Raw genomic sequence first — 58,604 nt, forward strand, 5'->3', positions numbered from 1 at the left:
GTGTACACGTGCATGTGTGTGTACCAGCACGACTGTGTGCACCTGTGTATGCATACATGCACACGTGTGTGTAGGCGCGTGTTCATGCACGGGCATCAGCCGGAGCATGCGTGTGTGCCTGACTGTGCATGCAAGCGCACATGCGTGTGCGTGCAGGTGCACACAGCTCTGCGTGTGTGCATGTGCCCACCCCGGGTGCAAAAGTGGGTGCCCCCACGAGTGCCCCTGTGACCCTGCAGCCCCCACTCGGCACCCACCTCCCTCCGTGCCCCGGGGCTGGGGGCCACATCCTGCCAGCACAAGGAGCTGCCGGGGAGGCAGAAAAGTGCTGGCCTGGGGGGTGATCCCTCCAGGGACCTGCAGCCCCGGTCGCTAGGACCCCCACGCAGTGCCAGTCGCCCAGGTCCCCGAGGGCCACCCTGGGGCGCAGGGCCGAGCGGGAGGGGGCGGCGGGCGCGTTAATCCCCCGCCACCGTGGCTTTAGCTCTGGCCATTTGGCCCAGGCCCGGTAATGGGTTTAGCCCCTCTCAGCCGGGCGTTAGGAGGATTTCCCAGAACATCCCGTACAGGATTGCCATACCCCCCCGCCGCCACGGCTGAGCCACCCCGCCGCCCCCCCTCGCCCCTGCCACGGATCAGGTCACCGGCGGGGGGATAGGGACGCCCCTGCACGGCTCCCTCCCGCCATGCACGCCCGTGTGCAATGCTCTGGGGATGGGCTTACATTTCCCCCCCCCCGGGGGACCCTCCTGCCCTCCCACCTGCCCCCCGTGGCACCGGCCCCATGGGGCCTGAGGTGGGGCAGGATGGGGCACAGTCTCCAGCACATATGGGGCACCGTCCTGGGGCAGGACTTGCTTTCCCCAAGCCTCCTTCTGACAGGATCGGTGCTTCCAGCTCCCCAGCCGGGCACCCCCCCGGCTCTGGCAGGGCTGGGGGGGCCGGGACGGATCCTGCCCCACCGTTGGGGGCGCGGGGAGGCAGGATAAGAGCCAAGGGGGGAGAAAGACGAGCGGCTCCTTTGCCTGCAGCCCCGAGAAGGCGCCCCGGGGCGTGGGAGCTGCCGTGCCAGCCCCGCAGCATCGCTTTAATTAGCCCAGCCCCCCCTTTTCTTAATGAACAGCTAATTGGGGCTGTCTAGACAGGAAAGGGAAAAAAACCGCCAAGCAAGAAAGAAAGCTGTCCGTAGCGCCAGCGGCCGCCGTGGGGCTGGGAGAGGCCAGCGTGGGGCTGGGGCGCTGGGCTGGCCCTATAGACAGCACCTATAGAGAGATCCCATGCCCAAACGCGGGGCTCCTGTAGCAACACCGCGGCACATACAAAGAGCCTGTGCCTAAATCAGGGGGCCCTATAGCAACACCGTGGCACCTGCAGAGAGCCTGTGTTTAAAGGGGGGCTCCTATAGCAACACCACAGCACCTAGAGGGGCTGTGACTTAATGGGGGGCTCTGTAGTAACCCCACAGCACCTACAGAGAGCCTGTGCATTGATGGGGGCTCTATAGCAACACCACAGCCCCCATAGAGAAGCAGTGACTTGCTGGGGGCCCTATAGCAACACCACAGCACCTACAGCCAGCTCATGCTTTGGCCTGAGGGCCCTATAGCAACCCCACGGCACATACAGAGTGCCCGGGCTTTCACAGGGGAGGTCTGACAACGGCGCCTGTAGAGAACCGGTGAGCTGGCTGGGGGGCCCCAGAGCAGCAGGATGGCACCTATAGGGAGGTCCCTATAGGGAGGCACCTACCTCCTTCCATGTCTTCTGTCCAGTTGCGGCTGCTGCTGGTGGGGGAGTTGGAGGAGGTGTAGTACTCGCCCCCCGGGCTGGTGTCGATGTCGTCCTCCATGGACCCCGACTTGTGCCGTTTGCTCCTGGGGGGCAGGGAAGGGATCAGTGCCAGACCGTGGCAGGATCTGGCCCGCCCCCCGCCTCCCCCACGGCGAGACAGCCAGCAGCCTGTGGCCATGCTCGGGCTGGCCCCGACATCGCCCCGGCATCGCCCCGGCATCACCTACCCGCTGGAGGAGGTGCTGGGCAGCGTCCTCCTCATGCCGGTGCTGGAGGGGTTCAGGTCGTAGGCCAGGTGGCCCTGCAGCTCCCCCAGGGAGAAGTTTGGCCCCGTACCCGTCACCACCGGCGCTGCGGGGAGAGAGGGGGATCAGGGGGGGACCCGGCATTGGCCCCCGCCCAGCAGGGAGGGGAGCCCCAACCTGCAGCCAGGATGGGGGAGCTGTCGGGACGCTGCCGTGCCCGGGCAGCTGGGGGGGGCAGTGGCATCATGGTGGCACTCACTTCGGGACACCTGGATGAGCTCGGTGACGCTGAACACCCCCGAGGTGACGAAGCTTTCCTGGAAGTCTGTCGAATCTGTGCGGGAGAGAGGAGGGAGTGCTGAGGGGGGGACAGGATGATTCCTCCTGCCCCGCACTGTCTTGTGGCGATGCTCAAGGGCACCCTAACATCCCCAAATCCCCCATAATGCCACCCGCCCCCCCCCTCCTCAGCCGGCTTCGCTCCACTCCCTCCCCCAGCAAGGGACCACCCCGACTGGTCCCCTCTGCCGAGAACACCCCGGGGCTGCTCCGTGCCTCCGTTTCCCTGGGGCTGAGAGCACCGGCAGGGCTGGAGGCTGCACCCCCCCCGCGGGACCCCCATGGCAGCTGATGTCCCCAAGGGACATGGCCCCAGCGGGGCTCTGCCAGCCGTGGGACGAGGCTGAGGCCATGGCCAGCTCATTGCATGTGCCAGGCAGTGGCTGGCTGGGGCTGGGGGGCAGCGGAGCAGCTGGTGGGAGCCGCTGGCGCGGAGAGCATGACCGCCTGTCGAGGGGGCTGCCTCCTCTGCAGGGACCCTGAGGACGGGCTCGGGTGTCCCTTGACCCCTTGCCCAAACCCTGCCCACCCCACTCACCCAGCGTGATGGGTTTGCTGTCCTCCTGGTCCGAGCCGATGCCCGTCCGCGGGCTGCTGCTCTGCTCTGCATCTGCAAGAGAAAAAAGCCACTGGGGTGAGCCAGCCCACGCCGGTACAAGCCAGGGATACCTGCCGGCTAACTGCCCTGGCAGCCTCCCCCGCCACTCTGCTGGGGGGGGGGGCACTGAGGCATGGTCTGGCCAGCGGCTCCCACCCCACAGGAGGACCACGACTGAGCCGGCACAGCCCCAGCCACCGGGAAAGAGCCAGCAAGCGTCCCTCCCTGCGGCCCCCCCGCCGGTGACAAGAATGGGGACACCCCTGCGCTGGGCATGCAGGATACTGGCACTGCTCCCCACAGGAGGGAAACCCATAGTGCTCGACCTGCCCCGAGGCAGGGTGACGTCCGCCTGGCCCCGCTCCTGCCTCCCTGCCTCCTCTCCTCTCTCCAGCCACTGCTGTGACCCATCCCTGCCCCACCAGGCAGTGTCACCGCGGCCGGGCATCGACCTCGCCGCCCCGTGGCACCTCGTCCTGCCTCCCCCAAGCTCCGTGGAGGGCAGCAGGGCCCCAGGGCAGCACCCACTCTGACCCCCGAAGTTCCCGCTGTTCCCGCTCCATCTTAGCTAAAAATAACCCGGCTCAGACGCTGAGCTCAGCGGCACCGGCACACCCCGGCACAGCACGGCACGGCTGGCGTACCCTCTGGCTCCCCACGCCCCACTGGGGCCTGAGCCACACTCAGGAGCATCCTTCCTCCCCGGGCACAGGCTCGGCCATACCAAAGCCCTTCCAAAACTTTCACCATGTATTTCCCCCCACTCCTTGTCCCTCCTCCCGCTCCTCCATCCTCCTCCTCCTCCCACCCCTTGGCCTTCGGCGTTTCTCTTTCGCAGCTTTGGCTGATGCCGGGAAAGGGCTGCGACAATCCAAACAACACCATCAAAACAGAGTGGCCGCCGCTGCCAGCCCGCCTGCCGCTTGGGGATTTTTCCCTTTCTTTCCTTTTTTTCTCCCCCTCTTTCTCCCCCCCCCTCCCACCCTGTGCTCCCCCCCAGTCCCTTGTGCATGCGCGGCTCCTGGGGCGGTTATTTTTGGCCGGCCAGGCCGAGCCACGCGGGCAGCAGGATCGTGCCGCCCCCGACCCCAACACCCCTGTGCGCTGCCCGCGCCACCTCTGGGGCCGCTTGACGTCGACGCTGAACGCGGCCATTTTGTCTCCCTCCCCAGTTGCTGGCATTCCTCCCCACCCTTTCCCCGCGCCGGCCTGGCAGTTATTTCATGCCGGCGGCCCCATGGCATCCCGCCCCAATGCCGCATCCCGCCACCAGCCAGCCCCGTGCCCGCGTGCTTGCCCGCGCGCTTGCCCGCACACTTGGCTTCCTCCAGGCAGCCATTTTAGGGAGCAGAAATTCCCCTGGCGACGGGCGCGGGGTTTTTTTCCCCCCTTCTCTCCATTTTTTTCCCCCTCCTTTTTTTTCCCCCTTTTTGAAAGCTGCCGCGTGCCCAAGCATGCACGAGCGGGCGGTGGGGGTGAGCGGGGCACAAGCGAGACGGGGAAGGGGGCGAGCGGCAGCAGGGACCCCCCGCGCACCCACGGGCACCGCGCGGCCGGACACGGCCCCTCCTCGCCTCTTAAAACAACAAATCTCGCAGCGGCTCTGGAAGTGGTTAGCGGTGGAGCCCGGCCAAGGCACGGGGCGGTGTCTCGCGGTTACAGCCCCGAGGCTGGCCCGGCTCCCCGTGCCCCCTGCCCCCCCGCCGTTGCCTCGGGGCTCCCTGGCCCCCCGCTCGTCCCCGGGATGGCACCCGGCTGCCCGCTCCCGGGGGTGCTTGTCTGCTAGGAAGCACCCCAGGCCATGTCCTCACCCAGCGGCCTCCGAGGTGCCTCACACGGCTCTTGGCTCGGCGCATGGGACCTCCCACGATTGCTCACCCTGAGATACCCTGCATGGACCCTGCTCGCCCCGAGATGCCCCACATGGACCTTTGCTCACCCCAGGATACCGCACGTGGCCCCCGCTCACCCCAAGATGCCCCACATGGACCTTTGCTCACCCCCAGATGCTCCACATGGACCTTTGCTCCCCCAGGATGCCCGGCACAGCCCTTTGCTCCCCCCAAAGCCGCCCCAGCCTGGCCCCCGTTCCCCCCAGGGCACCTGGCAGGGCCACTCGCTCACCCTGGGTACCCACCCCGCCCCCCTGGATTCCCCCCTGTGTCCCTGTGCCCCCACACCCTCCCACCAGCATCACCCTGACCCAGCACTGCTGATGCCACCCCACCCACCTCTGTTCCCAGGGGGCACCCCGGGGGCCTCCCCCTCAAGCCGAGCACCCCAGTCCCAGTCCCAGCACCCCAAGGCGCACCAGGGACTTTCCCGAGCTCCAAGGTTTGGCAGCAGGACTGTCCCCTCCCGGCACCCTCGTGTCCCCGCTGACGGAGGCATGTGGGCGCAAGGACAGGGGCCGTGGACTCGGTACCCCCCCAGCTGCCAGCGATCCTCGCGGCTGGGCCGGGCGAGCTCGCCAGCAGATTTCTGGCTGCCTCCTCCGTCGCAGCGCGGCCGGGCCAAACTCTGCTCTCACCGCCATGTGACGGCTGCCTGCAGCCGGCCGGCGTGCACTAAAATGGCGAAGCGATCACTGGGCTCCTGCTGCGGCCTCGCTCCCCTCAAGGGGCGTTTTGGGGGCGGGGGGGCAAATCCAGCATGCAACAAGTGGCTCGGCCACACCGGGAAGGCGAAAGAAGCCTGGGGAGCCCACCCGTGCCACCCGGCCTCGCTGACACGGGGGCATCCTGCACCCTCCACACCCCCCCCCAGGGCTGGGATGGGGGATGGAGGTGGGGGGGGCCTTGCTGCCACATCGCAGGGAGCTCAGGGGGTAGGGGTTCAGTGCCGGGGACCCCGCCAGTGTGGAGGGGGAGAGCGCTCGGTGCCCAAACAGGTTGATCCAATCACTTTTAAAAATAGCAAAGTGTGTGCCCGGGGTGGGGCGAGGGCTTTCCAGGCTCCCGGCCGCACTGGCAGCCTGGACTGATGCCACCCATTGAATTATGGATCCCCGGCACCCCGGTCCTGCCGGCTGGCAGGGTGCCGCCGGCCCCACGGCGACTCCCTGCCCACAGCCTCAGTGCATGGGAACGACCCCCGGGCAGCAGGGCCAGCCCTGGGGGGGGGGTCCCTGCAGGCCGGGTGCCCCCCGGGGTTGGCAGAGCTGCGGGAGAGCCCTGGCTCTGTGCCTGAGCGCTGATGGTAACAGGGCACGGTGTTACCGGCAGCAGCGCAGGGCGCAGGCGCAGAGGCTGGAGGATGCTTGGGGCTGGTGGAGCCGCTGGCGCCGGCGTGCGCGGCCCAGGCCCCCCAGCGAGGGCAGCAGCTTTCCTCCTCCCCCCCCAGCTCTGCTAGTGACAGGGCAGGAGATGGGAGGGGGTTCAGCATCGCTGCCTGCAGGCTCCTGTCCCGTGCCTCAGTTTCCCCTGGGGCCAGCTCGGGGCTAAGTCCCCTGGGGAATTGCCCCCCTGCCTCTCCCTCGGTGGCAGCGCAGCCCCAGCACCTACCCAGGAGCAATGCACAGCTCCCCCGGTCCCTCCGGCTGGCCCTCCCCCCCAGCATGCATCACTAGGGCTCAGAGTGAACAGCCTGGTTCAGGATGGGGGACACCTAGAGACCGGAGGGGGCCTGAGTGCTGTGAGGCAGTGGCCCCGCTGCAAGGGCTGGGGGGGGGGGGGGGGGGGGGGGGGGGAGGGGGGCACAGCTTGGGGAGGGGGGCGTGATTTAGGGGCCCCTCCCTGCCAGACCCCCAGCATCCCCTACCCCACAGTGGCCCCACTGGTCCGAGCGGCTCTGCCCGTCCCGCTGCCGGGCGGGCTGGGGTGGCCCTTACATAAAACCCGGAACAGACCCGCTTGTGTAACCTCCTTTATATAACACCCCAAGAAACGCCGTGTGTGCCGGGTAAATCCCGGCTCAGCCGGGCCGGCCAGCGCACCGGGGGCACCGGACCCCTCCGCCATGCTCTTTATAATGCCCCCTCCCCCTTCAGCTCCCCCTGCCGTGCCCAGAGGGCTGCGGTGCTATGAGGGGGTGAGATGAGTTTGCTGGGTCTCAGCCCGCTCTCTGCCAGCCTGCGAATGCCGCGGGGGCGGCAGCTTCTCCTCCCCCAGCCGAGAAAAACCCCAGGGAGGTCCTGGCCGGAGGCATCCCCCGAGGCGGCGGGGGGGACGGACGCGCCCTGCTGCCACGTTCGCCGGCTGCAGCCAGCTGGCCCGGGCAAGAGGCTGGGGAGGCGCGAGCACGTTGGCCGGCGCCTGCGAGTGAGCGCCGGCGCGCTGGGAGCGAGCGGGTTTGTCCTCGGCCGACCCCGGCCGGCGCGGGGAGACGGCAGTGGCCGGGGGGAACCCCCCCAGGCAGGCGGCGCTGCCGCCCCCTCGCTCGGCCCTGCCAGGCCTGGGCCACATCCAGGGCTGCTGGCGCCCGCGGAGGCGAGCGGGGACAGATGGCAGTGGACAAAGGGATGGGCGAGAGTGGGATGGACAAAGGGACGGCTGAGCCCCCTGCCCCCCAGGACCCCTCCCCACGGGGTGCTGGCACCCAGCCCCTGCGCCCTGGGCTGGGGGGGCTTGGGGGCACCCGGGGGTGCAGCTGCTGGGAGGGGATGGGAGAGAGAAAGAAGAGAAAGGGAGGGAGAAAGAAAGAAAGAAAAAAGGAAGGAAGAAATGAAAGTGGAGAGAAAGAGAAAGGGAAAGGGAAAGGGAAAGGGAAAGGGAAAGGAAGAAAAGAAAAAGAAAACAGGAAAAGAAAAGGAAAAGGTAAAGGAAAAGGAAGAAGAAGAAGAACAAAAGAAAGAAGAAAATAAAAATGAGGAAAGAGGGAAAGAGCTGACAGGGAGGAGTGATGGAGGGAAGGGAAAGCAGAAGGCAGGCAGGAGGAAGACAGGAGGAAAGGCAGGAGAGCAGGAGGGCAAGAGGAAGGAGAAGGGAGATGGGGGGGGCACAGGGACACCCCAGCTCTGCAGGTGCAGCCAGAGGGTCCCAAGCCTGTCTGCCCTGGACAGACCCACCACCCTGCTGGACCCACTGCCCCTGCCCTGCCTGGCCTGGGGGCTGCCAGCATCTCGCTGCCCCGCCAACCCCAGCCCCACGGGACGGCACAGCCCCACGGCACGGCACAGCCCCACGGCATGGCATGGTCCTACAGCATTACACGGCCCCACAGCAGGGCACAGCCCCATGGCACAGCGCAGCCCCTGGCTGTGGCACAGCCAGCCCCCCTGCAGAGTCCCACGGGCCCCCCACATGGCCACCCCCGACCCCCCCACCCCGCCAACCCCCATCTCACCCCCACACTGACCGCAGGCATCGCTTCCAGTGCATTATGGGAATCTCCCACCCTGGGGCTGAGGTCTGAGGCCACACAGGGCTGGGGGGGGGGGGGGGGGCAGGCTCAAACCCTCCCCAGGGCTGGCTGAGACCCCAGCGCGGGGGCCGGCATGGCAGGGGACCCCAGGCCCCAGCTGTTGGTGCCAGCCTGGCTCGGGGGTGCAGCGGCATGTGGGGGAGCTTGGTGGCGTCTGTTCCCCCCCTCCATGCCCGCAGCCACCGGCGGGAGGGAGCGCCGCGGGCATCTGCCACCCCAGCTGTCCCTTGCCAACGCGGCATGGAGCCAGGCGCCTGGCCAGGATGGCAACTGCGGCCCGGGGGAGGGCACAGCGCTTGCCAGCGCGGGGGGGGATGGCGGGTGGCGAAGGCGGGGGACGGCAGGTGCTCGCGAGACGGAGCTCGCTCATCTTTTATTCATTGGGTGCCGAACGGCACGGGGAACTGCTCCGGCCCCTTGCCCCGCCAACCTGGCACCACAGGACACGGCACCCCCGTGCCAGGTCCCCAGCAGGCACCGCTCACCCTGGCCGAGGCTGCAGGGCTGAGCGTGGGGCAACTCGCTTCACTGGTGACGCGGGGCTGGGGCTGCCCCCTGCCAGCTGGGCACTGCGGGGAAGCCGGCTGGCTCCGGCACACTGCCGGCTCGGCGCACTGCGGGAGAGCCGGGGAAGCCCTGACCTCCCCAAGGTCGCCGGCACATTGATCCAGAGAACTCCAGCATGCCGAAACCATCCTGGCTGTTGCCGCCACTGGGCTCGCAGTGGGGCCGGGCATGGGGACGGCAGGTCCCCCAGGCGGTGACGCTGCAGGGGAGAAGGATGGCTGGGGTCACCGCACCCTGGTGAGCCCCCTTCCACCCCACCTCTGCGGCACGCAGCTCTTGGGGGCAGGAACCCAGCCCCTGTCGATTCTCCGATGTCTCATACCCTTGTGCCCTTTCCCAGGGGGTCTCTCCTCCTGGACCCGCTGGGCTCTGCCTATCTCGCTCCTCTCAACCCGGGCCTCCCTGGCTGTTTGGCTGGGAGCGGAGAGATACCTGGAGTGGGAGAAGGGTTTGCCCGTGTTTATCTGTGTGCTGGGGGGGTTGTCCAGCCCACCTGCCCGCCGGTGCCCAGCTCTGCAAACGGCAAAGCCCAAATATTGTGCACCCCATCAATCTCCTCACGACCCTGCCGATAAATATTTGCACGGGGGCTGGCGGAGTGGCGCTGCCCGGGGAAACGCCTGCTCCGCCATCTGGAGGGACCGCGCAGACGTTTGGCATGGCCGGCCTGGCACGGCCGACAGGCGTGCTCAGGATGAGAGCCCTGGCACGGGCTCCCTGGCAGATTGGTGCCATCTGCCTCGCGCCGCAGCCAGCGGCGAGGCTGGTGAGGGGAGATAAGGGGCTGCCAGGCGGTGGGAGACGCAGATGCTGGCACGGTGTGGAGGCCCCTGCCTCCCCCCGGGTGCTGTCGGCTGGTGACGGCACGGCCGGCAGCGTGCCGGGGGGTGCCAGGAGCAGGATGCCACCCTGGGGCCCGCCGCCTGCTTGCCCTGGGCACCCATCTGCTCCCACCCCACACGGCCCTGGGAGGGGCACAACCGGGCTCAGCTGCCGGGCACTGCCAGGGGAAGCTCACGGCAGGGCAGAGCCTTGCCCCCCCTCCGCCCTGCTGAGCACGTCAGCTGCGGGGTCCCTGCCAGCCCCAGAGCACTCCAAAGGGTGCGAGGGGCCAGCATTGACTGCGTCCTGCCTCCCCCCGGCTCCTGGAGCCTGGCTGGGATGGGGATGGGGTCCAGGGATGGGGGGGTACCAGGATGGGGATGCAGGGATGGTGGCACGAGGAGGGGGGGTCCAGGGAGAGGGGTCCAGGGATGGAGGGTGCCAGCAGGGGGTCCAGGGGCACGGGGATGGGGGTCCGGGGATGGGGATGCAGGGATAGGGGGTGCCGGGATGGGGGTGCCACAATGGGGGTCCAGGGATGCAGGATGCAGGGCTGGGTGCATAGGGATGGGGATGGAGGGATGGAGGCACGAGGGTGCAGGGAGGGGGGCACTGGCCCCCCCAGGCTGGCTGCTGCCGTCAGGAGCTGCTGGGAGGAATCTCTCTGTAATGCTTCGAAGGTCCTGGCACCATCGACTGGGGAGATTGATTACCATTTTACTGCAATGCTTTTGACTTTCACCAGCGACCTCCGAGCTCCCCCCCCCCAACCCCCCCCCGCCGCACACCCAGCTCTGGGCTGCAGCGCCATCCCCTCCCCCACTGCGGTGTGCACAGCCCAGCCCTGCACCCAGCCCTGCTCACATCCAGCACCCAGTCCCGCACCCGGCCCTGCTCCCAGTCCACCAACCAGCCCTGCACGCAGCCCTGCGCTCATCCTGCACCCAGCTCTGCACTCATCCTGCACCAAGCCCTGCACCCATCCTGCACCCAGTCCTGCTCCCAGCACTGCACCCATCCTGCACCGAGCCGGCAGCCCGCCCTGCCCACAGGCGTACCAGGGGCTGCAGGTGTGGGGCAGGGTGCGCCCGGGGGCCGGTGCTGCGCTGCTGAGTGCTGGGGAGTGGATCCAGGCATCCGGCGCTCCCCCGCACCCCATGGCGGCCCCCCCAGGGCCAGTGGGGCTGGGATGGGGCCTCCCCCCAGCCCGGCATCGCTCATGCCTCAGTTTCCCCATGTGCACCTGGGGGCACGGAAAGCCAGGTGGGTCTTCCAGGCAGAGGGATGGGGGCAAGAAAGAGCCGAGAGGCAGAGCTGGCCCTTGGCATGGGTCCGGGGAGGGGCCAGGAGCTCAGCACCCCCGCAGGCTGCCCCCCACCCCGGGTGGGGAGAGCAGGGCTGGGGGGCTCCTCCACCACCTCCCCTCCCCGGCGTTGCCAGAGCAGCGGCTGGGAAATTGTGCTGACACCAGCAAAACGGGCCGGGCGTAGGCGGGGGAGCTGAGAGCCCACGTGCTCCGGCCTGATAATGGGGGGCCGCAGGGGCTGCGGGGAGCCGGAGCTGCCCGGCTGGGGGTCCCCACGCGGGTGAGATATCCCCCCCAGCCTCCTCCTGCTCACCCCCCCCGGCCCCTTCGGGGCTGGGGATGCTGCGGGGGGGAACTGGCCGCAGGGTAAGATGTGCAAAGGGGGAAAGCGGGCAGGAGGGAGCAGGCAGCCTGCTGGGCAGGGAGGCGGCCAGCGAGCGCGCGAGGCCATGGGGACACCACCCAGCACACCCTGAGCGGTGCCGTCGCCTGGCCTGGCCATACAGCACAGGATCCCATTGGTGCGGTGGCTGCCCCGACATCCCTCCTTGCCTCAGTTTCCCCACTGACGCGGCAGGCCAGATAACCCCTCGCTAAGCCACAGACCCCCAGAAAGCGCCCGCTGCGGGCTGGGGCCGGGGCAATGCCGAGCAGTCGCCCCACTGCAGCACCCAGCACCCTGCAGCACCCCGGGGGGGTTCCCACCCCCGGCGCAGCTGGTGCTGCTGGCCCGTCCCAGTCCCCCTTAACCAAGGCACAGAGCGACCTTAACAGGGAAAGTGAGAGGCTGCCAGGCCTTATCAGAGAGTATTTACAGCCGCTGTGTTCCCAATTAGACAGTCAGGTGACTGCGGCTGCTGGGGACCCAGACGCCGGGGTCAAGGTCGCTGGTGGGGGCGGGGGGAGGTGGCAGAGGGGCAGCCACCTCCCCAGGGACACCCGCTGGCTGTGGCGTGGCCAGGGAACCTGCCAGCATGGGCACCCCAATGCGCCAAGCGGTATAGGGGACCCCACCACGGCTGCCATGGGGGTCCTGGTCCCTGCCATCAGCACGGCCATCGTAGGGCTCCCAGTCCAGTGTGGGGGTGCTCCCAGTCCAGCCCAGTACAGGGTACCCCCCAGCCCAGCGTGACACTGTACCTCTGCAGGGTGCCCCCCCGTCCAGCCCAGTATGCAGCGCCCCCATCCCAGCCAGTATGGGGTGCCCCCAGCACGGCATGCAGCACCCCAGTTAAGCCCAGTACCCCATCCCAGTTCAGCCCAGCCTGGCCGTGTCTCAGCCCAGTACACGACACCCACCCACCCTGCCCAGCAGCCACTGCCCTATCCTGCACAGGGCACCCATGCCCCCACCCCAGCCAGCGCCCAGGGCCCCCCCCCGTCCCCAGCACAGCACCCACCGTTCCCAATGCACTGCTGGGAAACAGCGGCGCCAGGCCCCGTTGGGCCCCATCCTGCCTCTGAGCAGGCGAGCCATGTGCGTGGGCACGGGCGTATGGCGCCGGCACCACGTGCGCGCACATGCCAGGAGACGCGGCTGGGCAAGCAGGTCCTGGCTGCACACGCGTGTGCGACTGCACACGTGCACTCCCCCCCCCCCTCCACTGATCGCCCATGCCCTCCGCCTGCCCGGGGTCCCACCTGGGCCCTGGGGCAGGATCCGGCCCCGGCTATTCACTGGCAGAGGCTATGCCCTGCTTTTCCCCAAAGCCACGAGGCCTTGGTGGTCCCCCTCAGTGCCCTGCCCGGGACATGTGGCTCCCTGGGGAGATGGCGGGGGTGGTTGCATGCCCACCGTGCCTCAGTTTCCCTAGTGACACCCAGTGTATTCCACCGCTGGCGGGGCAGGGCAGAGCCATCTCCGGCTGCCCGTGCCCACCATGATTTATGGCACTGGTACTCCCTTTGCTGGGATTGCCGGCACCACAGTGCCCTTCGTGGTATCGCTATCTGTCCCTGGGCCCTGGCCAGTGCCGGGCAAGGAGGCACCAGCCCCACGCTCCCCCTGGCCGCGGTGTCGATGGGGACAGGCTCACGGGGCCGGGGGGCACGGCTGGGGGGCATCACCCAGTGCTGTGGGTGTGCACAGGGGGTTGCTGCCAGGAGGGGACCGATGTCCTGGTCCCTGCACATCTGGGCAGCCTGGCCTGGCTGTGGGGGGGCCGCGAGCCCCTCAACCACCCCTTGGAGCTGCACGTCGCAGACCCCCCTGGCTCTGCATTGCCCCTGTGAAACCGAGGCCTGCTCTCGCCCGCGGGGATCACGCAGCATCTCCCCGGGCTCCTCACTTGCCTGGGGGTGCTGGGGGACGTCGGGGTCCATGGCGGACCCCAGCTACCGGGAAGGCATCTGTGCCAGCACGTCACCAGCCAGGGATGGCAAACCTGCCCGGATAAAATAAGATTTGACCCAAGCTACTACAAGCTTCCCCTTCCCAACACGTGGGGAGGTGGCGTGAGTTGGCAGCGAGGACGATGGCTTAGGGACCTAATCCTCTAAGCCTGGAAACCGCCGCCTGCCCCGCCCACTGTGCCTCAGTTTCCCCCTTTCGATCATCAAGGCTTCAAGAGTGGGTCTGACCCTCCTTCCTTGCTGTAGCGAAAGCAGCCCAGTTCTCCCAGCGGGTCCGTGGGACCCCCGGGCAGGTGAAGGGCAGAGGAGCAGCATCCCCTTGGTGCACAGCAGGAACTGCTGGGGTTTGGCCCCGCTGGCATTATCGCTACCCCTTCCCCAGCCGGCCTTGGCCACTCCTGTCCCCGCCTCGGTCACCCACCGGGCGAGCGGCCGGGACCACAGTCCACGGCAAACTGGCACTGCTGGACTGCTCCCAGCTCCAGCCTTCGGGGGACGCGCCAGGAACAGGCTGTCCCTTCCCTGCCCACCCGCTCCTCACCGGGCTGCTGGCACAGGCAGCCATGTCAGGCAGGCGTGGGATGTGGGGTTAACCCCCCCAGGACCCCCCTCTGTGGATGCCCAGAGCCAGGAGCATCCTCAGGGACCACTTGCCTCCTCCCCTCCCTGGCACGCGCCTCCCAGGGCAGCCAGGATCCGTCCCGGCTGGGGCAGAGGGGCCACGTGGGCAGGATGGGGGGCACCCACTCGGGCAGCAGTTTGGAGGGAGGGGAGCACTGGGCTCCTCTTTGCAAGGTCTGCAACGGGAAACGCGTCCCCGAGCGGTGTCCCAAGCTGGAGCTGGGGATGGGATGGACATCGGGGGGGATGGGAAAGCTGGAACAACCCCCCTCCCCCCCCCCAGGGAGCTGGCTCTGGTGGGGACGCATCCTGGCTCCACCCCACAGGCAGACGAGCACCCACCTCTCTCGCGGACGAAGTAAGCCAGGTAGAGGTCGAGCTCCTTGACGGAGACGCTGATGTGGTGGGGCTGGACGCAGAGGATGGGGTTGGTGCACTGGCCTGACTTGACCAGGCGCTCGCCGTCGGTGCTCTCCAGCGGGATCCCTTTGAAGAGGATGACCATGACCAGGTCCAGCCGCCACACCTTGTCTGCCTGCCGCAGGCAGTCGATGCGGCGCATCTTCCCCTTCTGGTCGGGGTTGGAGAGGACGCAGCACGAGGGCTTCTTGCCCGTGATGGAGAGCACGAAGTCCTCGCGGCACTCAGGCCGGATGTCCTTGCGCAGCTTGGCCAGGAGGCGCGAGGCCCATTTCTGCTTCACCTCTGGCTTCTCGCTCAGCAGCTCGTCCTTCACCGCCCTCTCCTCATCCTTCGTCATCCTCTTCTCGTGCTTCTTGAAGTACTTGCGCTTGCGGGCCTGCAGGTTGAACCAGGTGTAGGCAAAGGCCCGGACGTGGGGGAGCAGCGCCTCGATGAAGGGGTGGAACTCATCCTGCGGGAGCAGAGGGACAGGAGGTCACTCCCAGCCGAGCCCCCCACCAGACCCATCCCTGGACGGCTGGGGAGCCCGTGGGGACCCGCTGGGGACATCCCTGCCGGGCTGCATCCCAGCGTAACCAGGAGGAAGAGCTGTGGCAGAGGCGCGTGCCTGCCAGGGATGGGGAACCCCTCCCCACGCAGCGGGATCCCCCCGTCCCAGCAGCCCCCCATAAATCCCACCGGCTGCAACGCTCCCAGGCCAATAACCTGCCCGGGGTGGCTGGGACATACTGGAGCCAGCGGTGCCATGGAGGGGCAGGCACTTGTGCAAGGCCTTGGCAGCACCCAGACCCTCTCCCCTTCCCACCCACGCGTGCCGGGATCTGCTCCCGACAGGCGCAGAAATCCTGCCTGACATCGCGCCTGCCGGAGCCACCGTGCCAGTGCCAGGCACTGCCAGACTGCAGCACCCAAGGGACGGGTCCCCCACGCCCTCAGCATTCCGGGTGCTCCCGCACAGGCTGCGGGTGCCTTGGACCTCCCCGCTCCCTTCGGACCAGCGGGAAACTCCCCCAGTTTGCCCCAGTTGCGGCCAGCCTGGCGGCTGGCGCCCGGCCCGGTGCACAAGGCGTGCTCTGACTGCCTTTTTCCATTTGGCGAGCGCTGCTGGATGAGTCCGTCCCCAAAAGAAAACAAGGAAAATGCATCCCCCTCCCTGGCCCCTCCTTCCCGCATCCCATTTCTTTTTTTTCCCAGTTTGGAAAATCAGTGCTTCCTGGCTGGGGGGGCCCAGGGGGCCCGCCCCCCCCCCCCCAGAGGATGGAGAGGTGTCGGGAGCCCTCTCAGTGGGGTTTGGCACGGCTTGGAAAACGGCAGGGAGAGGGCCAAGCATCCCTGTGCATGACCAGGGCGGCAGCAAGCTGGTCCCCGAGGGCAGGATTTGGCCCTTGGGGTCCCTCATGACGGGTGATGATGTGGAGGAGGAAGGAGCCCAGCTTGGCGCTCGAGTCCTGCCAGAGGCTGCCAGGGCCGGGCAGGGGGTGGCTGGTGGCAGCCGCTGCCGTTATGCCGCGGCCCCGGTTCGCAGGGTCGTGCCTGGGTTTGGGTCACCCTCCCAGCAGGGAGGGTGCCAAGGGCAGGCGCTGCGGCGGGGAGGGACCCAGGAGGCGGCTGTGGGCAGGAGATGGGGGAGGACAGAGCCCCGGTAGTGGAATGGGGTGAGCGGCTCCAGAGACAGTGGCTGGCCCCACTCATCCCAGGGCAGTGACGCCATTCCATGGCTGAAGCAGCCCTGTCCCAAAGCGACCCTGCTTGGAGGAAACAGTGTCCCCTGAAGCAGGCTCCTGGCAGGGACGGGCCCCATACAGACCCCGCTAACTCGCACTCGGCCCCAAGTCCAGCACAGACCCCATTAACCCCAAACCAGCCCCTGCACAGCCCCTACGAAACCCCAAACCCGCTCCCCCGGCGCAAACCCTGCTAACAGCCAGCGCAGGTCCCCCGGCGCAGCCCCCGGTGTCCCCTGGACCAGCGTCCCCTGCACAGACCCTGCTGTGACCTGGCACAGACATCCCAGCACAGACCCTACCATCCCCTGAACCTGGCACAGGTGCCAATGACTGTCAGCACCAACCACCAGCGCAGCCCCACTAACACCCCAGAAGTCCCCCCAAGCACAGGCCCCGTTATTTGCCAGCACAGACCCATCACCCTGGCACAGACCCCACCATCCCCAGGAGCCAACAGCCCCTGCTCCGGACCCAGCTTCACCAGAGCTGTGTCCCTGCAGGTGTCCCTCCATACCCCGCAAGGGACAGGGGACCCACCCTTGCTGGGGAACCCATCCCACCCGTGGGGACCCAACCCTGCCGGGGGACCCATCCTGACCCTGGGGACCCATCCCTTGCCTGAGAGACTCATCGTGCCAGGGGAGCCCGTCCCTGCCTGGTGGACCCGTCCCCACGGGCTGTTCCCGGGGCGGCTGCAGCCCTGTGCAGCCACAGGGTCTGGTTCCCTCCCCAGCAGCAGCTGCTAATTCAGTGCAGCTGGGCAAGGGCTGGGCATGTGTCTTAAATCAGGGAAGAAGGTCAAAGAAAAGTAAGACAGGAGCCGAAAAAAGCAGCAGCGAGTTCCAAAAACAATACTTGGCCGGGGCGGTGGGCGGCTGATCTTCCTTGGTGGCCGGTTATTCAGACGAGCCCTACAAATTGCTGCCATCCCCCGGCCCCGCCACCCTCCCCAGGCAGCCGGGCAGGGCTGGCTGCAGGGCCGGGGGCAGGGGCGGGCGGGGGGGGGGGAGCACCGCACCATTGTCCCTGTCCCTGCCCTCCTGCCAGGCACTGCCACCCCGGGCACCGCTGCAGGGATGTCGGGCAAGAACGAGGTTATCCCTCTTGGGGGAGGCAGCAACCTTGGGTGCTGCTCGCCCTCGCTGTGAGGGCCAGGGGATGCTCAGTGCCCTGCCACAGGGCGGCAAGCGCGAGCCCCAGTTTCTGTGGGGCTCTGAGCAGACGTCGGCTTTGCCCCCCCTCACCATGGTGCCAAGGATGTTCAGATCCCACTTGAACCCATGTCTGGGACCCCCCCCCCAAAAACCCGCTGCGTGTAGAAGCCCCTACAGCCCTCGGTGCCCCTGAAGCCACCGTGGCCCCCCCCCCCCCCCCCCTCCCCAGGATTACAGCGGGACGGGAGCTGCACCGAAAGCTGATTAGCCCCTCGCCAACTTTCCCTCCCGCCTGGCTTATCCCGCGCTGAGATGCCGCATGGAGTTAAGCCGCTTTAGTAGGGCCAGGCGAGGGCGGCCGGGGGGCACCAGGACAGCCGGTCGGACGGGTGGGACGGCTGCCGCTGGATGCCGAGGGGACAAGCTAGAGGACTTGGGGACCGTCCCCGTGCCCTGCATCCCCACCACGCTGCCGGCACTGCGCAGCCAGTGAGCCCCTCAGCTGGGCACACCACCCCGGCTGACACTGGCCAGCTTCACGCCCAGCTCTGCTTCGGAAAGCGAAGGCAGGGATGGACTTTCTTTCCGTCTGTCCTGGTCCCCAATCCCCACCGGGCCCCCCCACCCCAGCCGGCAGCACGGAGTGCCGGCAAAGGGCTGGTTAAGTGTTTCTCCTGCTGTTTTTCCTTTGCGGGGCTGGGAAGCAGAGACGTGCTGCAATACCCCAGACGAGGCTGCTCCCGGGGCATTTCCGGATGGGAATCTGGCAGCAGCGCCTGTGCTTGGGCCTCATCCAGCCCGGACTTGTAAAGCCCCGCGACCCGGGGAGGAACACGCCTGCGTCAGGGTGCTGCCAGCCCCAGCACAGAGCCCCCTTCACACCCCCCTTCCAGGGACTGGTGGAGGACTGACTTTCCATGCCGGATGCTGCGAGGGGAAACTGAGGCACGGGTGAAACCCGGCTCTGTCCTGGTGTCAGTCCTGCCATGGAGTGGGGAGGGGAAGGAGTGATGCTCCGTGTGGAGTTGGGCACACTGTGCCAGGATTAACTCCTCCGGCAGCCTGGGTTTTAGCAGCGCCAGGGAGCTGGGGGGGGGGCACAGCCGAGGCGCTGCCTCTCCCCGTGCTCTTGCTCGTCCTCACCGGCTCGGCCAGTGCAGGGGCTCTGCACGCCGGCTGCTTGGCCGTGGCGGGTGCCTTCCACCCTGGGGATGGTGGGGGATGCTCTGTACCACAGAGGGACACAGCACCGCAGGCATGGGCACCGTGGCCGGGCACCATGGCATGGGCTGGCCGGGCCTCTGAGCATCCTCCGCTCGAGCGCCTTGTCCAAACAGGTCGGGCTCAGCGAAACAGCCCGAATTTTCCAATGAAAAAACGTTTCCTCAGGAAATTCCCGAGCAGTTTTCATGGGGGGGGGGGGGGGGGGGGGGGAGGGGGCGAGAGGCGGAGGAGGAGGAGGGGGACAGGAGGGGTCAGTCACCTCGGCAGTGGGTTTTGCTCCCCACCAGCATGGCCCCGGCCCAGGGGAGGAGTGGGATGCCATCCCCACCGTGGGCAGGGAGCAATGCGGGGCGACCTCGCCGCATCCCAGCCCTGCAGGGACCACACAGGGTTTATTTTATGAAAGGATGCTCAGCCTCCCCGCCAGCCAGCCACACACCTCCAAACTGCTGCCGGCTCCCACGGCCGCCGCTCCTGCCAGGTCCCGCTCCCCGCAGCCGCGCAAGCCCAGGCAGGGGCTGGCAAGTTCGGCGCTGGGCACTGTGCCCCCACGGGAAGCCTTGGCGCAGCGGTGGGAGGGGGGGGGATGCAGTGGAGAGATTGCCATAATCCTGAAAATCCCAAAATCTCGGTACCCGAAAGGGGCACGGCGGGGACTTGTTCCTCACCCCAGCCTCGGTTTCCCCTCGCCGGAGCCCGCGGGCACCCTCGGCACAGACAAAACGCTCTCGTGCGGCCCCAGCAAAGCCTCTGGTAGCCGCTTCTTAACTGTTCGCCGAAGCAGCTCTCAGCAATAAGTTAACCTGGTAATGAGACCTGTTGCTGAGACAGATGCAAATGATTGGGAAGTGCTCATTAGAGGGGATGGAAGGAGGCACTTAGGCCCTGAAAAGCACCCAGCCCTTCCCGGGGCTGGCCCTGCACCGTATTAGAGCCCATTTTACAATAATTGCTCCAGAGGAGGAAATCTATTTGGATTCATCATAAAGTATTTATTAACAAGAGCTTATTCATAATTTTTGCTGCTCGCCGGCATGGCGCGGCCAGGCTTCCCGGCCTGCTCGGCAAGTCCTAACGAGACTTCCCCGGCACTGGTGAGCGGCACTGCCGTGCTGGGAGGGGGGAAACCGAGGCACGCCGGGTGCGGGGCAGCGGGACGGAGCGTGGCAGCAGCTGAAGCTCCCGGGAAAGCAGCCGGGGATGGTACGAGCTGTGCTGGCTTCGCCTGTGCACACCCGGCCCCGCGCTGGAGTTGCCCATGGGGCAGAACAGGCTGTCGCGTCCACGCTCCCCCCCAGCTCCCGGCAGCGGCAGCTGAGCCGGGGTGGGGACGACCCAGCCCCGTGCTTGCAAAACCCCTCTTGCAGCCCGCGCCAGGGCATGGAGCCCCAGTGCCCGCGGCAGCCCGGCTGGTACCGCCGGCACGGGCGGAGGTGAAGGCAGGACATGGTGCAACCTCCCCACAGCTCCTCTTCCCAGACCCCGAGGCTTTTTTTTCCCCCAGAGCCGACAGGATCCTCCAGCCAACAACTGTGCATGGCTCAAGGCTGCGTATGGGCTGGACCGTACCCACAGCGTGCTCTGGACGCAGCCACCCTGTCGGGAGGGTCAGTCAGGATGGATGCAAGGCCAGAAAGGGGCTCCCCCACTTCATTTACTGCCTCAATGCTCAGCCCTGCGCAGGATCAGACCAGGAGGTGGCGGATGGGCTAATAAAGTACCCGGTGCTCACCATGCGCCTGGGACCATGGCGGCCCTGGACTCCTCACCGAGCTGCCCTGGGCTCCCCGCGCCTGGTGCTACCCAAAAACGCCCCGCTGGGTCCCTTGAGCCATCCTGGAGCAGGCAGGTCCCTGGTGCCCCACAGGCATCGTAAGCACCCCGCGCCGGGCCGGTGCCCGCCTGCCTGCACCTACGTGCCGGGGCGGGAGGCGATGCCGGTGCTCGCCCTCGCAGGTGGTGCGGCTGCAAGTGGGGGTGTGGGGAGCGCACCGAGGCCGCTGCTGCAGGTCATGGGAGGCCGCGGCAGGCAGCAAACCTGCCAGTTGCTTTGGAAAACAGCAGGAAGAAAAGCAGCTCTCTTTGCAGCCCCGGGCTCAGGTGCCAGCGCCGCCTGGGCCTGCGCCAGCCGGCACAGCCCTCCCCGGGGAGGCAGCACCGCTGGCAGACGGCGGCTGGGGGATGGCCCAGGTGGGCTGAAGCCCGGGGGGGGGCTTCTCTGGCGGCACAGTACGTGCCCCAACCCTGTGCCCATCACCCCGCCTCTGGTCTGCCCGCATGCACCCTCACCTCCAGCAACAAGTGGCGTTGCTGGTCCCCGGCTTTGCTAAATACACCCCAAACGGGGCAGCGGCATGCCCAGAGCGCGGGGAAAGGGAAAGGATGCCCCGGGGATGGCACCCAGCAGCGGCACAGCCAGCACCAGTGGGTGGAGGAGCCGGGAGGGCGCTGGGGAGGGAGACCTGGTGGTGGGAGCGCCCGGGGCCGCTCGCTGCCTTCCTGCAGACTCACTCTGATCCCCCAGGTGCCTCAGTTCCCCCAGGTGCCGTCTCTGCCCGTCCCTCTCGGGGTGCAGGAGCCGACGGCTCAGCCACTTCCCTGGGGTGACCCCACCTGCCCCCAGGGTGCGGCGCTGCCTTTCCAAAGATGGGGAAACTGAAGCACGGCACCCGCCAGGCCAGCCTGCAGCAGAGGCAGGATGCGACGGCGGCTGCTGGGGTCCGGGATGAGCCCTGCAAGCAGCACAGGGGGAGCGCGGAGGGGACCCGGCCCATGGCCAAGGAGATGTCCCCCCGCCACGGGAAGCATCCCGTGGCCGGCAGCGCTGGGGCCACGTGGCTTCCCAGCCGAAACCCCCCTGGGGCTCCAAGGAAGGGAAATGTTTTATGGAACTGGAAAAAAAAAAAAGCTTTGCCAACAGGCCCCAGCGCTGCCAGCTCCTCCGCCCGGCCCTGCGTCAGCGCGAGGCCCTGGGGGTGGCCTGCTCCCCCCAGCCCCGCTCCCGGCACACGGCGGGGACTGCAGCTATGGGGGTGACAGGGCTGGAGCTGTGCCCAAGACCCAGCGCTTCGCCCACCCCGGACGCCGGGGGTCCCAGCCTGGGAGCTGCTGGGATGTGACGCAGGACAGTGATAGCTTGCACCCCCAGGAGCGCAGAGGGAAACTGAGGCAGGAGACGCCTTGGGGTTGGCAGCACCGTGTTTGCCCTGGGGAGGGCAGGCAGCAGGCAGCCCAGCTCAGCATCCCCTCCCAGCACCGAGGAAGCCGGGACCAGGCAGGGCCGCCCCAGCCCCCCCGGGCCGAGCCTGGGGCTCTGAGCCCAGCTTTAGCCCCTGACGCAGGAGGTTTTATTTCCCTCCCAACATATTTTTAGCCCTGCCTGCTCCGTCCTGGCCTTTCCGAAGGGGATTAATTCCCCCCCCCCCAGTCATGCACCATTAAAGGTGTGGGGGTGCAGAGAGGGGTCCCCAACCCCTGCCGTGGAGGGAACGGGATGGCACCAGGGGTGCCTCTGCACCCCGTGATGGGGAGCGCCGTGATGGGCTCGCAGTGCTCACCCTGCTGCAAATCCAATCCCTGGTGGATTGGAGCAAGTCACCGGTTAAAAATAGCCCCGGCCTTTCACCGAGGAGCCAGCGACCTTGCGGGAGGATCAGCCACCTCCGGGGCCCTGGCGGTGAAGAGTTCACGGCCCCCCCGCAGCCCCATCGCCTTTGCCGTGCCACAGACGTGGCAGCGGTTCACCCTCCGCTCCGGCATCTTACAGGCTCCCCTGTGGCTGGGGACACCCTGCCAGGACCCTCCACCTAGGGATGGGGAAACTGAGACACAGGACAGCGTCAGGCTCTCCCGGAGAGCAAAGGGAGACGAGGGCGTCCCCAAAGGGTCAGCACTGCCCCAAGCGTGGCCGGATCCTGCACCCCAAGAGCTGAAGGACGGGACTGCTTTAACAGGGGGCGGGGGGGTTCATCCACTTTCGGCAGCTCAGCAGAGCCTTCCTGGGGAGATTCAAAGGCTGAGCCTGGCCGGGTCCTATTTCGGGAGGGTTTTGGACGCCTCCCAAGCTGCAGGAGCGGGGGCCGGCCCGGACAAAGGGACTCTGTTCAGGACGTTGGGCTCCGGCAGTGCCCGGCGTGGAGGCTGGTGGCTGTAGCCAGTCCCCTTGTCCCCCACATGACAAGTCAGCGCCTGGGGTTGGGGCAGGGGGCGAGTGCCCCTCTCCTGCGCCAGGTGCTGTTCCCCACCTGGAGGTAAACTGAGGCACAGGGCCTCCCAGGTCCTTGACTCCCGGGCTGCCGCTGTAACCGCTAAGTGACACTGCCATACTGTGGAGACAGCCGTGCCAACCTGCCTCGTGATGTGGAGTCCACCAGCCACCCGCCCTGGGCTACTTGCCTGGGCTGGCCCCGAGCCATCCCCCGGGGGAGTCCAAGGTCCCTGAGTGGGGCCGGGCACTCTGGGAGCCAATACCCTAGCCACTGGCTCCATGGTGGAGCAGAAAACCCCCCGTCAGGCCAGATCCTGCCAGCTCGACGCCACAACGGGGTGCACCAGGGTGCAGTGCTGCCAGCACCGCTGGCCCTGGGACTGGGGGTCCTCCCATGACACCTCAGTCCCCCCTCACTGCCCGCCTCAGGCCCTGGGGGGCTTTGGAAAGCCCCAAGGTTTGGGGGCCGTGGCACTGTTACCAGCCTACACATGCTCGCATGCTGCTCGCCACACGTAGAGCCACAAGCGCCCACATGCGCACCCATGGGTGCCGGGCACAGAAACCCCAGGGATGGGGACCAGCTGCATGGACAGGGTCCTCACCATGGTGATGCTGGGCGAGCTCTGGCCGGCTGGCTCCTGTCCCCATCCCCACCCAGGACACAGCGAGGCCGCGGCTCGGCCCCGGCGCTGCTGCCGACAACTCCCCTCTCCAACCAATTCACCACCACAAGGCGAGGAGACTGGCGAGCGCGTCCCGGTTCCCTCCGGCGGTACCTCAGGATGCGATGCAGTCATCGCTAATGCATCTGGACTCATTTACGGGGATGAGAAAATGTTTCCAGGTTTCCCACAAAGTCCCATTAAGATCCCAGTCCCACTCTATTTTTAGTGCCCTCATCAACAACGCCTTCCCCAGCCACCCCAGCGCTCCAGGGCCCCGCGGGGCTGGCAGGGGCACCCCGGGCACGCGCCTGCCTTTGGGAGGAGCTGAGCTGCACCGGGACCGGGCAGCTGGAGGGGGCGAACCCCAGCCCCGCGTTCCCCGACCCAGCAGCTTTGCACCCATGGGCGGTGGGAATGCCCCAGCCCAGCTTTCGCTTGAGAGCAGCTGAGGAAGGAAACCTGGTGGGAAACAACAGCGAAAGCCACCCCCGGTCGCTGCGTTGGCCACGGAGCCCCGGGGTGCGGGACCCCACTCACCGCTGAGGATGGAGAGGGGACAGCGGTGCCGGGTGATGCTCAGTAGGGCTGGGCACGCCGGCGGCAGTGCGTCCCTGCAGGTGCAGGGTCACACCCTGCAGCACCAGTTTGTCACCTGGAGATGGCCGGCGGCTGGCCCAGCCACCCCCCCCCCCCCCAGCCACCAGCAACCCCCGGAGCCCCAGCAGCACCTCCCCCCCGAGGCAGTGGGTGCTCACAGGGCTCCCGGTGGAACTGGTGAGGGTGCGCACGGATCCTGCCCTCGGCCCTGCGCCCTCCCAGGCTATCTATAGCCATGACCTCAGCGGGAGCCGGGGCAGGCGCCCGGCCGCGCATCCTCCCTTCTTGGCAGGGCTGCTGCCACAGTCCCCACCCGGTAAAGAGCCGCCGCCAAGCCGAGGCTTTTATCCCATACGCTTGCTAATCCGACGGGATTCAGTGTCAGGGGCTGCCCACGGGCGGCTCGCAAAGGCCGTTTCCAGGGGGGGCTCAGCCAAGCGATGGAGAACGCCAGCCGGCAAAGGCAGACGGCAGTGCTGAGTGTCACCGCGTTAAGTGACTGGGTCCGACCCCAGGGGCTGGTCGAGAGGGGGTGTGGGTGACTCGGCTCCGAGGAGGTCGAGCAGGGGACGTCCCCGTGCAGGCAGGGGTGACCCGAGGACACCCCGCAGCTGCACCCCGCTGGCGTCGGGGTCGCAGCCTCCCGCGGAGCCAGTGGGGGGGTGTGGGGAGGGACCTGCTTGCTCTCCACCGGCTGCCCTGGGGGAAGCGGGGAAGGGGTGGCCCAGAGGAGGGGAATTTCCCCAGCTTTTTTTCTCCAACAAACTCCTCGGCTTGTGCAATTAGAGAAATTTGTTTAACAAACTCCCGGGGGAGCGGAGCGGGAAGGTGGGGTGGCGCGCGGCCAGGGGCGCTGCTCGCACAGGCCCGCTCCCTCCCCGCCCGCGCCTTTGATCAGCGGCGCGCTTCACTGGGGGAGAGGAGCGGTTCCCTGCAGCCAGACAGCGGCCGGAGCCGTGCTGTGCAGCGGGAAGCGCCTCGGCCCCTGCGGACGAGCTGCCTGCAGCAGCCCCCCGCCCTGGCCACGTGCCCCCTCAACCAGCTCTTCACAGCCCCTTCCGCTTGCTCACCCCCATCCCACCGCCCTCACGCTCGCTGGGGCGGCACAGCCCCAGCACCCCACTGCATCATCGCACGCGGCCCCCAACCTCCCGAGCCGCACGTGCGCACCCATGTGTGCGCCCTGGCGCGCCCATGCGCGCGGCATTGGCTGGCGGGCAGGCGCAGACTCCGGGCGCGCGCTCACGCACGCTCGCGCTTGCTCTCTTTCTAATGCAATGCCATTTCCATCAAAAACCCTTTACTCTGCACTTTTCGCCAGCGCCGCTTCATTGGTATTCACGCCGCGCCGCTCGCCTGTCCTGGCGCACAGGTTACTAAAGGAGATTTTGCGGCGCAGCGCGTCGGGGGTCACATTACAGCCCGCGCCGTCTCGCTTTCCCGAATCGCGGGGCAGGAGCCAGGGGACGGCGGGAGGGGGGTGCAGGATCTGGCACATCACAGCTCCCGCCAAGCAACCGCGGGACGAAGCAGCCCCGTCGCCTGTTGTACCGGGGCGAGGCGGGCTGGCAGGCAGGCAGCGGGGAGCTTTGCAGCAAACAGCGTGATGGTTGGCTCCCTGGGGACAGCCGGCAGGTCACCGGTGCTCTCCATCCTCCCCGGCAGCCCACCACGCCTGGTGCAAGGTGGGAGCAGCCAGCAAAGCGGGGTCTGAGCAGAGAGCGGGGCGCACGCTTGGCACTGACATCACCTTCGCCACCAGCGCCCGGATGAGTCCTGGGTGGCATCCACCGTGTCCCCGGCGGGACTGTGCCCCCAGGATGGCATCCTTGGGCGAGGAAGAAGCGGCGGCGCCTCTCGTTTCAGGGCTGGTTCGGGGAAAGGGGAAACGTCTGGGTGGAAAATCAACATTTCTCTCTCTGGGTTTTTTTTTTTCTTCCTTTGAAAGCAAAAATATTTCTTGGGTTTTCGTGATCAGAAACATGTTGGGGGTTTTTTTTGGACAACAGCCGGTCAAATACCGTTTCCCCGCGAAGGGAATGCAGGGGCCCTTTGCAAGGAGAGCAAAAGCCTTCTTAAAAAACAAGATAAAAACCCCAGTTTTTTAAAAAATCCACCTGGCCACGGACTTGAACAAACTCCTGGGGAGGAGGGGTCAGCAGGAGTGCCGGATCCTGGCATTCCCGTGCCAGGCAGCGCTGCCTAAGGGTGCCGTGGCCCCTCCTGGAGTGACGGTGGTGGCTGGGAGGGCGATGCCCACGGCGGGCAGCCCGAAGCCCAGACCTGGGGATTTTGCCCAAAATGCTGATTAGAGCTGGCTGCTGGCCGGGGAAGGGAGGATTAATGCGCTTTTAAAGCAGCGGCGAATTAACCGAGAAATCAATCCTTGGCAGGGGCTGGCCCGCGCGTCCCCCAGCGCGTGAGCGCTGCCGCACCTGGGCCGCGGGATCCTTTCCCAGCTCCTCTCCAGGACTTGGGAAGCGCCGGGCCTTGGCAGCCGGCGCAGGGCGTTGGGTCCTGGCCAAGCTGGCACAGCGCGGCGCGGCCACGGGGGATGCCTGCCAGGGCCGACGTGACGGACGGCGAGCCCAGCCGGCCGCCCGGGTGCGAGCCAGGCCCTGGGATGCCCACGGGGACCCTGTGCATCCCCACCCTGCAGCTGGCACTTCCTGGGGGTCTGTGTCCCCTCCCTGAGGGTGACACTGTCTCAGGGTGCCCAGCTGGCCAGGGCAGGGAGGGAGGCTGAGCTCAGGCTCTTGCCTGTGCCTATTTGGTGCATCCAAAGCCTCCAAAGTTGCCTTGGTACCCAAAACCCATCAGGGTTTGGCACTGGGCAACTCTGGCCCCCTGCGAGGCTGTGCCTCTCTCGGGCTGAGCCCCACCAGCAGCCCGCAGCCATGCCGTGGGGACGTCACCAGTGATGCCACGCGGCGCCGGCCTGACCCGGCAGGGCTGAACACCCATCGATGCCCTGACCGCCCCCCATCACCTTTGCCGCCCTGCCCCGACCTGCCCGGCACACCCCGAGGTGCCGCGGGAGAAACCCCCGCCCCGCGGGTCCCCGAGGAGCAGATCATGCCCCTGCCACCCCGAGGCCCTGCCTGCATCCCCCAGCTTGGGTGCAGGGACTGGGAGGGATGGGAGCCCCCCTGGCCCCCTCCCGTGAGCACACAGCCCCCTCGGCGGTGCTCAGTACCGGCACCGCCATCCTTGCGCAGGAAGAGCCACAGCATGGCTGGGGGCGGCAGGCAGCGAGCCAGCCTTGCAGGGAGATATTTTGCCTCCCCCCCAGCCTTCCTTCTTCCCCTCCAGCAAGGGACCCCGGGAACGCTCCCCATCGCCACCACTGTCCCCATCCCTGCCATCGAGGGCTCAGCTTGTCCCTAGGACAGGTGCAGCCACGCCAGGAGTGATGGGGGGGACGACGACGATGGGCACCCCTCGGGCTGTGGGGAAGTCTCCAGGGGCCAGGCACAGGGAAGGCTGGCACAGGCAGCACTGGGCAAAGAAAGCTGGCAAGCAGGCAGGGCAAGCCGTCCCTGTCCCTGGGGCCATCCTCGGCCAGCCCCGCAGCACGGCTCTCCTCCATCACCCCCAAAGGCAGGGGACACCGTCCCCCCCATTCCTTCTGGGTGCTAAACCCACCTCCAGGCCCTCCCCACCGCGCACAGCCCTGGGCCGGGATGAATCTCTCACCGCCACCGTGGCAGTTTTCCCCCGGGGTCTCCCAAGCTCTCCACGCTTGGGCTGCCCGGGGCTCCCAGGGGAGCTGCCTTTCATGCACTGCGCTGCGCCTCGCCAAGGGGAGTACGGCCGGCTAGGCTGGCCCTCGGCACGGCTCCTCTGCCTGCCGAGCTTCGCTGTGCTGGCACTGCCCCATCCACACCCCGCCGCACCGGCCACGCTGCAGCCACCCCTGCAAGAGGGGAAAAAACGCCGGGTCAAAGAAGGCTCAGGCTACGGCTCCCAGCATCCGTCCCCAGCCCGCCTGGGCTTGGGGGAATAAAAAAGCACCGAAGAGAGCTATTCCCCGCTCGCTTCAAGATAGCCGGGCAGCGAGCTGGGCCCCGGCGGCTGGGCTTTGTTCAGCGAGCTGCAAAAGCGCGCATACGCTTGCAGCGCTGGGCACGCGGCGGGTTCACTCCCTGCCCCGGTACAGAGGGAAACGCAGGCAGGGAGGGAACCGCAGGCAGGGAGAGAAGCACAGGCAGGGGCAGAGCTGCCCGGGAAGGTGAATTATTGGCGGGTGCCTCGGCATGCTGGAGGAGGGCGGCTGATTTATCGTGCGAGGCCCCAGCCAAGTTCAAGGTGATGCGGTGGAGAGTGGCGCAGCACGAGCGCCGGCCACCCGGCCGCTCGGCTCTCACCTGAACGACATCTCTCGTGCAGCGGGCCTTATCCTGCCCGCCACCCCGTGTGCCCATCCCAGCCCTCCGATGCGGCTTCATAAACCGCACTTAAAACAGGATCCATTCTACCCGAGCGAGGATTTAAGATCAGATCGGGCAGAAGCAGCGGGATCTTTGGCAGCGGCTGCTGGTGCGAACGGCAGGGCAGGGTTAGCCAGGGCAGGCGGGCACAGCGCGGTGGGCGCCTTGCGGGGAAAGCGAGGATCTCCCGAAGGTTGCATTTAAAGAACGGCCTCATTGTTTTTCCCAAACAATACTCAGCAGATGGGAGAACTGAAAGTGTGTTGCAACCTTCCCTCTCTCCCCCTGCCGTGCCCGGCTTGCTGCTCCCATCCTTTGGCAGCCGATCTGAGCTCCCGGCTGGAAACCAGTTTACTGGAGCTACTGGTGGAGGGGGTGAGCACCGGCGCTCCCCTCTCTCGCTGAAAAGCCGCGGTGCTTTCGGGAAGGAGGTTTGCCAAAGGATGCCCCGGTGAGATGTGCCCGGCAGGCAGCTCCCCGCTATGGCCATATGCCCGAGCCAGTGGTGGCAGCCGGGTGATGTGCAGAACCAACCGGTGGTGGCCGGGGAGAGGCAAGATCCCCCTCGGCACCCGGGAGACGCGGCTGTGACTGGGCCACGTGGCCACAATGCCTCTTACAGCCCGGCTCCATCCCCCGGGCACCGCGGTGTGCCCGTTTCCCTGGGTGCTGACGGCGTTCGCCAGTACAGAGGTTTGTGCCAGGCCAGCTTGGCTGGGCTGCTCCTCGATGCCCCCGGGACCGGGTGCCACCAGCTACGGCACGCGCAGGGGTTCGTGCCTGGCCGCTGGCTCTCGGTCGGGTAGTTCGGGTACATCGCCTCTGCACTGAAACCAGTCTCCAAGGACGCATCTGAGTAAAGCGGTGGGAGCTGGGTGTCCCACCAGGGCCTGGCCAGAGACCCTCTCCCAGCCCCCAGCGGACCCCTGGGGCCCAAGAGAGGGGAGAGGGTCTCTGGCCGGACCGCGGTGGGATGCCCGGCTCCTACCGCTCCGGCTGCCTTTGAGGCTGGCTCCCATCTCACCTCACTCCCAGCCTACGGGTATGAGGGTGGGGGGCTCAGGGGCAACTGCCAGGTGCCAGAGATGAGCCAGAGGTTTGCAAGACCATCACCGGTCATAAAATTTGCATATCTCTCACCTGGGAGCACCCCAAATCCCCCCCCCGCAACCCCGCTGCAGATCCAAGAGCCAGGGATAACTGTTATGGCTCAGGAAACACCACTGGCTCCTCGGCAGCGTCTCCCAAGGGACACACATGCGGGGCCAGCGGCGGGTGCTTGGTGCTGGCGTTATTTTGGAGTCCTGGGAGCCAGAGCCCCCCCCCCCCCCCGCTTCCCCATGAGCAGGGTGAGGCTTCGTGCGTGGCAGCGGTGCCGGTGCCACTTCCCTGCTAATCCGGGCAGCTCCCTCTTGACTTCCCAGCCTCTCCCCGAGGGTGGACAGAGGTGAGCCAGGGGAGTGGGAGGAAGTCCCCAGGCAGGGACAGAGAGCTGAGGAGGGCACAAAGTCACCCTCCTCGCCTGACAGGAGACTCAGCCGAGGCCCCGGCCGGGAGCGTGTCACGGACGATGCCTTTGCCAGGGCTATTTTGGTGCCGCTGGGCTGCCAAGCCCCAGCTTGGACCAGCTTCGGCCAGGAAGGGCGGTTGCCCGAGCAGTAGCCGGGGTCCAAGTGGCCGTGCCGGGCTCGAGGGGCTGGCAGCGGCGGTAGCGGCGGGGAGATGCGCGAAGGCAGAGGCAGGGCGGCTCCCGCGCACGTTCCAATGTATCCACATCACCATCCGCAGCTCCCGAGCCCGGGCGAGCCTCCCCGCTGCGCGGGTGGGATGGGAACGGCTTGGCTGGCGGCGGGGGGAGCGGTGGGGGGGCCAGATCCGGTAGGTGCAGACAACGTCTGATCCCATCCGAGCCGGGCTGGATTGGAGCTGAGGCTACGCCAGGGCAAGGGGGGGGGGAAACCGGAGCCTTCCCCGCGCGAAGGCGGCGGGGCGGAGGCTAGGATCCGCGAAGGAAAAACCAGCTCCCCCCCGTCGGCTGGGCGAAGCGCTGGGAACAGCACGGGTTTGTGAGCAGAACGGCTCCTGCCAGCCCCGGCCCGGCCAGCCAGCGACCGCACGGCTTCCCACATCAGACCAGCGCTGTTAGCTGGCAACAACAGGCTCTGCCAACCCAGTGCTGGCTGGAGACTGGGATGGTAGGGAGGTGGTGGGACTCCTGGGAAGGATGGAGTCAGGGTGGGAGAGGAGGAAAGGAAAAGAAAGGAAAAGAAAGGAAAAGAAAGGAAAAGAAAGGAAAAGAAAGGAAAAGAAAGGAAAAGAAAGGAAAAGAAAGGAAAAGAAAGGAAAAGAAAGGAAAAGAAAGGAAAAGAAAGGAAAAGAAAGGAAAAGAAAGGAAAAGAAAGGAAAAGAAAGAAAAGAAAGGAAAAGAAAGGAAAAGAAAGGAAAAGAAAGGAAAAGAAAGGAAAAGGAAGGAAAAGGAAGGAAAAGGAAGGAAAAGGAAGGAAAAGGAAGGAAAAGAAAGGAAAAATAGAAAAGAGAGGAAGGAAAAATAGAAAAGAGAGGAAGGAAAAATAGAAAAGAGAGGAAGGAAAAATAGAAAAGAGAGGAAGGAAAAATAGAAAAGAGAGGAAGGAAAAATAGAAAAGAGAGGAAGGAAAAATAGAAAAGAGAGGAAGGAAAAAGAGAGGAAGGAAAAAGAGAGGAAGGAAAAAGAGAGGAAGGAAAAAGAGAGGAAGGAAAAAGAGAGGAAGGAAAAAGAGAGGAAGGAAAAAGAGAGGAAGGAAAAAGAGAGGAAGGAAAAAGAGAGGAAGGAAAAAGAGAGGAAGGAAAAAGAAGAGAGAAAAGAGAAAAGAAAGAAAGAGAAAAAAAGAAAAGAAGAAAAGAGAAAAGAAAAAAGAAAACAGAAAAAGAGACTAGAAAGGAGAAAAAGACAGATTGAGGTGTGACCCTTGCCAAGTCAACCACACGGCGGGGAGCACCATCACCAGGGTCATTTGAGCAGCCCCAGCGCTGCCCACCCATGCCCGTGCCCGTGCCCATGCCCAGGCCGGTGCCCGTGCCCGTGCCCGTGCCATCACCGGCCTCACACGCTGCACCGCACCCAGGGAGAGCCAGAGACGAGGCCGGACCCTGCGATGCCCTCCAGCACAATGCAGGTGCCGCGGTGCTGCCGAGGGGACCCCCGCGAACCCCCACGGGGCAGCTGAGTCCAAGCCTCTGAGGTGGGGCTGGATCCTACCCGCAGCTCCGGCCCAAGGGATGAGGTCTGGCAGGAGAATCCCCGGCGCGGGCACGGGGTCCGGCAGCGACACCCTCCCCCACCAGAGCAGAGCCCTCGCAGGGTGCGGCACAAGGCCGGATTTGGAGTGGGCAGCGGCTGCCAGCAGGGAAGAGGTTATGAGCCCGGGGGGGGGGGTGGGGGGGGAGCTGCCTGCTCAATAATTAAATAAATATCAGCGATCAATAAGGACAGAGCAAAGGCAGAGCCGCAGCGGTTCTGGTGCAGGCGGGGGGGGGGGGGGGGGAGGTCCCCGAAGTCTCCCCTCCGTGGCCGTACCGGCTGGGGGGGGGAGACTTCAGGGACGCCCCCTTTGCCCGCACCGTGGGCCCTGGCACGGCCACCTCGCCGCGTGCCACCAGGCCACGTCGGCGTGGCCTGGAGTGACACCAGCGTCCCCACGCACACGGCTGGCTCAGGGCTGCCCCTCAACACCCCGACGCGCAGATGGGGGCCAACATCGCCCCTCACCCCAGAGACTGAGGGGGTGCCCCCCACATCCTGCCATGCATGACCCCACCGCCCTCTTGCCCGCCAGCGCGGCATGGCGCAGCCGGTTGCAAATTGTCCCAAACTTGGAGGATTTTGAAGAAAAAGCCTGTGCCCCCCCCCACCTCCTTGCACCCCACCATGTGCAGCCGGGCTGGTGGGGGGGAAAAGGAAAAAGTTTCACGCTACGCAAAAGGCGGCGCGGCCGAGGCCGAACTCGCAGTGCCAAGCCCCCCCCCAGCCTCTCCAAACCCAGCCGGGGTACCCCCGTACCCCACCGCATCCCCCTGCAGCCCCAAAGCCGGCAGCTTCCCCGCACCACCCACCTCCGGGCGCAGCGAAAAAAAAAAATAAAACCCAAACCACAATGCAACCTTGCCCCCCCCCGCGCCCCAAGTGAAAGCGGAGGCAGAAAAACCCCCAAAAGCACCAGAAACACCCAAAAAAACCCCTAAAAAAGGCGGGGGGGGGGGGAGCAAGAGGGAAACGCGGCTCCTCCGAGCAGCCCCGCACCGGCCCCAACCCGCCCTTTCCCTGTTATGATTATTTTTATCGAGGGAGGGGGTTGCTTTTTCTTTTCTTTTTTTCCCTTTTTTTTTTTTTTTTTGCATTGCAACTGTAAAAGTCTGTTGCGGCGAAGGGGGGGAAAATTGGGGGGACGCGGGGGGGCCGGTTACCTGGGTCAGGCAGAGAGGAGACGAATACATCCCGAGCCGTGCTGGGAAAGTGGCTAATTGCAGGGCTGAGACTCGAGGCGTAAAAGTTACTGAGTCATTTCGGAGGCTGGAGCAGTCCGGGCGTTTTTTCTCTCTCTCTCCTCCGGAGCGGCTCTGCGGGGCCCGGGGGGGGGCGGCCCCGCGGGAGGGGGGGCCGAGGAGGAAATAAAAAGGGTCCAACTTCCACCCCCCCCCAAAAAAAAAAAAGTCAAAAATAAAAAGCAAAATTCCCCCCCCCTGGAAAATAAAGCGCTTTTTTTGTTGTTGTTGTTGCTTGGTTGGGGGGGGGGGGGCGCGTTTTAAAGAGGCAAAAGGCTCATCTTCGCCCGGGGGGGGGGGTCGGGGGGGTCCGCACCCAGCCTGCAGGCAGGGGCGGCGGGCAGCGGGGAAGTTAGAGGGGAAGCGGCTCCATCCGAGACACGGGCAGCGGAGAGAGGGAGGAAAGAAAGAATGAGAAAATGAAAAAAAAAAAAAAAAAGAAGAAAAAAAAAAAAAAAGGAGCGAGGAATGAAGTGACGTTATGAAAAAAGCCCATCCCAAAATATTACATCCCATTTAAAGATGTAGGAACCCCCTTTGGCTCGCAGGGCCGAGGCGCTGCGGGGCAGGGGCGAGCGGGGGAGGGACGGGACGACACCCCCCTCCACTCCCCCCCCGCGGGACGGCGAGTCCCCCCGTGCCCCGGCGGCCCTGCCCGGGCCGGGCAGCGCCAGGCGAGCTCGCCCGTTTTTTTGTTGTTTTGGGGGTTTTTAAATTTTTTTTTTTTTTTTAATAAACGGAGCCAATACGGCGGGGGGGGGGGGGGAACCAAAACCCAAACCAAACCTGCAGATTCATGTGCAACTTCTGGGCAGCGGCCCCGGGAGACGCTGCCCCGGCGCGGGCAGGGGGATGCCCCCGCACCCCGGCGCCGGGGGGGGGGGGGGGGGTCGCCCCGCCAGCCCCGCGCTCACTCCCGCCGCATCCCCGCTCACCCCGCGGGGAGACGCTTATTCCCCCCCCCCTCCTTATTTAACGACCGGCAGCATCTCGACGTTGCTCTTCCCCGGTGCCGGGGGGGGGGCAGGGGCAGCCCCCCGCCCCGAGCGCACAAAGAGAGAAAGAGAAGGAAAAAAAAGCGGAGCCCTGCGCCCGGCAAACTCCAAACCGCAAGTTCTCACTACAGAAACACCACCGCCACCAACCAATTCTGCAGGCTTTAATAAAACCTAATTAGAGAGCGAGCGAGGGCGAGAGCCACGTACAGAAAAACAAAGGGAATCCCCGGCTCCTAATTGTGAAAGTGAGTTTCAGCCCCGCAGGATGGCGGGCGGCAGCCTCCCGGCGCTGGCGATTTATTTAGCCCCGCTCTCGCCTCCCTTCCGACACGCAGCTACGGGGTTTTTAATCGCTCCCCGCAGCGCCCCGAAGGGCGGGCAGGGACCGCTGCCCGGCGGAGGCCGGCGGGCGCCGCGGGGCCGTTCGGGGCCGCTCCCGGCCGGGGGCCGCGGCTCCAGCCCTGCCCTCGCCCTCCCCAGCAGAGAAACGGGGCTCGCGTTCCTCCCACCGCTCCGCCCGGGAACGGACCCTGCCGGCCCCTCGCCCCGCACAACCCATTTCCACCGTCGACTTCTGCCGGCCCCCGGAGGGCGATCTCCGCCCGGGGGTTTGGGGTTTATCATCCCCCCCCCCCCCTCCCCTTCCCCCCGCATTAAGAACAACCCCGGAGGCACCCCCGCTCCCGCGGGGTGCGGCGGCACCAGCCCGGCTCCGCGCAAACTTCGCCGGCCGGGCCCGCTCCCCGCTCCCCCCCCCCCCCCCCCCCCGCGGCGGCCCGGGGCGGGGGGGGGGGGGGGGCAGTCGCGGCGGCGCGCTTCCCCCCGTGGCCTGGCAGGAGGCGAAGCAGGAAAAGCCCAGCACGGCGGGGACGGGGGGCGGTTTTATTCTCACATCGAGGATGGCGATTTTTGCTTCATACACCCCCCCCTCCCCTCCCCGCCGCGTCCCCCGGGCGCGGGCAGCGCGGCCCCGCGCAGCGCGGACTTGAGCGCGACCCTCCCGGGCGTCACTTCCAAGTTCAAGTCGGTGCGGCTGGCAGGCTCTCCGCCCCTTTTTTAGCGGCCATTTTCAGCTCCATCCAGCCCTCCGCGGGCTGCGGAGGCTCCCCCGCGCCGCGACCTCCCCGCCGGGCGGCTCCCGCCTCCGCCCCCCCCCCCCCCTTATACCGCGGGGAGGGGGTGGGCGGGGGGAGGAGAGACGGCGGCAACTTCCCTCCGCCACCCCGGCACCCCCTCCCCTCCCGCCCCCGCGCCCCCCCCCAGGCACCGTGTTAAACTCCGCCGCCGGCAGCGCCCCGGCCCCGCCGCCCCCTCCCCGACAGCCAACTTTTGCTCGTGGGTGCACACGCAAACACACGCACACGGGTGGGGGGGTGGGGGGGTGGGGGGGGGGGAGAGGAGGAAAGTAGAAGAGAAAATGAAAGTGTCATGGGACCTACCATAGCCAAGTGCAATTAACGGGCTTCCAAGTTGCTGCGGAAAGCAAAGCAAAGAGGGTGGGCTTTTTTGGTATTTTGTTCTGAAACGTGTGTTTTCCACCGAGCCGAAGGAGGAGGAAAAAAAAAACGTCGCCCCCAAAAATAATAAAAAAATTAAACCCCCGATAATAATAATAATAATAATAACAGCCCCCCCCCAAGGCCACCGGCAACGGCAAAGTGTCCTCCGCGGAGCGGTCACCCTCTCTCCGGCTCCGTCTCGCTCCCGGGGGCCATGCTCCGGCCTCAGCGCGTCGGGGGCCGGGCTGGGCCGGGCTCCGCGCCGCGGGGCATGGGCCGGGCCGGCAGCCGCCGGCGGCGAGTTCCGGGGCGGCTGCGGGAGGCGGCGGCGGGGGCCGGCGGGCGGCGCGGGGCGGCGGGGGCGCGGCGGCGGAGCGCGGTGCCCGCGCCCAGCCCGGCTTCATGCGCCGCGGGGGTGGCGGGGCTGGGGGGGCCGGGGGGGGAGGGGGCGACGGTTATTTTTGGAAGGCAAGGGGGGGGAAAAAAAAAAAAAAAGAGTCTCTGTTTTTTAAAAATTAAAAAAAAAAATAAAAACCGGGGAGAGGGCCGGCGGAGGGCCGGGCTGCGCCTATGGAACAGCAACGCTGGCATCCCCCCGCCCCCCCCCCAGCGAAGCCCAACTCCGGCCGGGCACGGCTCCTCCTCGCAGCCCGCAGCGCCCCGGCCCCATCGCCGCCGCCTCCCCCCGCCGCGCCGCCTCCGCCTCCGCCTCCTCCTCTGCCTCCTCCCCTCGCCCGGGGCACCGGCGGCGCTGCGGAGGGGACGCTCCCGGTGCGGGGGCGGGGAGGGGGGGGGAGGAGGAGGAGGAGGAGGAGGAGGAAGGCTCCGGCCCCGCTCGCCCGGCAGCGCGACGGCGGCCCCCGGATGGTGCTGGTAGGTGGCGGGGGCTGCGGCGCAGCCCCCCCGGGGCCGGCTGGCTGCGGAGGGAGGCGCGGGGCCGCCCCCCCGGCCCTGCCCGGCGCGGGGGGGGGGAGGAGGGAGGGAGGGAGGGGGGAGGGATGGGGGGGGGGGCGCGGCCCCGGTGCGGAGCTACCGCAGAGCGGGGAGGAGCCGCGGGCAGCGCCGGGCCCGGCCGCCCGCCCGCCCCTGCACCGGGCGCCACGGCGTGCAGCCCCGGCCCCCGCCCGCGGGCATCCCGCGGGCATCCCCCGGTCACCCCCGGTCACCCCCGGCCCGGCTCCGCGGAGACCCGCTGCTCACCCCCATCCCCGGCCCACGGACACCCTCCTCCCTACCTCACGCACCCCCCCATCCCCACGGCCGTCCCCACCCCTGTGCCACGGACGTTCCCCCGTCACCCCCATCCCCGGCCTGCAGACACCCCCATCCCTGCCCCACGGACACCCCCATCTGCGTCCCCTGGTCACCTCCCCCCCCCCCCGCCTCCCCCACAGACTCCGGGCTCCCCCAGAGCTTCCTCCGTCCCCCCCATCCCCTCCAGGGTGCCCCATCCCTGTCCCCTATTCCCCTTGTGCCCCCTCAGCACCCTCACCCCCCATACTCCACGTGCCCCCCCCCCCCCCCGATCCCCCCTGTCTGCCCCCCCCCGGGTCTTTCTTAAAGCCACAGGCCGCTTTGCAGCCGGTACAGCGGCTCCAGCACCGGGGGGGGGGGGGGCTGGCGGTTTGCCCCCCCCCCCCCCCCCCCGGTCCCGCTCGGGAAGTTGGCAGCGACCTGGGAGCCGGGTTTGGTCCGGGAGAGGAGAAGGGCGCTTTGGGGAGAGCGTTTCCCTTCATTTCTATCGACCCCTTTTGTGTCTGGACCTGTATTTTTAACCCTTGTTATCGACTAATCCTTTAATCTTTTAAACCTTTCAAATAACCATATTTTTCTATAGGAAGGCAACAAAAACTAGATTTTTTTTTTTCAGTTTATTAAGGGGCAAAGTGTGCACTGTACGTCTGTATTTTTAGGCACGCTCCGTAGTCTTGAACAAACAACATAATCTCTCTCTCTCTTGTGCTCAAATGATTTCAGTGTGATAAATAATATGCTAAATAATTTATTATATATTTTTAAAATAAAATTAAAGCAAGCTACACTGACGTTCCTCTAGTTTTTATTTCATAATTTTCTCTCTCTATCTTTTTTTTTCGGGGGGGGGACTTGGTGAGCCCTGATCATTTTTACAAGGGATCAGCTCGATTTTAACAGGGATTTTGTATACACTAGAGGTTTATTTTATCCATCCCCATATCCCCTTTGCCTGCTAAACCCACCGTGCACATACCAAGATACTGGACGTTACACGGCATAATTTGTGCATTCACAGGGTATATTTTACTGCCGTTCAAGTTGTTTGTCAGACACCGAAGTACGGCGATCGGCCTTATGGAAATGAGATCTAATTTTGTTCCAGCTTTCTATCAAAAAAAAAAAAAAATCTTTATATTTACAAGCTCTAGAACTTTTTTTTTTTTTTTAATCACCATCTGGTCCCCCCAAAAAAAGCCACTTCCCTGTTTTAAAGATGAAAAAAAAGGCTCCTGGCTGAAATGAGCAGTTCACTCGCCTCGTCCCAGCTCCATAAGCCTTGAGGAATGTAAACTCGGCGGTAACTTTGCTCGCAGAATACAGTTTTCGTTTTCTGCCCGACACCGGGTGAGATACAGCACAAAAATAAACCCGGGGAAGAATTTGCCAATTTTTAACCGCTTCCAAGGCTGCCGTCGGTGCCCGCCTGGCAGCTCCCCTCCCTCCTGCCAGCGCTTTGTTTTGCTGCGGCGATTCCTCGGCTCCCCCGGCTCCTCGCGTTTTGGGGAGGATGCGGACGTTCGGCTTCAGTCCCGGTGCGGTGGGAGATCGCCCGGCGGTGCCAGGCTGGCGGTGCCAGGCTGCTGAGCCCAGCACCGGGCGGGCGAGGAGGAAAAAGGGGGATGATGGGATAATGGTGGGGGGGAGAAAAAGCAAGGCTGGGTTTTTATTTTCACTTCTGCAAGGGCCTGGGACGCGGGACGGTGGGGACGGGGGTTCTGACTTAGTTAGTTATTTTTGTAATGCTGTTAAAGTATTTCCTGGATGATTCAAAGCTGGGGTTGAAGGGCTGCCGGCCTTGTCTCTGAGACACCCCCGTGGGTTTCCAACGGCCCACAGGCACATGTTGTGTCCCCCCGAATTAATCCCATTTCTCTTATCTCAACGGGGGGCCCAGGGGCTGATCCTGCACGAACCGTAATAGCGACGACCCAGGGCTGAAATAATCTCGGCGCAGCCAGTGGCACCTGTAGGTCCCTGTCGCCCTCGGGGCCGGAGGCAGAGCGAAAGGCATGCCGGCCGGCCGCGGCCCTGATCCTGGCAACCCTGCTGCAGGTGGGGGTTTACTCAGCCCCGGGGGTGCAGGCAGGCTGCGGGGGTGCAGGCAGGCTGCGCTGGCCACAGGGCTGGGGAGCAGCCGCCGGACTCTGCTGCCGACCAGTCCACGGTCGTCCAGCCAGCCCCAGTTCCCTGCAGCCACCCCAGCCTCAACCCCAATTCCTAGTGTAAACCCCAGACAGAACAACACTAAAAATACAATAATCCTTTTTTTTTTTTGTTTCCAGGCTGCCTGTAAACAGCATTCCAAGGAGGGGGGGGGGTATCCAAACCCAATTTAATTTTCCCGTGCAGGTCATCCCTGCTGCCTCAAATAAAAAAATTAAAAGGGGGGGATTTGGGGTTCTGTTCTGTTTCTCCTAATGGGTTTTCGCAAGGGTTGAACCCTGGGGGTTGAAGCTGAGTTACTCCTATTTTGGTGCGGAGACGGAGAGGCTGGATCAGGCCCTTTGTTTCATTCCTCGGGTTTATATCCCAGCCTGTTTGCAGGCTCCCGACCACCCATCTATAAAATAAGTGCTGGGAACAAGTGGAAATTCTGTCGGGCCCCCCCCCCCGTCAGTGAAATTTGCTGCTGCAAGAAGCTGGTGAAATCCCACGCCGGCGGGCTCAGGCTGTTCCCCGCTGCCCCGTGCCCCCCACCCAGCCAGGTGCCTGTGGGCAAGAGCCCCTTGCCCAGTACCAACGCAGAGAGCGCCGGCCGGCCGGCCACCACCTGAGCCCCCGGCACGGCCCCGGCGGCCGCGACAGCTGCGCTTGCCCCCTCCTCAAAGCTGGATTTTATTTCTAAAGGGCATTTCATGGTTGATTTGTGCTGCTGAGATGCCTCGATGCCAACTTTTAGGCTCAGCCAAGGGGGTGCAGATACCCGTGGAGCAGCGCAGGGCTGGGTAACCCCCCCCCTCATCGCCACGGGAAAATATCCCCAGCCTCGTTAGCCGCCTTCTCGGGCTCATTTCTAGCATTTTTTGCAGGGTTTTTTCAAAGGTCCCATTCTGCTGGGTGCAGCGCTTGGGACTGCCGGCACCGCCGAGCCGCTTCCCTCGCCAGATAAGAGGGAGAGAAAGGGAAATAACCCACGTTGGGACAGTTTTGTTGCTGCCTTTCTTTGCTTTTAAAGTAACTTTTAAGGAGAATATTCTGGTTTTGACCAGAATTTATTTACTTTATTCCTGCATATGGCTCTTGGCCTGGGTCCCAAACAGGCAGAGGTCTGGCCCGGCTCAATTCAAAGCCAAAACGTGCAATGAAAAAAGATTTTTTTTTTTTTTTTTTTCTTTTCTCTTTCTTTATAAAGCAGGTTTTTAACTGGTGAAATTGTTGCTGGCAAGGGGGGGGGTGTCAGTTAAAAGATTACTAGCAGATTTCAGTGAATTATTCTGCAGGAATTTAAAGGGTTTTTAGGATTTTTGCTGTGGCTCTTTTTTTGGGTTTTTTTGGCTTTTTTTGGCTGCAGGTTACATGTAAAAATATATATATATATATATAAATATATATATATATAAATATATATATATAAATCCCCAATTTTTTTCCCCCTCTGTATTTTTTCCATCAGCTCAAACATCGCCTCTTCCCCCCGGATTTGTTGGAAACCAGCCCTCGAAGAGCCACGGTGAGAAACCCCCTTTGCAACCCTTTCCCCGGCTCCTGCGCTCCTCGGCACTGGGAAGCCAGACCTCACCCGGGCCAGTCTCCCCTGAGCTGATCCTGGAACTTGTTTCTTTGCATCAAAAGGGAGGGGGTTTTTTTTTGCCTTTTCCCCGTGTGCGCTGCTGCCAAACGGCTTCAAATCCACCCGCGGGGCCGCTGCCCTCCCTGATGCGGGGGCTCGGGCAGGGCAAAGCCCCGTCGGGGTTTTTGCAGAGACGTGTGGATGGAGGCGCCGGGAACTCTTGCAAACGCCGAAATTTCACTCGTTTAAAAAAACCAACCAACAACCAAACCCCAAACGCAACCAGGAAACGTTTCCTCACTTGATTTCCCCCCCCCCCCCTCGCAAAAAAGAAATAAATCAAGTGCAGGCACTCTCCTAGGGCTGGTTTGTCATGTCAGCGTTGGGGAATTTGGGGAAATTTCTGGAGTGGGAGGAATGGGGAGAAATACGGCCCTGTCTCTTTGTTTGGTGCGAGTGCATCCCGATTTGCTTTTTTTCCCCTCCCTGCAGAGGGACCTGGCAGATGGGGGCTCCTGCCATCGTCCCCACGCTGCTCAGCAGAGCCGCCAAACTGCCGCGGGCGCCCTTTGGCCCCGGCAGCGGGGGAAAGCTCGGCTTTGGGAGCGGGAGCATCTCGGTGCCGTGACCCCGATGGCTTCCTCAGCGCGGCGGTGTAGCTCTGCGCTGGCACGCCGCAGGCAGGTGCCGCCGCTGCGCTGCACCCAGCAGCACCCCGATGCCGGGGGGGGGGAGGGCCCCAAAACGCCCATGTGCCGACAGAAGCAGCACCCAAGGAGGACAAAAATCACCCAAAATATGGCTTCGCTGGGGGAGGAGGGTGGAGGAGCAGGGAAGCCTCGCACAGGCTTTGGGGAGCAGAAAGTGAAAGTGGCTGGCGGTGGGTGCGGTAAGCACGTCGGGGCTCTGTGCCCCAGTACCCAGCTGGCACCCCTGTCCCCTGGGGGTTCAGTCCCCGGGAGCTGCCGGGGCCTGGGGAGGACAAAAGCGGTCGGCAGTGGCATTTTGGAGCCCGAGCGGGAGGGGGAGGAATCATGGGGGAATTTTAATCAGTTGCCAAAGCAAACAGAAGCGAGGGGAGGTAACGAGCTACCTGCTCCCGCCGCCGGCTCCAGCGCCTCTGCCTCGCCGCCCGCCGCAGCGGGGAGGCTGTGCCCGGCCCTGAGCCCTCGTTCTCTCAGTGCACGTAATATCAGGGACCGGGGCCCCAGAGCAATACTGGGGGCCAAACGCCCCGGCAGCAGCGATGGAAAATCGCCATCGCCCAGTTGCTCCAGTTTGACAACGGGGCAAGGCGTGGGGGTTCGCTCTCCCGGCACAGCCCTCGCGCCCGCCGCGCTGCAGCGGGAGCCCAGCGCCGGCCCCGGCCCCTCCGGCGGCCCTTTGGACGAGGCGTTTGCCGCAGTAGGAAATGGTTTCTCCAAGGGTTTTGTTTGCCAGAGGAGAAAACTGGGCTGGAATTTGCAAGAAGAAAGTTTGAAGGGAATGGCAAAGAATTATATTAGTTTTCCAGAACGAGCTTCCAGTTGTGCCGGTGCACAGAGACGCGTCCTGAAGCAACGCGAACCGGGGGCATATGCAAAAGTAATATCGGGCGAAGGGTCCCTTCTCCGGGAAAAGTTTAGCAACTCACATAATCAATTGCCAGCCTACATCTATAGCTAAACCAATTACTGCAGACAAATTGGCGTGAATATTTGCCTCGCAAAGCTCTCCGGCTGCACAAAGGGCTCGCTTTCCCCCTTCCCCTGCCACGATTTTACGAGAGAGGAAAATTACTCGGATGCTGAGCGTACTGTAAGTAATAAGGGCTTTGAAAATAGGTTCCTAATTAAAAATGATACCACTGCTTGTTTGTTTTTAAGCACACATTAAACTTTTTTTTCTTCCCTGCTGCATTCAAATGTTGGGGTTGCTGGCTTGGGTTTTTTTTTGTGAAAACTGGCTTTCCGTGCCGTGATTCTGGTTTGATTTGACTCCCCCCGCCCCCTCCGGGGTCTGCTTTGAATTAGTGAAAGCCAAATCCAAGAAGCTGGAAAGGGATATTATAGAATTTTCCATGTCCTTATTATTTTTTTTATTAGCGGGACCGGGCAGCTCGGCTGAGCGGGAAGGAAAAAATGGCTTTTGTGGTTGCGGCAGTTGTGTGAGCCGCTGGCGCTGGGGCCGTGCTCGCCGGGTGCAGAGGCAGCGGCACCCGCCTGCAGCTGTGCTCGCTGGCCCCGGGGCTCGGCGGGGGGCACGTTGCCCAAAGCGTTCGGCACAGGGCATCAAGCTGCACCGGCAGATGGGAGAGCACCGGCCTGGCCGGCTGCGGTGTTTTGCCGGGGTCGTCCCCTCTGCAGCATCCCAGGGTGGTGAGCGGGGGGCTGGGGTGGTGGCAGGGGATACCCAGTGCCAGCGTAGCACCAGCACCGCGGCGTCCCAGCCTGCAGGCCGGCCGGCGTCCTGGGCACCAACCAGCCCGGGCACATGGAGCAGGCGCCGAGGGATGCTGTGCTACCTGCCAAAGGCTCTCCGAGGGATGCAGTGGCACCCAGGGAGCACGTGGGTGCTGCCTGCCTGGGTGGGCTGCTGTGACAGTCCCCTGAGGCACGGGCATAGCCCCGGAGGAAGCACCATCGTGCTGCGTTTCGGCAGCACCCCAAGGCGGGCGGTGGGTATCATTTGGCCATGCGGCGTCGGCGAGCGGTGCTGGGGGCCAGGCACCTCTCTGCGGGGCGGAGGGGCCAGGTGGGTGCAGGCCTTGGATAGCCCTGGGAAGGGGGCATGGGGGGGGGACGATGTTTCACAGTCCTGGTCTAGACTTGGCTCGTAAACCCGAAATTGTTGCAGGAAGAGGGGCTGGGGGCGGCATGTTCACAGGCTGCAGAGGGATGAGCCCGTCCCCTTTAACACCTTGCCCGGGCAAAGGCACCCATGCCTCAGTTTCCCCAGTCTGCACCATGCCAGGGAGGGGGGATTCGTTGGCCGGTTCCCTCCCTGTTTCGCACACGGGGGGGCTCAGAGCAGGGCCTGGAGAGTTAACACCAGCGACGCCAGCCCTCGGCTGCCGGCACATGCTCTGCCTGGCCCTGAAACCCAGCCAGCTCCCGGCTCCGGCAACAACAGCCGCTATTGTGCGCCGGCAGCCCCGCGCGAGCACCCAGCTGCCGCCGCAGGGTGGGAGGGTGCAACCGGCGGGTGACAAGTGGACTTTGTATCCCTGCTTTGGACTGCTGGTTGTTGCTTTTTTTTAATAGGAAACACGGAAAACAGGGCATTCGGCTCCCGGCGTTTCTCCTAGCCCGCTTTGCACAAGTGAGGGGAAAAAATATTTTTTTAAGGCAATTGCTCGGCTTTTTTTTGCCTTGTTTTTTGCGTTTTCCCCCTTTTTTCCCCTTTTTTCCTCCTTTTTGCTTTTTTTTTCCCTTTTTTTTCCTTTTGTTTTGTTTCTTGGGTCTCTTCCTATGGTGGCCATGGATGCATCTCCTCAGAGGGGCTGTGTTTACCCAAGTGGCACCGTGTTTGTCACCGGGGCTGGCTTGCTCCGGTGTGTAAATATGTGGCAGGAGCCACGTGACCGCGCCAGCAAACATCCTCCCGCCGGCTGTCAGCGCTGGGGCCATTTCTTCTCCCTCCCCGGCAGCTCCCGGCTCCCTCCTGCGGGAGCGGGGCCGAAGCCTCCCAGCTGCTGCTCCCCAAGCACTGCCTTGGGGTTGAGCCCAAACCTCCAGCCGTTTTGGGGTTAAGAAGGGGCTCTGTGGTCCCTGCCCCGGGCTGCCTGCTGGGGCTGAAGGCAGAATTTGTCCCTGCTGTCCCATTCCGGCGAAGCCGCAGGAGAATTGCCACCTCCTCCCCTGTGTTACGAGTGGGAAAACTGAGGCATGGCTCTGGGCTGGCTTTTAGCCATCGAGAGCGGTGGGAGCAGATCAAACCCGTGGGGGAGGATTTTCCTGCTGGATCCTGAATCTTTTTAAACCAACATTTTTGTGCCTTTCAGGGTGAGGGCTGTCGCCGCGGCAGAGACATGGGGTCTTGCACCCCGCTCCCAGCTCGGTGCTTTGCCCATGGGACGTGGGGTGCTGCATGGGCGAGCGCCATTACAGGAGCATCACTGAGGTTGAGCATCGGCGGGGCGGTGGGGAAGGTGCCCAGCCCTGGTGTACAGGCAGGCAAACTGCGGCACAGAACTGAGATGAAACCCGCAGCCGATCACCGAAATGCCCGCGCTGGCGCTCCCCACCTGCCCGGGCATCCTGGCTGTACGCCCAGAGCAGGAAGGAGGCGGGAAGGCCGGGAAGCCGAGCCAAATCTCAGCCCAGTGATAATGTTTAACGTTGATTTTTGTATTCCCCTTCCTCCGACCTGGCAGGACTTTGGTGTGTGCAGAGCCAACGGCTCCTGCAGCCACAGCCTCCTCGCCGCGGGGCCATCATGCATCTGCGTGTCCCCTCCATCCCGACCCGGCTCCAAGGCCCAGACCTGCCTGGGAGGCTTGGAAGCAGAAAGAGCCTCCAAATAAAGGGTGTTTTGGAGGGACGGAGGCACCCTGAATTCAGGGTTTCTTTGGCTGGGAGCAGGCCCCTGCGGGTGCTTTGCTGCGGCTGGGCACCGTGCAAAGCTGCATCCCGCATCCCAGCCCTCCACGCGGGCTCATCCCCCGCTGTGGTTGCAGAAGAGCCCCGGATACACCAGATCCGTCTGTCACCTCCCCGCGGCCCTGGCTGCCGCTTCCTGTACGAAGGGCACAAATGCACAGGGAAATCAAACCGATTGCAAAAAGTGGGGCCGGGGCGGCGATTCCCCACCCCGATAGCCTGTTGGCACGAAAGGAAGCTGACGGAGGAGTCCCCGGGCGCCCCCACGCTGCACCCATGTCCAACCCTGAGATGGGAGCAGGGCTTCGGGGAGCGCGGTGCAATGCCTGGGTCCCAAACTGTCCCATAAATGTGGGGTTCTGGTCACATCCCCAAAGTCCTGGGAAGGACCCACGCCAGCCCCAGCCTCCTGCATGGACCATCCCTGGCCATGGGCCTGGGTCCCTCCAGCCCGGTGCACTTCAGACCTGCCGACACCCCGGTGCAGGGCTGTGCCGGCTGCAGGCAGGTCTCACCCCGCTCCTGCCCCATCTTTCTACCGGCGGCGGAAAGTGCTGCGGAGACTCTGGCTTGGGGCTGCTGGGGAGCCCCGCACCGCTTGCCCCGTAGCACCATAAACCCATCTCCAGCCTCTGAACTGGGAAGTTTGTCTCGAAACCAGTCCAACTAGAATAACTGGGAAGGCAACTGTGGTTTCTTTTCAGGAAAAAAGAGATCTCGAAAAAGAACTGAAACTGTTTTCATTTGGACAAAAATATTCCTAGACATTTTTCCACGTTTTGCCAACGTGCAAGAGCATTTGCTTTTCATTTTTCAATGGAAACCCAGAGAAATGTAATTGAAAATGATGTTTTCCCTGAGAAAAAAAAAAAGGCAATTACTGCTGAAAATCCGTTTTGGTAAAAACAAAGAGACTTGGTGAAAGAAAACCCTTCCAAAACCGGGCCCGGCCTGTGCTGACATGGTTCCCCCCGAGCTCTCGTCCTGCCTGAGCCGTGCCGGGACACACACTGCCACACATCGCGGGCTGGCCGGCCTGCCCCGGTGGTGCTTGCTCCCTCGGGACTGGCAGTGGCCGTCGTGACGCACGGCCCTGGCCGCTCACCCTCCACCAAGAGCCGGGACCCGGCCTGACAGCGGGCGTGGGGTGCAGCAAGGCATCCCCGCCGCGTCCCCGCTGCGTCCCCCGCAGCCTGCCTGCATTTTGGAGAGGGGTGTGAAGCAAACATGAGACGGCCTCAAACACTCGGTCCCATGGTGCTTTTTGGAATAGTGATAATTAAATTCAGACTTTTTTCCTTTCAAAATGCCCTGGAAAAATCCAATCACTTTGCAAATCAAAATAAGCATTTCCAATTAATCCTCTAACTCGAACCACATGGCTTTTAGGGAACGCGGTTGCACTCTGCTGAGACGCTATTTTTAAACCGGTGACGGCTCCGGCGATGTTCTGAGCGTGCTGCAGGCAGGCGCGGCGTGGCCGAGGCAGCCGGGAGCTGCCAGGCACAGGCACTGCCGGAGCAGGGCTTGAGGGCACGTCGTCCCCGTCCCCGCAGGTGTGAAGGCGCTGCCCCACCGCCAGTGCGAGGGTGGGCGACAACTCTTGCCTATGGCCCCGGTGGCTGCAGGGACATGGGCTGAGGCTTCCCGAGTTCAGCTTTTCACCTCCAATGTGGCGGCGGTGACCCCCCCCGGCTCCTCCCAACAGCCAAGTGGTCCCAGTGGTCCCCCCCAAACACCTCCCCTGGGGGCTGAGGCTGCCCAAACTCACAGGCAGGGGCGGCTGGCTGGGCACGCGGTCCATGGGGCCGGGCACTGGGGCTGTGCCAGGGACAAGGGTGGGCAGGGGCGGTGTGAAAGCAGCACAGGTGTCACAGGGGGAGGACGAGAACATTAAACCCTCCCCCTGAGACACCCTCCTGGGTTTACCGCAGAGCTGCTGCCAGTGGGTGAAAATCCCTGGCCCCGCTTGTGAGGCCGGCAGTGCCCGGCACCGCTCCCAGTCGTGCCAGTGGGAGGAACTGGTGGCACTGCTGGGCCACCCCCCCCTCCCCCTTCTTCCCGGGGACAAGAGCCTCGAGGTGCCCTGTGGTGGGTGAGGGCACCTGGCTAAGCAATGGGGCCAGCTCCTACCTCCCGGTCCTCGTCCCCCCCCCTCCCCGGCAGTGGCATTTCCAGGGCCCCTCCGCAGTGGTGCCAAGGTGGTGCTGAGCGGTGCCAGCTGCTACCCGCCGAGCCCGGGGGGTTATTTTTAGTCCTGGCTGGGGATTTGGGTGCTAAGCAGCGGCACCTCACAAGCTGATTTGAACGCTAAGCTGAAAAGCTGGGGACGTGGCCAAGGCAGGCGCGGATCCGGCCCCGTCCCCCACCTGCCCCCGGCGTTGGGAGAAGTGGTACCCGAGCCCTCCTGGGGAGGGGGTGCTGGGTGAGCGTGAGATGCTGCGGGGTGGCATCTCCCCTCCCGTCGCCTGTGTCTGTCAACCCTCTGTGCCCAGGGATGCCGAGGGGCAGTGCTGCCGGGGGGGAGTGGGGGTGCTGGCCCCCCTCCAGGCTGCGGGGGCTGGTGCTGGGAGAAGTCGCCGTCGGCAGGGCAAGGCAGGAACAGGAGCCGCGCACCCCAGCCAAAGTCAACTCAGCCATCGCCGTTCCTAGGCTCTGTGCGCTGATGGGCGCCCCAGTGCCTGGGCCTGTGCAAGTGGGGTGCTACCCACCCCCCAGATCCTCCTCTTCCTCACACGTGTGCTCCTGCACCAGTTTTTCCTCCTGGACTGTTTTGGGAGCAGCCAGGAGCCCTCAGCATCCCCTTTCCCCAGGGGCTGGAGCTGTGGCGGGGCCGAGGCTGGGTTTGGCACCGTTTCGGGCACTGAGCCAGCACCTGGAGCTGGGGGACATGGGGATGCTTGGGGCCGGGTTCACCCCACTGCGGGGGCTGGAGCACCCACATCACCGGTGGAGGGAAAAATGAGGGTGCTGAGCTCCTCTGGGAGCTGCAGCAAAGGAGGGGTGACAGAGCCAGACACTGGAGCACTGAGAGTGCCCGGCCTCAGCCCAAGGTGCCCCAAACTTCGTGCTGTGCCCCCCCTAACCAGCACCTCCCGACCAGCATCCTGGCCTCGCCGCTTTCGTCACCTCCTGCCCGTGCCTTGTTCCCCCATCTCAGCCGTCCCCTGTCCCCCATGCTGTCCCCACTGGGGTCCCCGATGGCCAGGCTGCTGGTCGGGAAGGAGCTGTCCCCCTGGGGACACCCGGCACAGTGGCAGGCTGGGGGTGACGCATCAGGCACAGCAGGCAAGTGGCAGAGGCGACGACCTTGACCCGTCCCCCTGCCACCCCCCGCCAGCTACAGGGTGGTGCCCGCCACTCAGAAACGCCCCGCGGCCGCCCTGCCATGCCAGCTGGCTGCCAGCCCTGCCTGGCACCTGGTCCCTGCCCGCTCCTGCCTGCACACGCCGCTGACAGGGCCCTCGCCCAAGCCCCAGCGAGCTCGGCACCCGCCTCGCACCCTGCGCCAAAGAGCCCAGCCTGACCCTTCTCCCTGCCGCAACTTTGCCGACGATGGCGCAGACACCAAGTCTGACCCCGCACAGAAACGGTTTGCTCTTCCACCGATGACTGATTTATCGCCCATAGCTGGGCTCATGGCACCCAACACCCCGCTGCGCCGGGGACGGGCAGCGCGGAGCCAGCCAGGCCGGTGGGTGTTTGGCAGACGGGCGCGGAGGCAGCTTTCGGCGCTGTACCTGTGCCAAGCAGGCGGCTCCAAAACACTGTTGGTGCCGGCGGTGCATGGCTGGACCCCGTGGGTGCCTGTGGCTCTTGGCAGAGCTGATGGGGGGTGATAGCAGGGTACCAGCCCTGGCACCGCCCCGGCCCTGGGGGAGAAGGGCCGTTCCCCAGGGCTGCCAGGGGCAGAGTTAAGGGTATTTTGCAGGGAGGAAGGAGGCCACCGCGCTCGGCTCCCAGCCCTGCAGTGTAGGCTTTCCAAGCCGCTCGCCGTTCACTTCTGAGCTTATTAAGAGCTGGGCTTTGTCAATAAGGCACCATGTAAAGCACATTGTTGTCTCTTAGCAACCTTAACTGGTTTAAGAAGAATTTTGTTTGTTTTTTTTCGGAATATAGAAGAAACGCACCAGGAAATGGCTGCGCCAGCCGGGTTCATCCGGGAACACCAGCTCTCCCGCGCGAGTTGTCGGCGCAGCACAATGGCTTGGCCCCGGCTCCCCGGCGCCCGGCCCCAGCTCCCGGCGAGCCGGCCCTGCTCCCACTTAGAAAACGGGAGCGTGGGGAGCACTGGGAGGCTGCTGAGGGCGGGGGGGATGCAGATCCAGGGACGGGTGATGCTGGCGACGGGGAGGTCACTGTGCTGTGCCAGGCTGGCTGGGATAGGCTGGCCCTGTCTGGGCAGGGTGCAGGGAGGTGGGGAGGGTGTGGAGGGACCATGTCCCTGGCGTGAGGACAGGAGGGAGCCTTGGCCATGCCCCACCACCCTCGGCTTGGACCCCTCCCTGTGTCCCCAGCCCTGTCCCCTGCACAGTAGCTGGTTGGGGTGCCGTGGCCAAGGGCGCAGGGCAGGCGGTGGCAGGGCGGACAGGACCCCAGGTCTCCCACTCCTGCCTGAGCGGGACCAGGACGGATGGGGACAGGGCTCTCACCACATCCCTGCCCAGGCTATACTGGGGTAACTGGGCCCCCAGTGTCGCCCTCCCCATGGTGCTGGAGCAGGTTAATGGCAAACAGCGCCGGGGAGCATTAACCGAAGCGGGCAGGGGGGCGGGGGTATAAACAAGCGCAGAAGGTGAATCTGCAACCGCAGGAAGTCAGTTATTAATTCGAGTGAGACATTTTGCCCCTTGATTTCCTGTAATCATGCCTTTATGTAACGGCGGGGGAAGGGCGGGCGATGCCATGGGGAGGGGGCAGCCGGCAGGAGGGGGGTGCAGGGTCCAGCATCCCCCACCCTGCGCCTCTTCAGCTGCTCCCCAAGCCCCCCCCCCATGTCTGCCCCGAGGGAGAAGGGTGTCAGGGTGGGAGCCTGCCGGCTCAGCGTGCCACCACTGTGCCAGGGGACATGGGGGACCCCAAGTGCGTCCTGTGCCTTCCCCATGGGAACTGCCCACTCCCCATTCCCTGCCTGGGCCCCAGTGGGCTCTTGTCCCTTTGGGGACGTGGCTGGGGCCTCGTGTCCTCATGTCACCTCCTGGGTCAGGGGACAGGAGCTGGCAGAGCTGACCACCCCCTGCGTGGTGCCGGTGTGCAAACGTGGTGTGTTTGTGCATAGATGTGTTTGCACATGTGGATGTAAGTGCACGTGTGTCCATGCGGGCATGTGCACATGTGCATGTGAACTCACATGTGTGCACACACGTCAGTGTGCCTGCATGCACGTTTGCATGTGTGTGCACTCATGCGCATTGCCATGTCCCCCTAGCACACATCACAGGGCACCACCATGCACACGCTGAGGAACACGGGTGCACACGCAGGCCTGTGGCAGGGGCACACACGGAGTGCCAGGGCCCACGGCAGCCCTTCATGACGGCTGGTGGGCAGCTGGGACTGCGGCGGGCCGGGAGAGGGCCGGGGGATGCACCACTCCCCTGCCTTCAATTGGCTGAGCGGTAAATAAATAAAAGGGAATTAAATAAATAGAGGCGAGTCGGTTTATATAATCGCTGGTACAGTTTGTCCTGAACCTCTGCACGGATTAGAGAGCTGGCACTGGCCGTGGGTCATTAGCAGCTGGGCTGAGCCCCCCCAGCGTGGCCACCCCAGCTCCGGCCCCCCGGCCAGCGGCCCTCAGCCTTGCCCCCTATTTACCTACCCGGGTACTTTTTAACAAGCAACCTTGGGAAGGGATGTGCACGTGTGTGCAAGTGCCTACACGGATGTGCGTGCATGGGTGTGCGCATGCATGTGCCTCTCTGCAAACGTGCACGAGTATGTACGTGCATGGGAGGGCGCACAGGTGTGTGCAGGCGCCTGCCTCTGCCTGGGTGTGCTTGAGCATGTCGGTGTGCGTGTGCATGGGATTGTGAGCATGTCCGTGCACGCGTGTTCGTGTGCATATGTGCATGGGTGTGCATATGTGCACGTGCATACGTATGTGTGTGCATGTTTGCAAGCATGTGCATGCCTCCATGTATGCACACGTGTGCTTGTGGGTGTGCACGCATGGGTGTGTGCATGTACAGGGGCGTGTGCATACCTGGGAGTGTGCACGTGTGTGTGCATGCATGTGTATTTGCACATGTGTTTGCGTGGGTGGGAGCATGCCAGCACACACGCGTGCCTCTGTGTGTGGTGTACATGTGCATGTGCACACACGTGTGTGTGTGTGTGCGCCTCTTTGCACAAGCAGCTGTGTGTGTTGGGGTGGGGGGGGGGCCCACCCCCCCCCAACACCGTGGCACCCAAGGGAGGAAGTGACAGTGTGCCAGGACACACTGGGTGCCAGCAGACCGGGGTCCCCATGTCCCCTCGCACCCCGCCCTCCCTCCCGATCGCCCCAAACGCCCCCGCATCCCCGCCCTCGGGCCCACAGTCGCCCCCAAACCTTGAACCCCCGCCCCGCGGCCCCCCCAGCCTCCGCAACCCGCTCCGGGGGGGCCACGGCAGAGCATCCCACGGCAGGGCCGGCCGCGTGGGCCCGCGGCCCACGGAACCGCCCCGGCAGCGAGGACGGCCCCCGGGGTGTCCCCGGGTTCAGCCCGGGCTGTCCCCGCCGGCGGCCCCCGGTGTGCCCCGCAGCCCCGCGGGACGCAGCTCCGCCGCCGCCCGGTGCCGGGGCCGAGCGTGGCCGTGGTCGTGTGCGCTCTTCTGCTGCCATCTAGTGCTCGCCCACGGGCGAGCCCCGGCCCCGGCCCCGGCCCGCGGGGACCGCAGGGAGCCTATCGCCCGTGGCGTCCGGCCGCCGCGGAGCGGGCAGTGCCCCGGCTCTGGGTGCCACGGGGAAGCCACCTGCGAAGCGGGGTAACCCCGGGCACCTTGGTCCTCTCTTTGGGGAGGTGCTGGTGGGCTGGGACCCCCCCTTGCTCTGGACCCCAAGGCGGTGGGGGGGCCCTTGGCTCCGGGGGGACTCGGAGCAGCGTCATCCTGGGAACTGGGGGAAAAAAAAGCCTTTTCTTGTGTAAACTATACGGAACCACACTGCCAGGGAAGGGTTCGATGACGCTGAGTGCTGCGATGCCGTCTGGACACCCCTTCACCTCCTCCCCCCCAGCCACCCCCGTCTCCCCGGGCACAGGCTGCGGCGGGGGGTGCAGGATCCTGGTTTTAACCACCAGTGACCGTCCCAGCGCACTTTGTCACTGGAAGGCGTGATGCCAAAGAGGGGCCGACACGCCGCCAGGGACCGGTGCCGCGGGTGGCTGCACCAGCCCTGGGCATCTCGCTGCCACTGTAGCGGTGAAGGACCGGTCTGCAAGCCACCGCCGCAGCAGTCCTCAGTGGAGCCTTTTTATGCACAATGCTGGCGAGCAGGTTTCCTCCCTTTCTCCCGAGGCAGCCGAGCTTCCCCGAGATGGATGGCCTCACCCTGCGCTCAATACCTGCTGACTCAGGGACTTGTGCACTAGCATTGACTGATCGGCCCGCTGCATCCCTGCCAGGGCTCGGCAGTAAATCAGCTGCGCTGAAGCCAGCCGAGCCCGTGAAACACTCGTGTGCAGATGCTCACTCCAGCCCCATGAAGCGGGGGGGGGGGGGGGTGATTGATGGGGTGTCAGCAGAGATTTGGGCTCCTTGGTGCTTTGCTCGGGGATGTCTCGGGAGGAGACGCCGCAGAGGTATTTTTAGCTGCGTAATTCATATCTACCTCCAGCCTGATTAATTTTTTTCTCCATTGGTCAATCCATCACGCGCCCTTCACCGGCTGACGGATGCGCACTGGGAGCTGGGCGTGCTGGGAGGGGCTGATGCAAAGCCTGGGCGCCGGGTGCGTCCCTCTGCGTCAGCTCCAACCTTTGCTCCTGTTTTATACGGGGTAACGCAAAATGCAACAAGCCAGGGCGCAGCGTGGCAGGGAGACAACCTGCCTGTCTCAGGGGGCTCACAACTGGCTGGTGCCACCCAGCTGGGCGGGACAGGCACAGCGGTGAGCGGCTGTGGGGCAGAATCGGTGCTGGGAGTGTGTGTTGACCGTGGACCAGCTCCTGGGATGCTCCAACCTTTGCCAGGGCATTTCCCTAGCCAGACATTCCCAAATGGGAGCCAGGGAGAGGCTGCAGCATCCCACATCTTTCATCCCCGGTGAAAGCATCTCCACTCAGCCCTGATTCAGCAAAACAGCATTTTTTTCCAAGTGCTGCTGCTCCCAGGATGAGGACAGACAGTCCCAGGGGCTGCTGGCATCTCCCAGGGGTGCGGGTGCAGGAGATGGGTTCCCAAAATATTTTGGGGGTTAAAAGCAGGTGGCTGATGTGCTGTCGCCTTGGTGGGAAATGTGGTCTGAGGGAGCTGAAAGGACCAGTCTTATTTGGGATTTAGGATCTATTTGTGTTTGCTCACCTCCCTGCACGCCCAGTGCCCCCCTCAACCCTCCCAAACCCTGTGAGCACTGCAGCGAGTGGCACCGCCTGGCCATGCGAGAGCCGGCATATGCGGGTGCACCACAGGGCACCCAGCAGCGGGGCCACCCTGACACCCCCCCAGGACCCCTGGGCTCCCGCCAGCCCCTCTTCCGGCCCGCCAAGCGTCACCCGCCGCCCCCGTGTCCTGGCGTGACCCGGCTCCCCCACGCCAGTGGCCGCGGCCGGAGGCAGCGCGGGGCTGCGGGGGCCGCCTCAAAGGCCCAATTTTCTCGCTCTGAAGCCCCAGCTCTGTTCACGGCGGCAGGCAGGGCCACGGGGCCGCCGGGGCAGCGTGGGTGCTCACGAGCAAAGGGGCACCGTGTTCCTGCAGCAGCACAGGGGGCTGCCGGGGGGACCGAAAAGCCGGTGCCCTCCACCTACAGCCCTTTGATACCGGCCCAGCCTCTTGCCCTGGAAACTGCAGCCACCCACGGCAGGGCTGCGCAGGGCAGGATCTGGCCTCCCGCTCTGCCCCTGCCCTCCGTGCCCAAGCCCTGGTGGAGCTGGCACAACGCCGGGTGCCATCCCTGCACGGGGACGGGGGACACCTGAGTGTCCCCGGAGTTTGTCCCTGCCTGAGTGCCCTGTGCTGCTCATGGCCAGGGCTTTCGGGCTTCCCTTGCAAGCCTGAGCTGCCGCAGTGGCAACGGCTGGTGCTTCCCGGCAGGAATCCGCTCAGCCCATCTGCTTCCCAGACATCCCACGTACCAGCCTGGGAGAGCTGTAGGGTCCCTTGCAAAGGGAGACGGGTGCTTGGGAGCTGCTGCAAACGCCTGGGTGGAAACCTTGGCTGCTCCCCGGGGACCCACAGCCCCTGGCTCAACCTCTTGCTGTGAAGCTGTGGAGGGATTCCTCTCCTTCCCAAAACCAGTCTGGGCCTGTGCCCAAACCAGCCTTAAGTCTGGCTTAAGGCAATCCCCAGCCCCTGCCTTGAGCCAGGGCGGGTGCTGGGGGATGGACAGACAGACACCCAGGTCCTCTCACAGGCACTGTCCCAAGGACAGGGGCTGGCAGAGGCTGGGTGAGGCTCACATGCCAGCAGAGACCTTTACGGCCAAGTAGGGAGACGCTGTTCCCTGCCAGCAGCAAGGTTTTCTCAAAAGAACATTGACGGGAGCAAAGTACCTGGGGTGAGCTGGGGTGAGGACAACGCAGCATGGCCCCAGGCCTGGCTGGGACCCGGGGCAAGGCCAAGATCTGCAGGAAGAAATAGAAAGCCAAACCCCCAATGCAGGGAAACCACCCAACCAAACGAGCATCGACGAGCGGATTGTGCCCCAACCCTCCTCCCCCTCGGTCCCAGCCAGGGCTGTGGCACAACCCCCACATCCTTGGCCCAAAGTCCCGCTTCTACCCGCTATTGGCCTCCCCCTTCCAAAATCAAGCAGCCGAGACCCGACCCTGACTCCCCAACCCGTCCGCCCCCACTCACCATCCACCACGTCTTCGCGCTCACATCGTAGCACAGCTGCCACTTCACTGAGCCCTCGGCCGCCGGTGCTGCTGCCATGTCCGGCACCTCCATCCCCACCCGGCTACTCCAGGAGGTACCTGGCGTGATGCCCCACTCCCAGTGTCATCGCAGACTCTTTTCCCCCAAAAAGCACCCAGAGCAGACCCCAAGCCTGGAGGGCTCTTGGGGAAAAGCAGCTGGATGGAGGAGAGGAATAATCCCCGTCCCGGAGCTTTCTCGGCTGCCCCTGAGGGAGGCGGGTCAGCTGCTCTCGGTTGGGCTCGTGGGTGGTCACTGCACTGCAGAGGCTGTGCCAGTGGCCGGCCGGGCACGCCTGCGGGACAGCACCCATGGCGGGGGGATGGAGGGACCCCAGGGGGTGGGAAGGCAAAGGGATGCACGGGGTTTCCGAGGCTTTGGGGGTTGCTTTGGCTTTGTCTTCCCAGGAAAGGGGCTGCTGCAAGTACCACCTACAACCCACAAGCCGCCGTACCAGGGACCCTCGAAACCAGACAGACGCACAGACACGTCCCTGCCTGGCTGACGGACTCCCATGCCACCCCTTCCAGCGCTGCCCGCCCGCGTCCTCCCAAGACAAGTGCACCAAGCGCAGCACACTCAGCCGGGGGTGGCCTGCTCCCCTCTGGCTCTCACATCAGTAGAAACTCAGGGACGAAGGGGGGGTGCGTGGGAGTCTCATCTGAGGGATAGGGTGGGGGGCTGGGGACCAGCAGGGCTGTGGGGGCTGATCTCTGCTCACAGTGCGGTGACAGGATCCAGTCACTGGGGAAAAGCAATTGCAGGTCCCGTCCGGGGAGCCCCGGCCCTGTTGCCCTGGCTTGGTCCCAACGTGATCCAGCCCCGAGGATGTTGAAGGCTCCTGCGGGGTGACGTCCTTCGGGCCCCACTAGTGCCATGTGCCCTGCAGGGATCCCCAAAGGATCCCAGCCGGGGTCATGCCTGTCCCCTTCCCCCTGAGCCTGTCCCCCCCTCCCCGCCCAGGGATGAGTTTTCCTGGACTTTGCGCTCTGCCGCGGGGAACCCCGACCTCCAGCGAGCGCTCGGGGCTGTCAGTTGTCCGTGTCACCATCAATTCAGATGGATTTAGTATCCATCCTCCCAGTAATTACAACCTGACTCGGGGTTTGGGGGTTGGGGGCTGATCACCTCCTCTGCGTGCGGTTGAACCGCTGGTTATGGCTTCGTTATCCTCAGCTGCAGCTGGGTCCTTCCTGGCACTGCCCACCGGGACAAACCCCAGTCCCTGCTGGGTGCCCTGCCTTCCCCCTTGCCCCCTGCCCACCCTCCTGCCTGCTGCCCGCTGGTTTTCCAACCCTGCCTAACTGCCCAGCCAATGCGCTGGCAGAGCCCGGCTCCTCCAGGCTCCTCTCCACGGCTCTGCCAGGAGATGCAGCAGCTGCCCGGGGCATCCCTGGAGCCCGGTGACCCATTGGTGATGCTGGTAGCGGGCGGGTGAGACCCAGGGTTTTGCTGGGAGGATGGGAGGATTGAGGAGGTTTGGGTTTTTTTGGCTTTGAAGGCCCGGGAGTCACAGGAGAAGCTGGTTTTATGCTGAGCTTGGGATTTGATGACATTTGGGGATATTTAGACAAGAAGCTTTGGGGGATGGGAGCATCCTGCTGGCTGGGGTCTGCCAGCGCCAGGCACTGCCTGCGCCAGGGGGCTTAGGCACCGCTGCGGCCAAGCACGGAATGATTTGGGGATGGAGGAAATGGCTGTGTAAGGGAGGGAAACAGCGTGAGAGGCAGGTTGCAGGAATTCAGCTCCTGGAAATAATTAATTTCAAGGCCTGGAGATTACGTTCTGATTTTTTTTTTTTGAATACAATTTTTTTATCCTTATTTTTGATCAAAAGCCAGGCTTTTTTTGGGAAAGAACTCAGGAGCTTTTCATGAACATTTCCCCTTCCAATGAGACTTGTTTTCATCCAAACGAGGGCTTGGGGCAGAAAATAAACCCAAAGGTGGGCCATGGAGGCAGCTCAGTGTTGAGTGCCAGGTCTGGAAGGGAGACGCTTTGGGGCAAGGGTGCTGGAGGGTGGCATCGGGCAGCAGTGGGTGCAGGCACCTCGATGGAGGTGGGGGCAGACGGGCTGCGCTGAACGAGGAAAACCTTCCTGTTTAAGAACTGCTGTTTGGCTTGAAAAGGATGGTTTTAAAGCAGTGTGTGCCTGCATGCATGTGATAATGTGTGCAAGCCTGTGTGTGCGTGCCTGTGTGTGCATGCCTCTGTGTGTGTGTGTGTGTGTGCACGCACTAATATGCGTGTGCACAAGCATGCATGTGTGTTTCTGTGCATTTGTGTGGTGTGGCACGCGCGTGTGTCGGTACATGCAGGCGATGCGCTGTCTGTGAGTGGAGGAGACGCATCCTGCTCGAAGCAGGGCTCTCAGGCCCTGGGGCTGCAACGCTGGCAGAAGCAGGGAGGAGACGCCACAAGACAGCACCCAAAAAATACGTCAGGGGCTGGAGAGACCTTGGTGGAGTTGGGAAGGGCCTGGCACGTCCCTGGCTGTGGGGAAGGGCCCTGGCAGGATCTGAGGGGATCCTGCACCTCCTGCACTGCGGCCCTGCCAGGATGGTGGTCATGGGGGTGGGCACCATGGGAGATGGGATACTGCCAGGGCTGAGGGGGTACCATGCAGCCAGCCCAGTTTAGCAGAGCTGGTCCATCATCAATGGGCATCACCCCGACTTTATGGGAGTTTGGAAGTGCTTTCTATGTGCCAATGGGAGGCAGAAGGGGGGTGAGCCCCCCACAGATGGGACAGGAGGAGGTAGCTGCAGTTCTGGCTGCCATGCCAGGCATTGGCACCCGCCCTGGCGTGGCCCGGCTCTGCCGTCCCTGGGGCAGAGCTGCTGGGAAACAGAGCGCCGGGGGAGCGGATGTGGCGGGGAAGGGGATGGGGCTGAGCCAGCTGCTCCGGCCGGGGGGGTCCTGGGGCAGGACTGCCTCGACATCCCCGCATTGCCCAGGACGATCCCGTCTCATCTGCCTCATCATGGATCTGTCGGTGCAAAGCCCAGCGCTCCGTGCCTCGGTTTCCCTGGCAGGCAGGGCTCTGCCTACCTCTGCAGCCTCCCAGATCATCTCCCGGGGCATCCCCCCATCATCCCCTACCCATGCCTGGGGCCCCATCCCTGGAGGGGAGGGAGGGAGCTGGCAGCCGTGCTGCTCCCAGCCTGGCTCGGTGGCCCTGCCTGCGCTGCCACCTCGGGGGGGTGTCCGTGTGCACGTGTGTGTGGGTACATGTGCGTGGCTGAGGGCGTGGGTGTGCGCACACATGTGCTGCTGCAGGTGTGCGTGCACATGTGGATGTGCACGGGCATGTCTGTGTGTGCTTGGGCTCCATGCACACACTGGGGTGGGTGTGCACGTGTGTGTGCTGGCACACATGGATGTCCATCCTTCGTGCCTCCTGCTGCTGCCACCAGTGACCCCAGTCCTCCGCTGGCAGAGGGCTGACCTGCTCCAGGCCCATGACTGCTTCTTGGGGGGTGAGGCCCTGCTGAGACCATGCTGAGACCCCTTGTGATCAGGGGCCAG

At 64.6% G+C, this 58,604-nt stretch overlaps 1 protein-coding gene across 3 annotated transcripts; it reads right to left on the minus strand.

The window, feature by feature from the left end:
* Positions 1–1,749: 1,749 nt before the first annotated feature.
* NFIC (nuclear factor I C) lies at positions 1,750–35,683 on the minus strand (the record flags this gene model as incomplete). 3 transcript variants are annotated; one of them, XM_076359198.1, is given in 6 exon segments in its annotated part: positions 1,750–1,874; positions 2,019–2,142; positions 2,296–2,394; positions 2,914–2,985; positions 14,345–14,876; positions 35,391–35,683. In XM_076359198.1, coding segments are annotated over 6 exon segments (955 nt in total), but the record flags the coding sequence as incomplete, so codon positions are not given.
* Between the last annotated feature and the right edge of the window lie 22,921 nt (positions 35,684–58,604).

This window comes from Aptenodytes patagonicus, chromosome 25 (genome assembly GCF_965638725.1).
Source record: "Aptenodytes patagonicus chromosome 25, bAptPat1.pri.cur, whole genome shotgun sequence".
Taxonomy (NCBI): domain Eukaryota; kingdom Metazoa; phylum Chordata; class Aves; order Sphenisciformes; family Spheniscidae; genus Aptenodytes; species Aptenodytes patagonicus.